The sequence below is a fragment of the Leguminivora glycinivorella genome, chromosome 16 (genome assembly GCF_023078275.1).
Source record: "Leguminivora glycinivorella isolate SPB_JAAS2020 chromosome 16, LegGlyc_1.1, whole genome shotgun sequence".
Lineage (NCBI taxonomy): Eukaryota > Metazoa > Arthropoda > Insecta > Lepidoptera > Tortricidae > Leguminivora > Leguminivora glycinivorella.
In genome coordinates this window covers 21678625-21750713 of record NC_062986.1, presented here as the reverse complement: position 1 = coordinate 21750713, position 72089 = coordinate 21678625, and the positions used below count along the sequence as shown (strand labels likewise).

General features: G+C 37.3%; 3 protein-coding genes across 3 annotated transcripts; all 3 read right to left on the bottom strand.

Moving 5' to 3' along the window:
• Positions 1–1676: 1676 nt before the first annotated feature.
• On the bottom strand, positions 1677–2717 carry LOC125234419 (3-hydroxyisobutyryl-CoA hydrolase, mitochondrial-like). Its single transcript, XM_048140650.1, has one exon. It carries the CDS (start codon positions 2715–2717, stop codon positions 1677–1679), a length of 1041 nt encoding a protein of 346 aa, XP_047996607.1.
• A 3223-nt stretch (positions 2718–5940) lies between these two features.
• LOC125234418 (3-hydroxyisobutyryl-CoA hydrolase, mitochondrial-like) lies at positions 5941–6654 on the bottom strand. The gene has a single exon (XM_048140649.1). The coding sequence runs from the start codon at positions 6652–6654 to the stop codon at positions 5941–5943; it is 714 nt and encodes a 237-aa protein (XP_047996606.1).
• Positions 6655–35396: 28742 nt separating this feature from the next.
• LOC125234836 (solute carrier family 22 member 1-like) lies at positions 35397–50075 on the bottom strand. Its single transcript, XM_048141250.1, has 7 exons — positions 49280–50075; positions 41342–41540; positions 39577–39677; positions 38513–38664; positions 36925–37542; positions 36403–36584; positions 35397–36070 (listed from the first exon to the last, which is right to left on the bottom strand). Exons 1-7 carry the CDS (start codon positions 49459–49461, stop codon positions 35876–35878), a joined length of 1629 nt encoding a protein of 542 aa, XP_047997207.1. The 5' UTR covers positions 49462–50075; the 3' UTR covers positions 35397–35875.
• Between the last annotated feature and the right edge of the window lie 22014 nt (positions 50076–72089).

Here is a 72089-nt window from a genome sequence, read left to right as displayed (position 1 = left end):
AGGTACAAAGACCCGGATATTATGTTCTTAAACTTCCTTAGTTAGCTAAAAATTTTTATACCGCATATTGGTTTGTCCGTCAGCCAGTCTGTCCGTCTACGATTTAGCTCAATCATCATTCGTACTAGAAAGCTAAAATTTACATGAGGACAATACATAATAGGATAGACATATATAAATATAAAATAGTACCTATGTAAACCGATTTCATCAAACATACACGTTAAACTTCCGTGAGACATATTCAAATACGCGAAATAAATTCTATACGCCTGAAGAGGGGCCTCCGAATTGGCCCGAAACATGTCGCAGCAATAGCGATATAATAACGTGAGTACAACCGTATTTCAATTAATTATTTCATCAAACATGGCTAAGAAGAACACTCTCGATTAATTCAGCTCTTTCAAACGAAAAAAACTAATCAAAATCGGTTCATCCATTCGAAAGCGATGCATTAGACAAACAGACAGTGAAACTTATAACACCCTGTCGTTATATCATATAATCGTTATACCGTAAAATATCATATTTCCCTTCCCATTCCAGCTCACCAAAATATTGCCAATTATAAAAAATACACTCTGAATAAGCATTTATCAAAACGATATGTGCATTATATATTTATGTAAACAATATTTTTAATTCGTTTCTTTACATTATGCTTCAACAAAGTGGACTTTAAAGATATCCCGTAATAATGTACAACGACTCCCGGAATTAAAGCCATACCAAAATTGTATCCTGGAATAATGGGCAAACTAAGGGTTTAGTAAAACAACGGTAATTTCTATAAATTAGAAGTTACGATGCAAAATAGTGTCTTAAATCAATCGTAGAAGACTTATCCTCAAAATAAAATAGTTAACACCACTAGAAACCTCGCATTTTTGTTTCAAACCTCACTTAAAGTAGGAAACGTCTTAAGTTCCCGTAATATGGTACAGTTACCTTAGTTCTCCTGCTAACTGTTTGGATCCAAGATTGAGAAATCATGCGTAATCCGTATTTTAAAATAACCATTATAATTTGGCAGTGAATAAAGTGATATAACTCATATATGTTATGTTTGTGCCCTATAAAGTCAATATTATTCAACAATTTAAAGGTATAAGGGCAGAGGTATAAGAAGAGAGGACGAAATCAAAATTACGTTTTACTCTTTATGGTCGTCAAAACACGCTGTCGCAAACTCTTTGCTCTTCTTCTTACTTTTTCATAGCCTGTGAGATTGTCATATTGTTTGCTTGATTATTGATTATCATTGGTGTAGTTTTCATATACGAGTAGTAGGTATATTGTAAATTAAATAATATTTGTGCAATAATATCTTATAATATAATATTTATTTATTCATGATACCTGTGACTATAGTTTCTGTCTTGTCTTCTTTAAACGTAGGTACCTACGTTTACAATATTTATTCAGTTCATTCATTCTTCATTAGGAAAAATACAACCACTGCTATTAGCACAGTATAATAAAATTAACAAAGAGTACTATCGGCTATAGCCATCTATCGTGCTTCCACCGGCCAAACCCATTTGTTACCTCCTATTAACAGTAAAATACGCTAGTAAGTAAATAATAACATTGTAGATACTAATTAACTGCTAATACATCATTCAGAAAGAGATAATTACCGCTTGGACCTCTGGGTGGCCTTAAATGTTATTTTAATCGTCATAAAGCCTAAGTTCTTCTCCTTCCGGCAGAGGTTCAAAATATTTGTCCACCATAACATCTGTCACTTCCTCCAGTCTTCTCGGCTGCCAGTTCGGATGGTCAGCTTCACCGGCCAGCAGTGCCCTCAGACCCTCTTGTGCGTTGTAGCTCCCTACACAGCGGGACAACACCCGGTATGTCATCCGCAGAGCATTCTTCAGATCGAGGGTCTTCCCGAGTCGCATCACCTTAAGGGTAACTTTAAGCATGGTCGGGCATAACGGGGCCATCATCTCTAAAACCTCTTTAGACCATTCGCAGTCCATCTTTGACAGTCTTTCGATGATTTCTTCAACAGTATCTGCAGAAAAGCAGTAGTCTATATCTTTTATATGAGGAGCTAGAGTAAATTCTCCTATCGGCTCACTGAATGAATTTAAACGAGTTTCTATATCCTCAACATTACAGCTAATGAGTTCAAGTTCGAGCTCTTGTAGGCGAGCACTGGGAACAAAGTGGGTCGCCATGCCAGCTAGCATTACGTCTTTACTTTTCAAGAGTTTACCAGTCATAGACATGAAGAATCCTAAATGATTGTCCAATTTCGGTAAAAAATGTGGGCCGCTTGATAACCAACCGAAGCGAGCTTCAGGCATGGCGACAACCGTCCGCTCCGTGACCACTCTGTACTTGGCGTGGGCGACTAACATTAGGGCGACACCTAGCACTGCACCGTCCATAAAAGCTACGTACGGAATCCTGTTCTGAGATATCCGATATTTGTTGTTGGATTCTGAACTCATATAAGCATACTTGGTTGGTTCTCGATCAGAAGATAGAAGCCATTTGAAATCCCCTCCAGCGCTGAAGTTCCCCCCGGCGCCCTTGAAGAGTACTCTCGAGCAGCTCCTCTCCCAGGAGGCGAGGGCGTGGTGCAGCTGCGCCGACACGCTGTAGTTCACAGGATTGAATTTCGGCCGATTGAATGTGACGACGCCGGCGGTGCCCAGTTTCTCGAATAGTATTTTTGGTGCTTGCACATTTGTTTTCATTCCTTTAGCGTGGTAACAAAATATTGTGATCGACGCATTTGTACATACACTGCCTATGCTCTTTGGAAAATATAAGTATAAGATAGTCATGATGAAATAACCCTCAAGTTTAATGTTTTATATGACTTCGAAGCAAACGTACTGATTAGGGTAATAGGGTATCACAGTAAACGGGATATAATTTTGTGTAATTTTACGCATTGACAAGCAAATAACTACTGACTAAACTGACTAAAGTACAAAACAATCGTTGCTCAGCGAAACATTTAGAACTCCATAATTAAAACACCATAAACCATGCTCACGGTTTCGTAATAAAATATTTTTATGAGATCTATTTTTACTGGCAGGTGAGGTGTTGGGCCAAGTATCAATGCTTGCAAAAGTTACGCTGACTACTTAAGTAATGTTCATCACAATCAATATTTTTATTATTTCTGCATCTAGATTTAAATATGTACTTATTATGTTGGCTTTGAAAATTTACGTGAAAACCTAAGGGAAACGAAATTGACATGAACTACTTTCTTCCAAATCATATCCTCTAATACATGTAAATAAGTGCCCGGTCCGGTAAGTTTTAGTTTCATGAGGCGTGATCAACAAAAACTAGAAGTTTCAGAAATCTGATCGATATTAGATATTACCAAATGTAAAATTGCAGTCCTAAAGCTAAAGTACTTCTTCAGCGTAATTTTGGTAGGATGGATGTAGCTAAACTCCGTGAAAGCGCATCGGCCATTGACTGGGGTGTTATTGCTAGAACTGTTTCTGTTGACGACCAAGTGTCACTTTTTAACTCTTTACTGACTCAACTCTATGATGAGCACGCCCCAGTACGCTCGATTAAGGTAAAGCATCTTCCTGCCCCTTGGCTAACTGAGGAAATCAAAACGCTATTGCTAAAAAAGAACTCTGCCAAATCCAAGTACAAATCCAAACCGTCGGATGCTAACAAGGCTCGCTACCACGCCCTGCGTAACCGCTGCAGCACCATCTGTCGTGACGCTCAGCGACGCCATATTCACCAGTCTGTTGAAAACGGTGACCCTGCGAAAGTATGGAAGTTTTTTAAGTCGCTAGGAGTTGGAAAGTCCCAAAAGAATATCCCTAAAGACGTTAACTTAAACCAACTTAACAAGCATTTTTCTACTTCTGCTGTATTTAGTGGCCCTGATAAAGTTAAGACTCTTGAATACCTCTCTACTCTTCCAACTCCTGACTCGTCTCTCTTCTCTCTTCTTCCTTTCGTTGACAGTGATATTAAGAAGAGCTTACTGTCCATAGCATCTAATGCCGTTGGGGTCGATTGTATTAGCCGTAATATGATCCTTCCTATCATTGACTTACTTATTCCTGTCATTTCCGTCATTCTTAATAACTCCATTTTTACCAGCTCCTTTCCTTCACTTTGGAAGGACGCCTGTATCGTTCCTATTCCCAAAAAGTCTAATCCTTCTTCTTTTGCAGATTATCGTCCCATCTCTATTCTCCCTTTCCTGTCTAAGGTTCTTGAGCGTCTTGTTCACCAGCGGCTTACTTCGTATCTTAATATAAATAATCTTTTGAATCCCTTCCAATCTGGTTTCCGTCCTGGTCATAGTACGGCTACTGCACTCGTGAAGATCACTGACGACATCCGGGCGGGGATGAATGATCAAAAACTGACGGTATTGACGCTGTTAGATTTTAGCAACGCGTTTAATGCCGTTGATTTTGATATTCTCCTCGGGACGCTGTGCTCTCTAAATATATCTCCTGCGGCAGTCGGTTGGTTCCGTAGCTACTTAACGGGTCGTCGACAGCGCATAAAGGTGGATGATTCCCTTTCCTCCTGGTGCAACACGTTGGCTGGCGTTCCGCAAGGCGGAGTATTGGCTCTTTTACTATTCTTCATATTTATTAATTCAATTACATGTAACCTTACATCACTTTATCAACTGTATGCCGATGATCTTCAGATCTATTCGCAGGGCGTTACTGGTGATCTCGCGTCTGTTATCTGTAAGATGAATAGCGATTTGGAGAAAATCTCGAGGTGGAGCCATAGTTTTGGCCTACAAGTTAATCCTTCTAAGACAAAATCTATTATAATAGGTAGCCCAAAACTTCTGCCAAGGCTAGACTTTAACCAACTCCCACCTATCTATTTTAATGGTGTTTTGATTCCTTACTCACAGCAGGTTAAAAACCTAGGCCTCATCATGGATAGTACCTTATCGTGGATACCTCAGGTGGGCGAGGTCAGCAGGAAGATGTTCGCGGCGGTTGGCTCGCTTAGAAGATTACGAAACTTTCTTCCCATTCCTACCAAAATTGCTCTAGCTCAAACTCTCCTCCTTCCCATTTTGGATTACGCGGACGTTGCATATCTCGATCTCACCGAGGAGCAGCTTAATAAGCTTGAGCGTATCCAAAATGTCTGTATACGGTTCATATATGGGTTACGCAAATATGACCATGACTCTCAATTTCGTTCGCAGCTCAAGTGGCTCTCTATTCGTTTTCGTCGTAATTCTCACGTGCTGTCCCTTTTATATTCCATTCTTTTTAACCCAACGACTCCCCGCTATCTTAAGAACCGTTTCAGCTATCTCCGTTCTGCTCGGTCCTCTCAGAATTTGCTTCTTTCCGTTCCGTCGTCCTCGTCTAAATTCTATAACAACTCCTTTACATTTCAAGCTGTGCGGCTTTGGAATTCCTTACCCCTAAATATTAGACGCGCTCAATCTCCTACTTCTTTTAAGATACTTCTCAAGCTTCACTTTTTATCTGATCATTGATCAATGATACCTTGATAGACTTATGTCCCCTATAGCTGGCATGTAATTTGTTATATATATGTATTTGTATGTTTATGTATTGTATTTTATTCTTATGCGTGTAGTATATTGTTTTGCGTAGTATAGTTTGTGCTAGATTTCCTCTAAGTCTACATTTAATACACCTACTTACAAGGTTAAATTTATTATTCTCCACTACCTAGTTTGTCTGGAAGAGATCGCTCTTTAGCGATAAGACCGCCTCTTGTTTTACCTCTTAAGTTGTTGTTTATACTTGCTATGTTGTTTCGTGGTGTTTGTGGTGTGCAATAAAGAGTATTTGTATTGTATTGTATTGTATTGTATTGTAAAATATTTTGGTAGGACAATACAATTAAATACTTTCTTTCCTAATGACTAATTGACTGTGTCCCTTTTTTATTCACCTAAAGAATCGTCTTTTAATCATCGTAAAACCTAAGTTCTTCTGTGTCCGGCAGAGGTTCAAAGTACCAGTCCACCATCGCATCTGTCACGTCAGCCAGCGTCCCCGGCTGCCAGCGCGGCCGGTCAGCGCCACTCGCCGAGATCGACTTCAACCCCTCCTGTGCGTTGTAGCTACCTATACTGCGGTACCAAATCCGGTACAACATCCGAAGACCCGACTTCAGGTCAAGAGACTTACCAATTTGTAGCGCCCGGAGGCTAACCTTAAGCATAGTCGGGCATAACGAAGCCATCATCTCCAAAGCCTCTTTGGACCATTCACTGTCGATTTTTTCAAGTTTTTCGATGATTTCCTCAACGGTATCAGCAGAAAAGCAGTAGTCTATATCTTTAATAAAAGGATACAATGAGAATTCTTCTAGCGGCTCACTGAATGCATTCAAACTAGTCTCTATATCGTCAGCTTTCCAGTGAATTAGCTCCAGTTCCAGCTCTTGCAAGCGAGCTCTTGGAACAAAGTGGGTGGCTACACCAGAAAATATTACGTCTTTACTCTTCAACTGTTTGCCGGTCAGCGCCATGTAGAAGCCTAAATGATTATTCAGTTTTGATAAGAAATGTGAAGCGCCTGCGCACCAGCCGATGCGAGCTTCCGGCATGGCGACCACGGTCCGCTCCGTGACGACGCGGAACCGCGCGTTGGCCGTCAGCATCAGAGCGACGCCCATCGCCGCGCCGTCCAACAACGCTATGTAAGGAATCCTGTTTTGAGACACACGCTATATGTTATTGAATTCCGTCGATGTCCAAGCGTATTTAGTCGGGTCGTGGTTAGGAGTTAGAAGCCACTTGAGATCCCCTCCGGCGCTGAAGTTTTCTCCGATACCTTTGAAGATGACTCTTGAGCAGTTCTTTTCCCAGGACTGAAGGATAGGATATAACTGCGCGGCTATGCTGTAGTTCATGAGGTTAAGTTGTGGTCGGTTGAAAGTGACAACGCCAGTGGTTTCCAGTTTCTCGAAAAGTATTTTGTCATTTGGTACTTGGACATTTGTTTTTATTCCTTTAGCCTGGTATACAATTGTGATCCACGGATTTTTGCATACACTGCCCATGCTCCTTGAATTGTATAAGATAGTCATGATGAACCAATTGTTTTACGGGGAGTTTACGGAGAAATAGATTACTCTTGTGTAATTTTAAGCAGAAGACAAAGATGACTACTTACAAAGATTCTCAACTTTTCAGCTTTTTCTATCCTGTGCCAGCTCTTTGTATCTTTGATACAACACGGCCTCTACTTCTTCTTTTACTTATTCCATGTAGCACCTGGGCTTTCCTTGACCTCTCTTGCGTCCTATCCGCCCGTTAGCGAAACATGAAGTCGATATTATGTGTTAGGCCTGATTTAGACGGCGTGCGAACTCGTATGCGATTTTAGTTACATTGCGGGCTGTTGAGGTTACACACAATTTTGCACAGCCATCAAATACCGCAATGTAATAAAACTCGTATGCGAGTTCTCGTACCATCTAACTGGGCCCTTAAGCGCTACTCACGTTTGCAGTTAAATAATCGTATTTTATGTGTTTGTTTTTCCCGATACTACAACACTTTAGGCGTTGGTCCAAGCACAAATACATGCAAAGGTTTATGAAAAAATATTCAGCACGTACGTAATGTTCTAATGTAACGGGTTCACGGAAGAGTGAGTAAAGTGTTCTATTGACGGCTCAACGTAGACTAATTTATTGTTATTGACTAATTGCTTAAGTATAATATGTAGTTGAATATTCCGTATTCTACGATATACGAAACGTTATCTTAATCCGGTCAGCGCGTGCGGTAATTTCATCAAATCTATCGACATGCGCTGATAAAATTTTATGGACCGCCACATGTGGTTACTTAATAGTTATCGGATATCCATGTTTTTTGTTTGAAATGATTTTATCATAATGCAGGTCTTACGGCAGGGGATCAAAGTAGCTGTCCACTATGGCATCCGTGACTTCAGCTAACGTGTCCGGTCGCCATGTTGCGTCGCCGGGCGATCCGTTGTTTGCATCAGTGTTGCGCTTAGTCCCTCCTGAGCACCATAATGTTTGGTATGACCTATTTCAAGTGGTAAATATTAGGAACTATCCGATAACGATTACGAATAGGTATAACATAATTTTTAAGAAAAAAAAACCGCCTTCCTTTGGGGTTCTGGTGATAAATACTTTCAAATGTTAAATTATGTTATCAATTCGTCTGTATATTTTTTAATGTTTGTTATTCGATATCTCCGTCATTTCTGAACCAATTTTGAAATTTGGATGATTCTGAAGTACTTACAGATGAGAATGATTATCAGAACGGAACTCTAACCAGGGGCGGCTCACTCTTCATCAGCAATTCCTCTGCACCAAATGTCACTGTTCTGGACGTAAGTGCATGCTGTTCTTATAAAAATACCAAAGTCACTATAAGTGTGCCGTTCAGATTTGAGGAGTTCCATTCTGACCATCATCAGGAGTTCCACTGCACCAAATGTACGTACCGTTCCGTACGTAAATGCATTCTGTTCCTTTAAAAACACAAAAATCACGTATATGTATGCCTTTCAGATTTGAGGCGTTCTCGATTTCTCCAGGATCCCACCACCAGAACTGGGTTCTGAGTAAAATGGGACCAATCTGTATGCATATACATTCAATCAAAAAAAAATTTTCAAAATCGGTCCAGTAACGACGGAGATATCGAGGAACAAACATTAGAAAAAAAAAACAGACAAATTGAGAACCCCTTCCCTTGAGATTTGGAAGGCGGTTAATCATCCTCCTTGCGTTATCCCGGCATTTGGTTAATAAATGTATATTATGTTTGATTTACTTTCTATGACATTGTTACAATATGTAGTAGGTATCTTTATGAAACAAACGTGGTGACGAAGTTAGTGTTCCTATTTTATTATTCATTACAAAATTATGCTACAGTCACGAATTCAGATTTTCAGCATTCGCCACTGCTACTTATTAGTAGATCACCTAGCAGAAGTGTGAAAATACAATAGATCTTTCTTTTCAGAGACTTTTCTTTAAATAAGCGTCCCGATTCGACTTTAAATAACAAATATTACCTACGATTTAAATTGGATTATGTCAGTGTAATTGGTTTGAAGCGCCATATCGTATCTGTATCTAATATTTGACGCATATTAAAGTTCGGATCGGGACGAATAGTCACGGAAGCGATGCATGGCAGCTGCAGTCGCGGCGTGCTTCGCTTATCGCTTAATTGAAATCGTGGTTGATGAGCGCTTGTAGCTCATTTAGCTGATCTGAAGCTGGGCCGATCAGGAAGGTGTTCATCACAGCGCCATCTATAATCCTTTATGGAGGTTATTTCTATCAAATAGATATTTCTATATCATGAGAAACCTTAGAGCATTCAGATAGGAGTTACGTTTAACGGATTACCTTTTAGCTTTACTTTTAATAGCGTTTCCAGGTATACATGTACAATTGTACATTATTAATTGATTAAAAAGTGATCAAAAATACCCAATCAGAGAAATTAATTTCATATGGGTTAGCACTGAATTCTATATAGGACCGTGACGTAACATTGCGAGTGTGTCCCGAAAACCCAAATGTCATCAAATTCCGTACAAGATAAGTAGTCCTAACTTTTATGCGCTGTTCTTGATGATGATTACAAACGATAAGTTAAAGTAAGTATACAATACAACTTCATACACAAAATAGGACTGAATAATTGTACTTACATATACAGGGCCTTAGACTCGTATCATCATTGTCACACCCCACCATTCATACGCTAAGTAAGCAAATGTCCTAAAACCATCAAAAGGTCATAAGTCCCCGTAATCTATACATGTTCCCCAACCTTTTGTAGTCGACGTCCGCCGAATTCGACAATAGGCAGTAATTTATGCGCAGGCGCAGGCCCCGCCCACCGCGCACGCTCCGCCCACAAATCTTGACCTCCAGTTTTTTTACCTTTTTTGTGAGTATTTGCGTATTCTTGTTGATTGTAACTTGACGCCATTATCATTCTTTACTTACTTCTATTTCTAACCATTGCTTCTAACCAAAGAGAATGATATACATATAGGATTTTTGACAGAGCGAAAATAGTCAAGTTACTACCATACTTTCTCTTTCTGACATAGAGTTAAAAAAATTTGAACCCCAATTTTGACAATTTGACGCATATACTTTACCTGTTTTTTTATACCACGTCGGACGATGACAAACAGGTATAGGGCCCGCCTGATGGAAAGCGGTCACCGTAACCTATGGACGCCTGCAACCTACCTGATTTGCGTTAAATTGTAAAATAATGATTAACATTAGCGCCATCTAACATCTAAGCGAGCATCAAAATCAATGAAGGTTGTGTCGCCTTCCAAAGGAGGATTTTTATTAGCGTTTAGCCAAATGGCTAAAACGGAATTGATTTATTTTGCCGCTGACCAAAGTCAAGGTGACGGCAGGTGTACGCTGATTCACCGCAGGAGGCCTACTCTAAAGACCCTGATCAATCTAAAACAAACCTCATCAGCAAGACATACGACTCAAATCTGTAATGATAGAAGGGTTATATCACTACGTGTGGGGTCAAAGCGCGCGGTCATGTGTTGCACGACATTTCACGCGCAAAGAAAGCGAATGGACCAAATCAAGGTTCAGATTTAGTATCTATGCAGGATAGATTAGATTGAATATCGATAAATTTGGTTTGTGTTAGATGTGATGCCTTTACGTTTGTAGTGGGTGTGGCTGTCTTAAAGTCATATTTGGTTCTAGGAAGGTTCAATGTGATATGTTTTTCCACTTCAACGCGTTTTATAGACAACACAGAAAATGTACGTAGAAGGTAAATAGCGAAATAAGTAAACTTGAATCAGAACTTATTTACTTTGTCCTTGACGTTTTCGCTATCGATTAAAATATTCTGAAGCCATGATAGATAGAGCCAAACTTGAAATTTCACCGTTGTGTCGAGGTATCGATGATGAAGAGAGTCTGGATCCTTTGCGCCGCTAAAATAAAATCTCCTTGATCTTGTTATGAAGGCGTGCACGCACTATAAATTACTGAATGCGTGGGCGCACAATTATAACGTAAGAAGCGGACGATCAGCATGTGGCTTGCCTGTTCATCGTGATAAGTTTGTATAAGTACACTAAAGCACTTATGCCGAGCCAGACTCACGGTATCTGTGCGCTATCCTTCTTTATCCATCGACAAAGACCCATTTTTTTAATATTACCCTTTTGGTGTTTCGGGTGTATATGGGCGGCAGTGATCGCTTACCATCAGGCGGCCTGTCTGCTCGTTTGCCTCCTATCTCCTTAAAAACTGTTAGCTTATATGTAAGAAATAAATAAAATGAAAATGAAAAAAAAAAACCGCTATGGTGGGAAACAAACATACGTCCTGAATGATGGTAAACACTAGCAGTATCCATAGTATTCGCCTCTAGGTGCTACATGCGGGTTGTCGACCCTGACACTACGCATACCTGTTGGACACTATGTATATTATTTAGTTAATTATTGATATGCACTTGTACAATGAACAATAACAGTTAAAGATGACTACCCAATTAACCTTAATTGACTCCGCAATAAAACCCAAACACTAGTTCCTCTAAACGTCACCTTCCACAGTAGAATCAAGTGGAGCGTTTAACATGATGATGACCGGAACTGTCCAAAAGTTTACGAGTCGGTAAATGACTGACGTGGGCCTGGGGTCGTAAAATCGTCTTCGGATTGCCTAAAGACCCGCTACCAACCGGGTTTATGACGACCACCCGCTCCTATAAAGATAATATAAGCTATTAATAGGCATAGCTGGGCATTAACTCGTTAATCCGTTAATCGTTAATTAACGAAGTTAACATTTCGATTAACGGATTAACTTTTAAGTTAACTTTAAAAAATGTTAACGGACTCGTTAACTTCCGTTAAATTTCATAGAGTCCGTTAATCGTTAATCCAGCACCCCAAGCGGCTCGCTGCGCCGCGAAAACCACGTTCTTACTGCTACTGTAAAAGCCCGTAGTACGGCAAAACCTAGGTTTTATCGGTAAAAGCAGATCCGTCGGTTATAAACAGTCTAAAGACCAATTGGCGACTTTGGATCACTAATTCGAGATCTTCTAAATCTTATTAGGCGTGCTAGATCGATCACTAACCTGGGAATAGAGTGCAATCATCAGGCATGACAGACATATCGCGCAACCGACGCATCGACGAGTTAGAGTCCGGCGCGGGCCTTAGATTACGCTACCAAGTTATCGTGGCCCACAGCATCGAGTTGTCATCTCAAATCTCAATCTGAAGAACCGACGCACCACGATCGCGACCGCATGAATGACCCAATAATTCCCAATCCGAAGTAAAACCTAGGATTTAGCCAACCAACGGCGGTACACGCCCGAAGAGACCGAAATTATTACATTTCGGTTTTTTACCGATTGGCGTCACAGGTTTTAATGGTTTTTGGTGGAGACTTAGTAAATAGAAATACATAATACCTACAGTGGAGTCCTATTTTTATGACGTGTTAACGGATTATCGATTAACTTTAACTTCCGTTAAATCTACCGAAATGTATCGCTTTAACGATTAACGAAGTTAACTTTTTAAGTAACGGATTAACGATTATCGAAGTTAACTATTTGATTAACGGTGCCCAGCTATGTTAATAGGTATTTCCACCGTTAGCAGTCTCTTATCTTCAACTGTATTAGGTACATTTTTCCAGAAACTTTAAGCTTCCCATAGTTCAGCTGATGAAAACTTTAAACTATCACGTGCGGTATTTCCGTGTACCTTCAAGTTTATAAAAAACGAATCGTCATCTACTTTAGGTCTACTCTGAGTTTACAATCAGCCTGCTCGTTTTCTCCTATATCGTAAAATGAATGTTATGCTTTTGTTATGAAACGTTCGTAAACACAATTTAAATTGGAAAAAAGTTGATTTTCTTTGGTAGTCATTTTTCCTTGTACATGTTTTGCTGTGCTGATAGATTTATCTTGGCTGATAATAGAGCTAAATACTAAATTAGTTCTTAAGACTGAAAATGCGGAGAATTATATCGGGAGCCAACTTATTGAATAACGTTTCTTTTCTGGGTCTTGGCGATGCATGTGTATAAAAATACAGAAAATAGAGATACAATGTAAAGGCTTGCGGTCGGTATAAACCCGACGGCGCCGACTGCACATCTTACAAGTTAGCGTCTATGAACACGCACCATTATTAATATTATCTATTACAGCTACCAGTATGAGGAATGGCTGCCGTCGGTAATAAAGGGTTGTTCGGCAAAGTATTGAAAATGTTTTCTACTATCGACTGTTAATGTAGCTTTTAGTAATCGCTTATCCAGTAAAAAAACATTGGAACTATTGGAAGCACGCTTTTCAATTTTAGGACCTATTTAGACGGTACGAGAACTCGCATACGAGTTTTATTACATTGCGGTGTTTGATGGCTGTACAAAATTGTATGTAACCTCAACAGCCCGCAATGTAACTAAAATCGCATGCGAGTTCGCACGCCGTGCCGTCTAAATCAGGCCTAAGGCAGTTACAAAGTTACTAAAGAGATTCCTCCTTTAATAAACCACACAAAAATATAAAAAATCTAAACAGAAAAATATCTTAAGAATAAAAAAGTATACCCACAAAGTCCTGGCAACCTGATCCGCCTTCATTCATCACCTGTGTTGGTTTTTTTCTGCGTAACTCAAGCGTGGCGTGCTGTGCGTCTGCGCACGATGGAATTACGATTGGAAAGAAGCGTAAATCATTCAAAAAATTTAAAGCTATTGTTTGGTAACATAATATCTCTTTTTTGTAAGATATAAGGCAAATAAGCAGATGGCTTGCTGAAATCACCGGAGCCCATGGCTCCCCGGAATATCAGAAGAGCTATGCGTTGGTTAGGTCGCGATGCGTTGTCACTGTTGTCAGCCTTCAGGTTATTTTGACTATGATTGTATTCTGTAAGGTGGAGCTACTGCCCTAGTTGGGCTGCTCCAGATTCAAACGTGATGAACTTAGGCTGTGTGACACTCCTCTTTTTAGACGTTATCTAAAGACCCGGGTCTATATTGATTTTGAGTAGGAAGTATTTTTCTCATCCAGGATCAGTCCTTCATTTGAATAACCCTGTGAACCTGTGATAGAGTTGCAGCGAGTTGGTTTTGCAACATTATCTTATTTTCTAACGACCGTACAATTAGAATAACAAAATACTAACAAACCATAAATGCATCCTCTAAAAAAAGGTAAAACGAGGTGATAGTTATAAGACGTTTCAGTCATAGAGCCATATGGTCCGGAGTCGGGTTACGTCCACGCCGTGTTCCGGAGGTCCGCGGCGGCGCCGGCGTCGGTTCCGAGTATAGAGGAGATCGGGTGACTTATTAATGGCTTTATTAGTCGAGTTGTGGTGAAAAATTGTCTTTATTACGATAATTTGTTAGAGTTTTATAAAGTGAGAATCGAACTCTTGTAGTTTTTTGTCTAAAAGTTGAGATATAGAATTACCAGATCTATTTGCCTCTCATTTCCTCTGTACGATCGATGTACGGACAAAGTTAGAAAAATTACAATTGAAATTCAATAAATAATCTAATAATAGATAAAAATCCCCAGATTGTAGGTGCTCGGTATAAGATGCCCAAAAAACCTAATACGTCGCTGATCCGCTCGGCGAAATATTACCAAGCAATTGTGGTCAACACAAAGAAGAATCAGATGCAAATAAGTAGGAATAGGGAGTTGTAAATTGAACGGAGAAATTATGAATTCATTGATCAACCATGCACTTTTGCAGGTCAAGGGACCTAATGATAGTGCTCCCTCACTGGGCTGTTATAAATGATATATAACATAGTGTGACAGCCAGCGGTGGGATGGCGAATCTGGGATCTTGACCGTGTATTTATCGTGTCGAACAATAATGTAAGTCGTACCTCCAACGATTTGAAGACAGCAATGTGGGATACGAGAAAGCCCTGTTTTTACAAAAACAATCCACATATATATATTGCTTTTTTACTATAATTTTCCCCCATTACCTACAAGTACGAATGAGAATTATCAATTAGCCACGGGCACATCGCTTCAGAAAGCGCTAAGTTGAGAAATGACATAATATCCATAGTTATCTCCGGTTCAGTTATTAATAACTGCAGTTATATCCATTATCCACGACAAGTAACACTTAGACTGCAGACTATGGTCATTACGCCAACTGCTCCTATTATAAACGGTATCGGTTAACTAGTTAGCGGTTAGAGTACTATGGGCTCCCTAGATCTAGGTTACGCTACTTGTGCTGAGTGTTTTCTAAATTGGTGCCCTCTTGGCGACGGTTAATCTGTGAGTCTGTTAGCGCTTTTTTAGCTGGATTTCCTTTAAATAAGGCAAATAAGCTACGTAATGGTAAGCAGGTACCATCACCCATGGGCAACCTAACCTTTGAAACAGTTGTATCAACAATAGCGGACACATCAACGTCACGCAGCGTCTGCTGCGCAGACGGTTATAGAAATCCCCATTCCAAATTCCAAAATTCCAAAAATTCAGCGAACACTAAATTCGGTGACAGATGGTTTGATGCAACCAACAGTTTAAAGATGAATGAATCTACGTTCCTTGTGTGATGTGGTGTTCGTAGCGATCCAGAAATATCGATATCGCAGGAGAATCTTTTCAACCTTTTTACTAGATGTGTTGATAGAAAATTGTTGGAGAAACGCACATTGAGTATTGCCGAGCCGATCTCTGAATACTGATCTCTGAAGGATGGAAATTATGTCTTCATTATTTTTATTTAACGTAGGATTCGAGGGGTACATCCGACAAAGAAACTCCCGTATTCTAACGTAAGCCTTAATTGATATTTTAAATTATATAAACCCGAAATGCTACCTGTAATCTCAATGGCATCTAATCTTGGCAGGTTGTCCATGATCCCCGATTGAAATGCGCGCCGCGTCGCATTCCATGGACGCATGGCAGACGAGCTTGCTCGTATGACATGTGTTTCGTATGTACAATGTATTATACACCTAGTACTGTTTCAATTAACATATTGAGTCTATAATACTCGTAGTTATGTCAGTAAGGTGAGCACTGTGGTAGTAGGGAGAGATTGATTATTTTTCAATGAGTATTGCCTGTCGCCTTTTGTCTAGATACAATTTTCTTTGCCGAAATGAGTAGTTTAATCATTATCATCAACAGCAGCAGCAGCCGACTCCAAGGAGGTAAGGTTTTTCAAAACGTCTGATCATACGCCAATCGTAAGCTATCCGCAGTAATCTGATAGCTAGTGGAAAAACTAGCAACTTTCAAACAGGGTGATTTTCTAATCTAATGTTGCCCGTGGAAAAAATATCTCACAAATATTTACGAGGAACAAACAAGCATTAATTTTTTATCAAGCATTGATTTGTTCTTGTGTACAAGGAATTTCTAAACGGGTAAAAACATGGACAGTTTCTGTAAACTAGTACTATTAGTCTATTACACGTGGCACAGTATGTTATCGATCTCGGATGTCCGTGTTTGGCAGTACAAGTCAATGTTCGACTTACACTTCTTAGAAGAAAAGCGTACACTAAGGCTCTGGCGGGAAGGAACTCGAAAAAATATTGCGGTCAAATTACAGATGGCGCAGACATCAGCCCTTGAGCTACAGCCGCCACTCGTCACATTTATGTTTATTTGTAAAAATAAATGAAATTCGAAGTCGAAGTTTCCGAAACTTAACTTTTCGACTAGGTAGCAGCAACGTCTGAAATTGATACCATAGGTCCAGTTATAAGTATTCTTTATGATTTATTGTATTGCAGTCATGTTCATAATACATTAGGTGTTACACATTAGAGAGGTAGGTACATGACACCCTGTAAGGGTATTCAATATTTTTTAGGTCTAGGTGCATGCATTTTTTACATAATAACTATAGCTAATTATAGCAATAAGTATATAAAATTAATTAGAAACATTAGAACAATTTTGAATAAATATTATGGTTATGTCAAGGTTAATTCCAAGGTCAGATATTTTAGGAAGAGTTTTGTTCTGAAACTTTTTATTATTTCTTAGTTCACAACAAATACAGCAGCAGTTAATGAGAGGAGGTACAAACCTACTCCCAGTAACTGCTGTATTTGTTTGTAAAAGCTGTGTAACACACAATAAAGTGATTAAATATAATACAATGGCACATTAACTAACCTGTAGAGAAGCGCTCGCTATAGTAACAGCTAGGAGTAAGTAATATGTAGGTACTTTTCTAGTCAAGTTTTTTGCCACCAATAGATATATAAGTATCGACGCTCATGCTTGTGACCGGTCTGAACCGGCAGTAAGTACGTAAACGGAACCAATTTTCCATGATTAAAATAAATGAATGAATCTAATTACCTATTTAAATGCACTTAAAATACCAACATGGTGAAATATACCATAAACAACTAACTATTACCTCACATTACATTTCTTAAAACTGTTCAAAGTCATCTTATTTACTATGAAATAAAGTCCACAATTAAAGTACACAATAGGTATTTTACGTAAGCTCTTTTAGAATTGGATAAAAAACTGCGCGGGCGCAATCAGAGTGCTCGTAATTAGCTTGTATGAGCAAAAACCTTATCAAAATCAGTTTAGTAGAGTTGAGGGCTTCCGCGGGCGTATCAAAAGGGAGCCATTAGAGACAGATGTTTATAGAAAAACCTACGTGTTTTGCGATGATGGATAGAGTTTCATTAAGATTTATAGTACCCAAACAAAACGGTTAAGATTTATGTGTATTTAAGGACTATGTGATTTCTAGTAATGTCTTGGATAACTCCGGAAATTAGGTATGTAGGTAATAAGATATCACAAATTACTATTTAAGTATAATTATTTTTTCCCCGCACTAGCTCGGAAACACGTGTTTTGTCCTTTAATACCAGCGGGTAAAAACGCATTTTATCCACTAGTGGGTAAAGTAATTTGACCTTGAATAAAGTCAAATTAAATGCTTTAAAATTGATAAAAGTAGGTGAATCTAGTAATAAAGATGATTTACCACCTGTGGAACTACTGGAAGCAGTGGTATACGCATTTTTTGCGTCGTAGTTTCCTCGCTATAGTGAGGGGAAAAGTTTTGTGTTACACTCGGGTGCAAATGTATTTTAAATGTATTTTAAATGTATTTTAAATGTATTTTTCGGGTGTAAATACAACTTTGCCCCCTTGTATAACAAATAACTATTCTTACTCATCAACGCAATCACAAGTGTCTTTGTAAGAATTGTGAGCGTAGCTTATTAAAAAAAATCAAATCATAAGTATTTTTCCAGAAATTTAGTAATGTGACAGATAGACAGACAGATGGACCGAGTCGCACCATAAGGGTTCTTTTTGTACCTTTTCGGTATGGAACCCTAAAAATCGTGTAGGTACTTTTAGAACAAGCTCAAACGCACTTACCTACGCAATGCAGTTACTTTCAATGCAACTTAAACGCACTTACTTTCATTGTATTGTAATATTTGTACTTAATTCTAAAAGCTTTCTTTCTTTCAGGCAGGAAATAAAGGGAGCGAGTTGCAAACCACAGCGTATGCGCATGCCGCCATACTACCCTTGTAAGCTAAACGATTTCGAACGTTATCATAAGTAAATAAGGATCATTGGTCAGTTAAAACTTCTTTGAATACTAACTTTAATATAGCTGACTGAATTTAAGTCTTATTACAATCTTATAAAGTTTACCAATGCCCAGTAATGAGTACCTTTAGTACCACCGTCGACAAATATGGCCAATCGACTTTGAACCTTATTACGAAGTAATAAGGTTTACTGTTGAGCGAGTGAGCTTGGTACACCCGCAGCGGGTGCCGATGCCGGCGCTACTACACTTTCTTATCAGACTGCTGATTCTGGCGAAGTGGTTCAGCAATCGCAAATCTATAAGCTACTTTACTTTTACTTTACTTTACTAATTATAGCAAAAACTGAGTTGTACCTATTGTATTTATCTAAGTTTCAAGATAAGTGATTCTTATATTCGGTAATGGAGTTAAAATACTCGTTTCTATTAAGTTATGGTGGTCGTAGCGAAATAAAAATATTCTACACGGATTGAAAAAAAAAGGCTACATTCTACGTACATCATTTCTGGGATCCAAAAAAAACTTACTGGTCCTGGCTCGTTGTTTGTAGTATGTCATTGTAAAATGTTATTCCATTTTACAAACATTTATTAAAATGCATGCATATCTAATGCGTCTATCTGTGCTTTGTTGCGACCAGTGGCCTATTTCATAATAGTAGTGACAACTGTCACCCGACACTCCCCACAGTGACACTTCGCCGTCAATTGCCTGTTCAACAAGGAAATACTTATTGACGTTGAGTCCCAGAAATAGGCACAGAATTGTCAGTGTCAATGTCACCGTGATGAAATAGCCCACAGAACGAGTTAGGTACACACGTCATCCGAAATAGTATCATACATATGCTAATCCATCAAAATCTCAAATGAACCGCCAATCAGAATTTCAGAATAGGTCCGCAAGCTCGCCGTAAAAAAGCCCAGAGCAGGTTGAACCAGAGCTTTGGAGGGGGCTTTAGTATGCGCGCGCGCACCGCAAGCGACCGACGCGCGGCCTTGGTCCTTCGTGCCGGATGGAACGCAGTGAGTGAGAGCAGTGACCGCTGTGTGTGCTAATCTGTGCGCTTCTGGAGCTAGTGAGGGTAGTTAAACTGTGTGGAATTGTGGATAGTGAACATTGTGTTTGATGCTATTGGAAGTTCTTGGAACCTTTAGGTAAGTCGATTTGGTTTTTAAGATAGGTAGGTAGGTACCTGTTGATTTAATTGTTATGGGGGTTTTAATACACCGATACATCATGTCTATTAAAAAAAAAAACTTTTAGAATATTTATACTTTTAGTACCTAATTAAGTGTTTTTAAGTCCAAAATGCATCTTACATGCAAAATTTATCTTATACAGCATAATGTTTTAAATCTGTCTTTTGAGTATTCAAAGTATTGACAAAGCAGGCGCGTACGCATTTTCGGAAAGATAACCTCTAAACTTCTTCGTGAAAGATCAAGTGCCTATGATAGTCAAAGTACTAGTTGACATGTACATTTCACACAGTAAAACATATATGTAGACTAGGAATAAAATTCAGCAAGAAAAAGAGAACATTTCAATTAAAACCATCGTCATTTTAATAATAAAAAGCTGTTCATTTACTTCACTATATGTACATATGTAAAAACTTGTATACCAATAATGTATAATTTACGGGAAACTTCAAATTTATGTAAAATTGAGCAATAGATATAAAGTAACAGTAAGAAATGCTATAATTATAACAAAGAGTCCAGTAACTTAGTTCAACCACCGCGAAAACTATAGGAACGCAGGTGGCAGCACTTGTCACCGCACTACCACCTCCATTCCCATCAAATACAGTAGGTTTTCATTTAAAAGAACCATTCCCTTTAACAGATAATATGTGCCGATATAGGCTTGAAAGTTTTCTGGAACTGTTTTTGCTCCCTACCTTATACCTTGCCCTTAAACTGAGCTATACGTCTACAATGAAAACTTTATAGTTGTGGGACTTCCACAAATCAATTATAGTGGTGTGGTGTCAATTATAGCCCGCCTTTTATGTATTTATAATACAAAAAATGTGGGATGAAGATATAGCTTTTCAGTTCTTATAAATTAAGATGAAGATGTAACTCTTCAATAGTTTTTATAGTTTCATGGTGACACTTGTATGTACTTTGAAAAGCTTATTCTTAGAATACTTTACATCCTGTTTTTTTTTCTCTCAAACCATCATAATTATAATAAAAATTATATGAATGGTAAAATGGCACAGCTGTACGGACTTTTAAAGTAAATTAAATTGTAAGTAACCGAAAAAGATGAACGAGTCACTATTTCGACCCATTTTAAGATGGTTCATTTTATTACCACTTCATTGATTTTATTATTTTTTATAGCGAGTTTGTGAGTGACCCGATTGAAATGTTTTCAATACGTTCTACAAGAAATTTGTATAATGTGAAAAAATTACACGAGCTAACTTCCTAGGTACGTGTTGAACTAAGAGTATTTTTTTATACTAAAGATGACAAGACATGTAATGTAGTTTAATAGAATACACACAAATTTTCTAATATCTAAAATTAAAAACAATATTAAGTGTAGTTTTCATAAAACGTGAAACTAGGTAATATTTTTAATGAAGGTATACTTTGTAAAGTAATACGTTTTTCGTTCAGGCCGCGCCAATTTCGGACCCTAAACCGATTTCGTAACCTGACCCCACGTTATTAAGCCCAGACAAATACTATATTTATGATTTCAGAGTAAATCACGAACACATAATGGAGAACTACATAATACTTCGCGAAATTATGATGGGGCAGTGTGGGCCTGTGGGGCATGGTTGTAGATAAATTTTTATTGGATTCTAAGTGGGATTTTCGTGAAAAATCTTAATTAAAATGATATCGTAGTTATCCGTCTCTTTCTTATCTGACGTTTATGAAGAGAATGTCACACTTTTGAATGACACGCTAACTGTCGATATTGAACTAATACAAAAGAGCGATGGAGATACTCTGGAGCTTCAACGATTCTCTTCATTGAAATCAGGACCGACAACAAGGAAATAGTTCCACCGACAAGAATATCACTGGTAAATTATATGATGATGGAGTATCTGGTGGTGTCCCAGGAACCTCCTGTATCTTTCCATACTGGATTAGTTTGTAACGAATGTAATGGCTAATTTAAACGTCGGATACATTCCGAGTTGACGCGTTAAGCTCATATTACGCACTAATGGACTCGGTTAGTCCTTTTTATATAATCATATAAATCTAGCGTCTAATACCCTTTTTCAAACACTAGATGTCGTTATGATTTATTGCATTAGAAATTGCCAGATAAAACAGTGTAATTTGTTCTTGTTAAACATATATGTATGTAAAACCCGGCGGTCACGCACGCATAAAATGGTCGAATATGGCTAGACATAGTTGGCTTCGTAACGAGGAGTATTCTCAATTTATACGTGAGGTTTTTTATGTTTAATATGTCAGTGTGTCATGATAATTTTGTTATTAGGTATATATTTTTAATATATCTCTTACCTTCCATATCTGGTACTATTTCCACAACCCACTTCAAGCAAATGCCTTACAATAAAGTAAATCATGTACTTTCACTCGCACTTTAAACAATTACTGTTATTTTACCACTCAAGGCTCTGCTGTAAATGGATTTAGTTCACCAAACTATACTTACTGTAAAGTACCTCTTTACTCCCGATATGAATCAACATCGCCATCGGCGTTGGAGAGTTTTCACATTATCCGATCCGATATCGGATGTAGGAAGGACGTCAGAGCAAAAATCAAAGATGACGCCTTTATTGTATAGGATATCGGTCCTACATCCGACATCGGATCGGATAAGTTGTTTGTCAAAGCGGACCCTACGCTCTCATGAGCCGCGGCGAATGCCGGGATAGCGCAAGGAGGAGGATGATGATGATTGATGTGCGTCTACGAACGAGACTCACTTGTCTGTCAGTCAGTCAATATTCGAGTCACTCACGAACTAGATTTGTTGAAATATGGGTCACTCACGAAATTTAAGTCAAATTCTATTTCGATCTTAGCGTGAGTGACTCTTCTGTTTTAGGGAATGTAATTTATGTGTTGTGTATCATGCGATTTTATAAAATTCCACCTCATTCATCTACCTACATGTGTCTATTGCAAGAAATACGATGTTTTACAGTTTGGCAATTTGTAACATTTTGGATTAAGGTAACTGTACCATATTACGGGAACTTAAGACGTTTCCTACTTTAAGTGAGGATTGAAACAAAAATGCGAAGTTTCTAGTCGTGTTAACTATTTCATTTTGAGGATAAGTCTTCTACGATCGATTTAAGACACTATTTTGCATCGTAACTTCTAATTTTGTAGAAATTACCGTTGTTTTACTAAACCCTTAGTTTGCCCATTATTCCGGGATACAATTTTGGTATGGCTTTAATTCCGGGAGTCGCTGTACATTATTACGGGATATCTTTAAAGTCCACTTTGTTGAAGCATAATGTAAAGAAACGAATTAAAAATATTGTTTACATAAATATATAATGCACATATCGTTTTGTTAAATGCTTATATAGAGTGTATTTTTTATAATTGGCAATATTTTGGTGGGCTGGAATGGGAAGGGAAATATGATATTTTACGGTATAACGATTATATGATATAACGACAGGGTGTTATAAGTTTCACTGTCTGTCTGTGTAAGGCATCGCTTTCGAATGGATGAACCGATTTAGAATAGTTTTTTTCGTTTGAAAGAGTTGAAATAATCGAGTGTTCTTTTTTTTTTAATACTACGTCGGTGGCAAACAAGCACACGGTCCGCCTGATGGAAAGCGGTCACCGTAACCTATGGACGCCTGCAACTCAAAAAAAAGTGTCACATGCGCGTTGCCACCCTATTAGAAACTTGTACACTCCCTTTTGCTGTGTTAGATAAGTATGTTAGTATTATCTTCTTAGCCATGTTTGATGAAATCGGTGTAAATAGGTACTATTTTATATTTATATATGTCTATCCTATTATGTATTGTCCTCATGTAAATTTTAGCTTTCTAGTACTAATGATGATTGAGCTAAATCGTAGGCGGACAGACTGACTGACGGACAAACCGATATGCGGTATAAAGATTTTTAGCTAACTAAGGAAGTTTAAAAACATAATATCCGGGTTCCGGGTCTCTGTACCTTATTTTATGAATTTATATATTTTAATATACTTTATATAAGTATACCGGAATAAGATACACTCATATAAAGTCGTGTACTTAATTACGGCAGTCAAAAAAAGGCTATATTAAAAGATAAACAAGATTTTTTTTCTTAGTATATTGGAAGATTATATAACAATTATACTCAAAACATTGAAATAAATAAACTTTGTGCTTTAATTTTATGAAATAAAACAAATTTAATGTTGATGCCACAGTCCAATATTTCGCACGTATTACTCAATGAGTATACATTTCGTATTCAATTATCAGATTAAAATCTAAAAAATATATGTACCGTAATTATGTCACTATAATCTGTAATCTTTACTTAATGTATTTTTACATTAAATATATAAATATACTTAACCGCAAATAGTAATAGGACACAAAAACATTACGGACTGTGTTTCCGTTATTCCGTGATACTCCCGCAATTATGTACACCTCGTCAAAATGGTGTACATTATTCCGGGAGCGGGTATTTTAATATAATTATGTTTTAAATTAACTTGAAAAGATGATATAAATGTATTTTAATAACTATAAGATAATTATGATACAAATTTAATATCAATAAACTTACCATCATCACAGCAAACCCTTACGAAGTTCCGCTGCCGCGTTAAGCTCACCGTCAAACACGCCCATAGAAACCACTGCGTGGTTGCGACTGACGCGTTTGGAGGTACCTCACGGCTTCAAAAGATAATATAAATATCCGGAAATCGACTTTTTCGGTTCTATTTGATCTATAGTTAATTAAATACTGCATTAACTTAAGATTTTACTGATAGTTTCCTTATTTTGCGACAAAAACCAAAGTATCCCGGAATAATGTACCACATTTTACTATCCCGGAATAGTGTACAGATACCTTATATCAGAAAATTGCTAGGTACCAATTTAATAATTTACTGAATTCATCATCCACAAACACCCGAATGCCTACACAAATCAAGACGAGATCTTAAAAGATTGAGTGCAGCTCATGACCAAATATAGTGCAAGTCCAAATTATACGTCCAACGCTCAGCATTATTTAGGTCTTCCGCGTTGATCGGTGCGAAAACAACGGGGTTCCGTTTCGATTTTCAATCGACACCCAGCCTTATTACACTGCGTGAAAATTTAGATTAAGGTACGATACGATGGATGAGATCAGTGTCAAAAGTGACGTTTCTTAAGTAAACTTAAGCACTTAGAACAAACGGACCAAGTTTTATTAAAAAAAAATTAATAATAATATAAAATACTTATTGGGTATAATCTTTTGTTCATTCTTATACAGTTAGACGCAGGAGTTCTTGCATGTCACTGCCTACAAAGTTAGGGTGTCTAGTGTTTGAATTCTGATACCATATTTATTTTATTTCAAGCCTATATTGTGTCCCACTGCTGGGCAAAGGCCTCCCCCTTTGATTTCCACTGATACCATAAGAGTATTTTTACTCGTATGTAGGTAGACATCTTTAAAATTATAGTGCAGCAACACAACTTGGGTTTAAGGTAGGTTTTGGTTATGTTCTTAGAAGCGACTTCTTTAACTTATTTATGTGAGTTATATGTGAGATATTATGTTAGATACTATTAAAAACACTTTGAATATCAAAACTATCTTATGTGTAACGGAACCCGTACACCCGTGGTCTACTCACATTCACGATTCAAATTATACAGCAGATACGTCTGTAATCTCAAATCCATCTCAACGAGGAAGGTCTAATAGGCCCTATTACGACACCTACCTATATGGAGCCATATTCCTGGCTTGAGAACGGTTTGATCTCATAACGATCTTGAGTCATTGATGTTTTCTGTGTATTTAAGTATTTACACATACTTACTTATATTAAATATCGTCTGAGAAGAGAACGCACCGGAGAGAACTCACCGTAGATCTCAGTCTACGAAGCGCTGGTGACCTAGCGGTAAGAGCGTGCGACTTTCGATCCGGATGTCGCGGGTTCGAACCCCGGCTCGTACCAATGAGTTTTTTGGAACTTATGTGCGAAATGTCATTTGATATTTGCCAGTCGCTTTTTGGTGAAGGAAAACATCGTGAGGAAACCGAACTAATACCAACAAGGCCTAGTTACCCTTCGGGTTGGAAGGTCAGATGACAGTCGCTTTCGTAAAACTAGTGCCTACGCCAAATCTTGGGATTAGTTGTCAAAGCGGACCCTAAACTCCCATGAGCCGTGGCAAAAGCCGGGATAACGCAAGAAGGATGATGATGACTTGATGGCCGTAGATCTCAGTCGCACAAAAAGAAGGCTGCATAAATATGTGACACACTCTTATGGCTCTAGAAATAAGATCCGGAATTTTTGCGGCCTCCTTTTTGAGTGATGTTATTGCCGGTGACTGTACAAGCCGTGTACCTTGCAAATATGGCAGAGGGCTTTCTATCTTTTGTGACTTTACGAATTAGAGAGATTTTATGGCAAACAGCAATAGGTTACGATGTACTAAGAGCTGTATTGACTGACCTTTCGGGAGACCTTATGTGGGTTCGAATAACAGTTACTTATCAATTTGATGGAACGTGGAATACCATGAAGAGCAGTTTTGATTTGATGCTTTTCAATAAACCTGCCATAAATGTATGAGAACAATGCCTCTGCACAAACAATACTTATAAACGGTGTAAATGAGGAAAAAAGATTTTCACCACGTTGTTCTGAGGCCATTAGAAGGAAATATCGTTGTTTAAGTTTATCAAAGTTTCTGACCCTCATGCGTCACTTTCGCACATAATTATTATATAGGTACTTGTTAGAACGCAAGAAGCTTGGTGATAAGACTGATAAGTAATAAAAATGCTCATTGATGAATAGTACTACGTAAAAAGTATATGAAAAATATCCTAATAGGTACTTCAATTTGCAACAAAATATATCTCTTCCAATTGTCTATTCCCACTATAAAATATCCATTAACATTCCAATACCGTATTTAAATGGTTTCGTATTGTTCTCACTACTTGTACCATGCACACTCGCGCCCAATTCGACCGTTGCGAATCGTTCTATGGGGCAACAGATCCCACGAAACTTGAATAACCGATCAAGTTATAATGGGAGCGATTACTTCTGAATGCGTGAACTTGTTGGAAATTAATAGTAGTCTAGCTTTATTACTTAGCATCGTAACCAGACAACTCGTTCTGTTCTAAAATGTGTTACATTTATTTACTGTGACTTATTATTTATAAATTGTGTTTTTCGATGAAAACTATACGACTCGTCTCGATTTTTGACTTCCTTTCTAATGCTAAAAACGAAAAAGCGATTTTTTACTAACGTAATTGGGTTAATAATCCTTACATATGAAAACTCATAAGTTCATTTTATTTTATTTTTGGTGGAAAATGTATATGGTTCCATGTCAAATAGGCAAAACGCGCATTACACATAGGTATTTTTTTTACACACTTTTTAGAGTCACGTCTCTCATACAAGTTTCATTGAAATTCCACGTACAATTGTAGTCATGTCAAGCACAATACAATAAGCAATATAATACAATCAAGCGTGTGTTGCCCAACAACCTGTTGATCGCGCATGCGCCGCGCCGTGACGAATGCTAACGTTCCCAAATTGTCTGCTAACACCTTTCTACAGTAAGGACTTAACCGCCGTAGTGTCTATGATGTTATAATTATCTTTTAAAAATCAAATACTACTCGTACCTAAATATTCGGGAATATTAGTACCCGCGGGTCACTCACGTGTTAATTAATTAATGCATCTAAAAAGTGAGCACCCGATAAAAATATGGTGGTGGTGTTAGGCTGTTACGTCATACGTAGTTACAAAATAAAATCATGACTTGTGTGCATGTCTAATAGACAGCCAATAGTAGGTACCTAATAAGAAATATTATTTCATTAGAATTTTTCACCAACATCGTTAAAGTATCTCATTTATTTTTAAAAATCTGTTTAGCTTTATAGCATGATCAAATTGATTTATATATCGAATGTATAATCGTACGGTTACATGTCAAATTATCTTTTAAAATATAATTATAATGAATGTGAGTAGTAGATATGAAGGTTTTTTCTTGTCTAGGAAACGCTGATAATTTCAATCAAAAAAATAAATGTCAAGCACACAGCAACGACAAACAAATCACCTTTAGACAGTTCAAGCTGTAATTATCTGACTCGTTCCGCTTCGGACATACATATAATATAACTGTAGCTACAACATGTACAAACAGTACAATAAAGCACCAATCATGTGCAAAAAACCGAACACCATCCATTTGAATAATTGCACAGTTGGAGCGAGCACAGTCACGATCGACACTTGTACAACTCTTCTACAAATTGATGAGACTAAGTTAATAATTGGTGTACTTAGGAATTCGGAATATCGTATGACATAAAACTGTGCCATTTTAGTACCTACAAGAGGGTCAATATTATACCCCATGACCCTGGGCATCGAATCAACCACAAATATTCCCACAAACGCTAGATTCTCTTTTGAGGGAGAGGGGGGAGACACTCTTTTGAGGGTCAGCGTCTAACCAGAGTTAGTAGAAAATGATGTGGATTGTGTTGACTAGATACCGGCTCTTGGGAGGCTGTAGTGTGAGCTGTGAGATGGTCCTGATTGCTTTCCATCAGATATATTTATACACGGTGTAACATGAGGAATCCGAAAGATTTTAAGTACGCATATCAAAGGGCAAAATAAAGATAAAATGTTATATGACGTCAAGTAAATTTTGCCAAAAAAATTATTTCTGTAATTTTTTTTAGTTTTTTTGAATGTATTTTCACATAAAAAGTAAATGTTATTCGTAAAACTGGCTCTTAAAATAAAAATGTAGGTACAACTTTTTTCAAAAAAAAAATATTTTTTGTAACGAGTCACTAGTTAGTTTTCGATATATTCTATCAACGAGGATAGTTAGATTATGTCCGATAACGGCATCATCACCATCAAAACAGGGCTTTGTTCTGAGAAATAACAAGTAATTTTCTTTTTCTACTCCCGTGTTGTTATTCGTCATTTACAGTGTCGTTCGTAGATCGTTAAAACCCTACATAAAAGATGCCCGCCCCCGCCCGGCGCCCCGCGCACCCACGCATACGATATAGCTCTTAAAGCATTGCGAGGATGCTTTTAAGGGATATAGCGGGGGCGCGGGGCGCCGGGGGCTGGCGGCGGCGGCGCGGGGGAGTGCGAGCGACAGGGGGAGTGCAGGAACAGAGGGGAGGCCGACAAGTCAAAATACAGGAAATAGTGCGAATTTCACGAAAGTTATTCTAGAAAACTATTAAAAAGTAAGTGCATGGTCGTAGAAAAAATATTGTATGCAAAAATACTATTAAAGGCTTATACATAACTCTGAAAGTAGGTGAAATCCAGAAACGTTTATACGACATTTTATTCTTCTAATGTGTTTAATATCCACCAATAATTAGAGTTGAACCCGCTCTCGTTTTTGCTATGCTACTTGTATGTGGACCAGAGAACGAGATTTAACCCATAACGACGCACCGAGTTAGGCAAATACTTTATGCTTCATTTCGCACGTACTAAGTATCTCACCAAATATAGAATTTTCCTCTACTATCGAATGTTCGCGACAGTACAAGGATACAGTTGTTAAGTTGATGTTTAGACAGTGATGTCATGGCTTCATTAAACACATTAGAACGGTTATCTCGAGTTATCTCTCCAGCGAGAGGGCAGTTGGACAATGAATGTATTCTCTTTGACAAAAGCTGAAGCATGAATAGGCTTTTGTATGTTGTAGTCGGAATTATAATGCAACTGTTGATAGTGTTGATCATTGGTGAGGTACCTACCTACCTACCAATTTATTTGTTATAAAATAATTAAACACGTTGTCCTTGAAATATTTTTTTAACCCTTTTTAATTCTACAAGTTTTTTGTAGGTACTGGAAAACCTACGTTATATTTTGGAAATTAGATTAGATATCATATACCTAAACCTCTGCAGGTATTAAAGAATAACTGACAATAACGAGGGTAAGATTCGAACCGACATTTTTAGCTATAGCTGCTAACGCCATGAAATTAATAACTAAACTAAAATCCATAATCCTACGGACCAAATTGACAAGTAAGTGTGAACGAATGTTGCCACAATTTGGCCAGTGTCGTTCTTATCGATATTAAAATTATTATTATATCGTAGATTTAAGGTGCACCCAGACGGTACAATGAAATTGGCAATTTGATCGGCTAATCAATATACCAACTTTTTCTGTGATTTCGACAGATCAAAAGGTCTGTAGACCGCTAATTAGAGACATTTTTTTTTATTTCGAAGCAGCAATAATATTATTCGAAAATTATATAGATATCTATGATATACTTGCCATAGCGTGACAGATAATTTATTATCGTCGGACATGGTATTTTATTTTTTACCTACAGGCTCGGAAACCTTTTTATGTTTTAAAACTAGTGGGTAAAAATGCATGGTATCCATCCACTACCTCGAAGATACATAGAACAAACCAAAATGTGTACCTCTTATTTTAAACTCATATACAATACTAATTATTCTTGATTTTACTGACAGTAGTCTGCTACAAGACTAAAGGTCTATTCTTTCATTTAAACACTTTATTCTTTATTTAAACTTGTCTGTTGTATGTACTTTACAACTGGTCGATATATTGTTATCGACATATACCCTTCCCTATTTTAATTTTGCTGTTCCTGGTATCATTTTACCTGTCAGTCATTTGTCAATTTAGTCCGTAGGATTATGAATTTTACTTTATCTTCCCTTTAAGCTACTTAGTCCATTGGAAGAGCGGTTTAACGTACAATGTCAAACAACGAAATAATAAATTGAACAAGCAACAATCGCCAGGAAAATGAATACATTCTTCAGTGTCCACAATGTTCCGCTTCATTTATTCCTGACACTCAATAATAAAGTTTCATCTCTCACATTCCATTGCAATTTCCGCCATACCCTGTGTCGCATACAGATGAAAATAAAACAAGGCGTGTTAGAGAAAAGATCGTTATAATATTAATTGTGCAGCGTCCAAGACTAGCCGAAGTGACAATCTGTAGCGAATGAAACGCAAACGGCTCTGTCATATAGAATAGCGATAAAGGCTACGCGATACGCTATACGGATTGTCAACGGATGTACTCTTGGCTAGAAGCTCTTAGTGTCGAGTGGTGTCGAGTATTTATCGCTAGCGCGGTCAAGCGTGCCCTAGGTCTCATATTTCTACACTTCAGACTTAATTCAATGTCCTATGGCTATGGTACTTATTTATGGAAACTGAGATAAGTTTTAGATAATATATTTACAACAGGTTGGAATCCAATTGAAATAATACAAAATACTGTTTGTATCATAAAATGGTCGGTAAATAATTATTGTAATCGCATAATTTACTTTAACAATAGCAATTTCTTAAGAAATTTTATATCGTTGTCAATTCTGGAATGCAAGTGGAAAACATTTTGTTTCATTCTGTATAATATAATTGCAATAGTTGCCTAGGGAATGCAAATATGTTACATACTGACTTGAAAGAGAAGTCGTATATGCAATATATGTAGGTACGTATGGTTAAATTAGTGGAACATACAATACAAATATCTACATTTCGGTTTGTAAATTAAAAAAATCTTAGATTGTTGGTTCGCCCTAGGTAATATACCTACTTAAAAACTGTACCCATAAGATATAAGTTTTGAGCAGCTCAGTTTAACAAATGGTATTGTATTTATTATCCATAAGTATAATTATAAATTATAACCTTTTTCAGCCGGGTTGCTTGTAGTACCCGTTTTTCCAATGCTTGGCACAGTAACCTACTATTTGAATCAATGAGACGTAGACACATCAACACATCACAACTGTTGAATAAAACACAACTAGTCGCGTGGACGTCTAGTCTAAGGTAGGGGTTGTCAAGTATGGTGACCTGCGCACACGGAAAGGTGCAAGTCGCACGTGGCAGGTGCCCTCGCGCAGGGCTGCCTATGGAAATGGTTTTAAAGATGTCATGACTCCGCGTGATACAGTTTGACGACTGGTCTGGCCTCTGGTAGTGACTCACCTGCTAAGTCGACAGTCCTGGGTTCGAATTCTGGGTAGGGCTAATTCATATGTGTGATGAGTTCAATTTGTTCCTCTTGAATAATATTAAATTAAATGTATTTAAGTATTTTTATATTATATTTATTGTTGTCTGAGTAATACCCACGACACATACAAGTCTTCTTGAGCTATTTCTTATTTCGCTCTTGAACTTTTGCAAACTAAAAGAAAATAACTAATGGTGGAGAACTAAAAGAAAAGAACTAATCCCTTAATCCATTTTTTACCAGTCAATGTCAATCGTTTGTTAGTTTTCTGCAGGGCTTGGGACCGGTTTTTTCCAAAAACCCTGAAGAAGCCTAACATTTTTAATTAAGTATGATATGCTCATTATATGGGACTAACTTCTGTATATATTTAGATAAAAAACGTCGTTTTATTAGATTGTACCATTAAAAATAAAATAATAAACCAAAGAACGGCAACGAACGAAATAAAACCGATATTTTTCTTTGAAAAAAAAAAAAAACAGCTTGGCTTTCTGATCGTTGCGAAGCAAAAGAAATAAGGATAAAGTAAGATGCTTGTATAGTTACAAGCATGTGGCAACCCTGTCTCTTGCGCTCGCGCACACGACATGTCCGCTAATGCCCGGACATGTCCGGTGGGTAAATTGCCGGTAATCGGCGGGTCAACAAGCGGACAAACGGACAAATACAAACACTGTCACCCTACTCATAATGTTCACGCTATTCTACACTTTACGTGTACATGGAGTTAGGTTGGTAATTGTGTGAAAGTTGGAGATGAGATGAAACTTAGCTTGTTTGTTTTAAGGTCAGTTTAATTTGAAAAGGAAATGCCAATAGGCGATTGATGTGAATGGGTTTGTTTATTGGAGATAAATTGAGCTTTTAATAAGAATTTCACTTGACTGTCTCTGTTTAAGATAATTTTAAGATACGTCAGACGTTTCCACGTATAGTTTCTTCTAACAAAATGGTCACTTTGACACTGAAATATCCGATCAATATCGTATCTACTCGTAAACTTGTAAGAGTTCTTATTTTGTCATAATTTTAAAGTTCTAAATATGTCGAGGAGAGTTAAGGGTAATTTGATCAAGTAAACAATATAAATAAACATAATTTTATTTAGCATAAACTGATAATATGTCTATGTGTGTTGTGTGCGCTTGTCACCGCTACATAAGCTTTATCGATCAGCGTTTCTCAAAAAACGGGCAAAACATAATTTCGTGCCCAGTGTGTGTGTAGCCGAAACGCTCACGATAATACATCTTTCGTAGCTATCTATCTCTATCGCTCTTGCGAATTGGCGCGACAGAGCCAGACTACATTTCTGCGGCGTCAGCTCAGCCCATAAAAATATTCAACGTTAATGAAATGAAACAACGGTTTTTTAAACCGTAGGAGAAAGACGAGGAAACCACTAGTCCGTCGAAGGAGATCGTTTACAGCGTTCACACGTTATAGCTTCTCGGAATAACGGGCGCGAGACGCGAGTACGCGACGCGTACGCAACACAACCTGCGCAACACCTTATACGTACGTGAATGTAGGCCCCGAATCTTTGACGACTACCTCGTAAACCTGCACAGGTTCATGGTTCAACTTTCCTGGTGTTTTCCGATGATTCTAATTTCTATTATTAGTTTGGAGATTTCAATGATTTATAAAAAAATATGACTGCGACGATTATAAGTGTGACCAAATATTTTTAACATCTGCAAGGAATCGACATGGTGCAGGATATCAAATACTAAGAGACAATACTTAATAGTCGTAAAATAAATTACAAATACGAGTAATCCTCCATAAAACACGTATTTTTTTAATTAAAAAAATTTATTCAGAAATCTATTGTCAAAATTTCGTTTCTTTCCTTGACTCAATGCGCCACTTCGATTATCAACTGCTTTACTAATAAAATTATTTGAAAATAAGCGTTGCCATCTTCTAAGTCAACTGGGATTGTTGTGACATGTCAACTGACTGGTGAGGCCACTATGTTTTGCCTTCAGTTCCATTTTATTTTATTTACTCAATCTTACCCAAGATGGTAAATTTACCTAATTATTCCATTTTTCCCGCGCTGCCCTTTCTCGGCGCGTGCCTTCCTCGAAAGGCAAATGGCTAAACGGAACTCGTCGCACCTGGGCACCTAGCCAACGTCACAATTTCTTACGCTGCGCAAGCGCACAGCTGGGCCATTTTTTTTAAAGTTTGTCCTCTTTGTCCCTTTTCTTTTTTTTTGGATTTTGAAAATTTTGTGTGGTTTCTACTCAGAATCGCAAGCTCTTTTAATCCTAATAGGAGAAAAAAGTGTCGCAAGGTTTTTTCCCATTCCGTTACCATTTTTTCATACATTTTGTATGGCGGTAACGGAATGGAAGGTTTGAATAATGTATGGAAATCTGTGGACATTTTTTCTCCTATCAAGATCGAAAGACCTCGCGATTCTGAGTATGAAAAAAATACCCATGTTACAAAAAAAGTGGGATGGACAGCAAAAATTGCCCAGCTAGCTATATCGCTCTTCTAGTGACGCGACAGAGGTAGGCTGCGTTTCCAGCGCCACGTAGCGTCAGCGATTGTCGCTTCGGTTAGGCCGGGCCGGCTGGGCAGTGCATGCTGCACTAATGACGTTGCATCATCTCATACGGGGAAGTCATGTAAGACCGCGGCCACCGTGGGACGATAGGGGTTAGAAATATGTTTACTCTAGTCCTTGGCAAGATAACGTCCTATGTCCTATATATCGATAGCACTTTGCTTTACATGGACACAATATTCATTACGGTACGGGAAGTAAAGAGTATTTTAAATTTACATACCCAGACCATTGAAAAAGACGTAGACGCTCACTGAAAAAATCTTCTGAGAGCCCTATTCCTTTGTGTCCCTATGTGTTTAGTAATAGTTCCTACATGAAGGTAATAAAAGACTCTCAGCGATGATAAAACGAGTTCACTGATACTAAACTTGAGGTCGATAGGACCTCTAAAATATGATTAAATGTGACGTTAGTTGCTGCAGAAAAGGTGATAACGATACAAAAGTTGTTATAGTTAAAATATTTAAAAAAAAGTAGGTAGTTTTTACTGGCCTCAAAATGATTTAAGGGACTATTTACTAGTTTTGACACCCGTAAATATGTCATGTAAAACACTCTATGATAGTAAACGCAACGGTAAAGTCATAAAAATCAAAATACTTACTCGACAAAATGTAGGTACTTCACTTCAACTCTAAAATGTCAGGATTCTGGATCCTAAACTATAGAATTTAGCAAACATTCCGTAGCGTCGTAGTAAACAATTAAATAATATATTATCTAGAAACAATATGTCGTTTGTCTCGGCTATTCACGTCGGCTGTAACTAATTCTGGCGAAGCAGTAAAATGATAAATTATGTAGAAAAGCTTCCAAACGAAAGAGAAAGTTGTAATGAGCCGACGTCGATTTTTATTATTTTATTTTTGAATTGCAAATATAAACTTTACTTTTTTACGTTGGTAAGGAATAGTTTTTGTTTATCTAATTTTGTTAACTATGAGGTAGTTATGCAAGTGATTCATAACTTAAAAAAGAGCTATTTGTATATTTACTTTTTCGATCACATCGCAATCCTAAAAACTATTTCAACAATAACAACAAATACTATCTTAACATAACAAATATACAAAATCATACCATTATCTGAACTGAAATATGTCTCCATATCTCACTTCTCATCAAACTTTATATTCTCTTATACAACATGATACACAAATAGCTTTCAAACATATCGTTCATCTACATTTATATTTTGAGACTTTCCTGCAATGACAATTCGCTATGTTAAACGTTGATGGTTCTGCAAACAAACGTGTCTTTAGCGACTTTAGTACCTACAGACTTGTTTCTTCTAAATCTGTTTTTACTTTCTTCTTTTTTATCACGTCCTCAGTTTACGTGACCGGCGTGCCTTTCAGCGTGACCATTTCTGCTTGTATCTCCGTCTTCTTTTTGCCGATCTGCTCGGCTTCTTTCACAGTGTCGGGTAACTCACAGCCCGCCGTCTCGGGCATTGAAAGGGTTAACACACCGCAGAGAAGAGACAGGGAACCAAAGACCAGAGGGGGGAAGCCGATCCAGTATGTCATCTAGAAGAGATTGTTAAGTTTATACGTATTACAGTGTAGTTATGTGTAGAATGATTGACCATATATGGAGAAGTTAAACGATGGCAATTTTGGTTCTTACCAATAATAAAAGTGCTTGAGAGGCAAGCAAAACTCCCACTAAAGAACAGACAGTAACCAAAGAGTTCCAATATGTCTTTCTTACCTATAAAAGCGCATACGGAACAAGCAAAGCTTCTACTCTTCCAACCGAAGAACATACGGCAACCAGGAGCTCCTGATGTAGGTAGGAAAGATTGAGGTGCATCTACATTTGTAATAGTAAGTAGTAGATAAACCTTCTTTATCCTTACCAGTAAAGGAGCCTGCGGGGCAAGCAAAGCTCCTACCCTGCCTACTGAGGAACAGACGGCAACCAGAGAGTTCCGGGTGTAGGTAGGGAAGAGCTCAGAAGTGTACATGTACACGATGTTGTAGGAGAAGGTGGCCAGCATCTCGAAGGCCATCAGCAGCGTCAGACCCGCCCATGCGTATTCTGAGGAAAATAGTTGTAACATTTACATTTTTGGACAGAATGTGAAAATGACCAATGCTGGAAAACGGATTGTAGAAAATAGTCTTCTGTTAAATGTTATCTGTTTATATTTTAGTAAAAGTAACGCTAAAATGCGTTAAGCTCTGTAATCTGGCCCATTACTGATTTTAACTTTATGGTTCACAATTTAGATTTTGTTTTGATGATGATATTTATGTGATTAAAGTTTTCACGTAGGTATTGTCATTACTGTCATTGTGTGTTCGAAACAAAAACAAATTTGTTTTTTTTTTCATCTGAGAAATTCTATAGTCATCTTTATGATAAGTATTACGTTTACCTGATGGTACAAAAGGCTGTGCCACACAAAACACGCCTCCAACCAGGAAGGACAGCAGCAGCGGCAGCTTCCTCCGGTACTTGGCCAGTGCCACCCAGTACAGCACGTTCGCCGGGACGTCCATCACCATCAGCAGCGAGAAGTTCACGAACTTGTTCCCGCCGAACGACACCGAGCTGATCATCATCCCGTAGTTTATCAGCGTTATCGTGAACCACCACACCATGCACACTAAGAATCTCTGCATCATTATCCTGGACTTAAACGTCTTCAGCAGCAACTTCCAATCACTAAAATCCGTTGATTCTTCCTCTTCTTTATAGTCTAGCTTATTAAGTATCTGTTTATCTACAGTAACATTGTTCCTTTTAGAAATCTTTTCAATGATTTTAATAGCACGTTCCTTTTTTCCTTTGCTGAAGAGCCATCGGATGCTCTCGTCAAGGAAGAAGGTGTAGGTGAGAAGGATGAGTGCGGGGGCGTAGATGACGCGGAGGAAGTATCTCCAGTAGGGGATGGCCCAGGCAATGAAGGGAAGAATGATGAGACCGCAAGTCGCCACGTTGAGGAGAATCATTTGGTAGAGAACTGCTTTTTCTTTCGCTACGAACTCGATACCTGTAAATTGAATGCTATTATAAGAATGATATTGCTTGTTAAGGAAACACATACATATATGACACCTGATGGACAAAAGCGTCTTTAAAAAACAGAGACATAAGATTGCATGTATTATGAATGCTAACAAACACTTAAAGCTTGAGTGTTGAGTTTTTAATAGTATAATTATCATCTAATAACAATAACAGTAAATTCCATAAGTAGCCGAGTAAATGATAAAAGTTATCATAATTATGGTTCCTAATCTAGCTATCCAGTTTCATAAACAGGTCTCACATACGATTAAGTATATGCGAGAGACATTCAATGACTGATAATAATAACAGAGAACTAGTTGATAATAGGCCAGCTATTAGGCAGTGGACCCACTAGGTACAATGCAGCTTTTAAAACTGTCGCAGGATTTTTATTTCATACTTATTTAAAAGTAAGTTTACCTGTGTGGTGACGAGTTAAGAATTTCACCACCCCTTTCTTCCCGTGGGTGTCGTAGAAGGCGACTATGGGATATGGGTTAAATTGTGGCGTAGGCGAGAGGCTGGCAACCTGTCACTGCAATGTCACAATTTCGTTTTCTTTCAACCCCTTATTTGCCAAGAGTGGCACTGAAGCTTTAGTAGTTTCATGTGTTCTGCCTACCCCTTTATGGGATACAGGCGTGATTGTATGTATTGTATGTACAATATGTTATTTAAATGTGTAGAGGGAGCTCATTATTAAACGTCATATTTTTTATAGAAAATGACTCGTAATAAATACGCATGTGCACACATGTTTAGAGTTGTTGACTATATTTTGATCTGTATGATAACTTCTTATTTTACAATTGTTTGTAAAATTTTTGTGACATTACAGTGAGACGTTGCAGTCAACTTCTACAACACACACGGGAAGAAAGGGGGTGGTGTGAAATTCTGAACCACACGAGCATATTTTCTATGTAGGCATGAACTAGAAAGTAACTTACTAAGCATAAATATGGGGCTAAGCGCGTCTCCGATGGCCGCCTCGAGCGCCTCCAAGACCACGTAAGGCCAGTAGGAGGTAGCGAAGCTCTTGGCCAGGCCCAGCACGCCGCCCATAGTGCCGGAGAACACCGCCGCTGTCTTTCTTCCAAACCTGTACAAGATAAAAAGATAAAGATAAAAGACATTTATTCATGATGATCACATAACATGTACGGACATGTATAGACATCAAACATAAAATGGCAAAAAACAAAATGACATAAAAGTGTTCATCACGAAATGGACCCAACTCAGCATGATGCTAGTCATGTAGAGAACGCTGATCTTCCGTAGGGCCCATACATACATACATATAATCACGCCTGTATCCCATAAAGGGGTAGACAGAGTACATGAACTACTAAGCTCCAGTGCCACTCTTGGCAAAAAGGGGTTGAAAGAAATCCAAATTGTGACAATTGCAGTGACAGGTTGCCAGCCTCTCGCTTACGCCACAATTTAACCCATATCCCACAGTCGACTTCTATGACACCCACGGGAAGAAAGGGGGTGGTGAAATGGCGGTGAAAACGGTGCAAGAATGAACGATCAAGCCCACTGGTGGCGAAGCCGGGAATCGAACCCGGGTCTCCAGCTTAGCGGCTGAGCTGACGTATTTGACCGCTTCACCACCCAGAAATTTGTTTTCATTTATTCGGGATCAATATAGGTAAACAGAAATAAGTGTAAAATTAAAATTCCTGGCTTATGTAGAAAATAATAATGTACTTATAAAACTACAGGAAACCAGGTCTTCTTATAATATTCAGCTATGCACTATTAGTATACCTATATCAGACTTAATAAGATTATTGAAAATGGATAAGCTGACTTAGGGCATCATTTAAGGCCCAGGAATATGGACTTTAACTACATGCTGTCACCAAAGGTTTTTGCAGCAGATTGTATGAAATTTTATTCAAATAGAATAATCTTAATGTAAGTATCGAAAATGTAATAAGCTAAACCGAATAAACAGCTTTTGATATTACCAGAGCTCCGTTTAATGTTCAGCAAGTTTTACCTGTCAGAGATTTGTCCTTGCACGAGTAGCCCTAGCATGTTCCCGAAGATATGCGCCGTGCCCACCAACGCCCGCTTCCATTCTTCGCATGCTAGGCCGAACTGGAATTTAATTAAATAAGATGAGTTATAGGTAATCTTTCTAACTGATCAGCTCGTTAAAACTTTTTTTTTTCAAATAGAAAAATAGAATTGTATCCCCAATAGTGACAAACTAAGTTAATGCAATATTTGATGAAATTTCATAACGAATTGGATGGATGATGATGATGTTTTTGCGATGTTTTTGTGGTTCATTTATGAAATACTTTATTTTTGCTGAATATCAAATAAATACAACTTTGGTACCCATGTTGTTTTAGAGATTAACACCGTCCGATCCAATATCGGTATCAGGGTACAGAGCTGAATGGCACCTACGGTCACGAAACGCTCACAAAACGAAACGCTCACCAAACGAAACGCTCGTAGATATCGATCTCTATCGCTCGTACGTATTGGCGTGACAGAGCCAGACTACCTTTCGCGGCGTTTCGTTTTCGTTTCACGTCGCAGAAATGCCATTCGGATACGGCACCTGATAGTACCTACATAGTTTTTTTTAAATTATAAATGGGCTTACTCTTGGCCACAGACTAGCCAAAGGCAAAGACGTGGCCTACGATGGAGTTAGCTCGCCCAGAAGATGCCTGTTCACTCTTGATTTGAAGGTTAAGAAGTTAGTATATTAGGTACCTATTTAATAATTTATATCAAAGGGCAAACGCTTATTTGCAAATCGTCCCACACACCCAAGACAGCATGCAAACACTTCAAGCAGCTTTAGTAACCGCGGCAAATACTCAGCTAGTCTAAATATTTGCAAAAAACTCGATACCGCCACCAAACCCGTTCCTACGCTAAGAATACTACTACTCATAAACCAAGCAACATTATACCCTGTTACTGTAGATCAGGGTTTATTAGATGCTGTTTAGTATACATGCGGGTCTTCAGTAGTTTTCTTGTTGTCGTTTGATTGCTAGCTTGATTGTCTGGGTTCTCAAGAATTGTCTAGTCATGATCAGGGGCTTGTTTAGTATCATTTCTTTACTTATTGGCGTCTAGTTGCCTGTCTACAATTTGAACGTGCAAGAACGATATGAGAGGCAGGTAAATAAACTTCGATTTTGAAGTCCTTTGTTCAACGCTTATCGTTATAATCATTCAAATGATCTAGTATTTTTATCATTCATTCATGAAATCGGACAAGTCACGTCTGTTGGTAGCATAGCGATTCGGATTAGGCTCAGTCAGATGACTCATATAATTTGTAATGTTGATCAAAATTCAGATAGCGTCTTTATATAATGATATCATGATCTTACTTTGTGTGACTGATCAAGTTCAGTGGTTTTATTACTAATCCCGCGTCCGGTAGTAAAATTTGATTTTTATAATATGTAATTACTATGTTACGCGCAGCCTGACTGAAGCTTTTCCATTAAAGCAGGTTGTTATGAGTTATGAAGTTATAAGTGAATTTTACAGTTCAAGTGGCAAAATATGAGCTTTAAAATGCAATTAAAGAGACAGTTTTAGTTCCTAGGAAGATTATCAACCAGATTTCGAATTTAAATTAGAATAATAACAAAATTCATGACAGGTAGACAGCTGTCACCAAGGAGCTGGTATCTTGAGCATTGCTTGATGCCTTCTCCTATGGAGTCTTTTGAGGACATGTGGAGCCAGAATGACTGAGAAACGAGAAACTGCGTGTTACGTACCTCAGCCACAAAGCTGTGAGGGTCTTCATATACCCACTCCCGGCACACCTCACTGCTGTTCCCAAATACCGGTGAACAGCTGTCTTCAAGGAGCTGGTATCTTGAGCACTGCTTGATGCCTTCTTTAGTTGAATCTGGTGAGGAGATGTTGAGCCAGGGAACTGGGAAACTGCTGTTGTCGCAATTTGGCAGTTTGCACCTGGAAGTTTTTGTAAAAAAAAAAGTTAAATATGAGCTTTTAGAATTGATTGTGAATAGTCTTCTTTAAGTCGTTACATCTACTTCAAATTATACCTCTATATACTCTGTAACTATAAAAAAAGTGGTACTTAGATAAAAATAGCAACTGTAAAAGTTATTAGCTTTGAACGAGTTTTAAGGTGAGTATGACTTTTATACGCTACGCCGCCGCGGTCCTGGGTTCGAATCCCGGTAAGGGCATTTATTTGTGTGATGAGCACAGATATTTGTTCCTGAGACATGGATGTTTTCTATGTATATATCAAGGACCATTTAATACTAGACTGATATAGCCCATACAAAAAAGCGTACCCCTGAAAAAAGCTTAGTTTTTGCTTTAAAACTAGATGGCGTTGTTTCGTAACCCGGGAGTGGAAAAAACATATTTTCACACATATTTTTACTTGTTTTTCTATTATACTATGAATAACTATCAAAAAACTTTATTTTAATATCAAAATATTGGCTCAAAACACAATTTTTACAAATTATATTTTTTGGTTGGCCTCGACGTAGTTGTGATCGCTTCGCTGGCTAAGTTTGTTCGCATGTTGTCTAATTATTGCCAAATAAAATGACTAGATGACGTTCAGAAATCAGGAATCAGAAATCAGAAATATTTATTGTTTAAACTGTGTAGGTACAGGAAGTAACACAAGGTACATTTTTCAGTGAGAGTATCAACAGTTTTACCCTTTTCGGGCATACAATGTATTTGACTTAAACTAAATTTTTAACTTATATCCTATACTAAATTTTAATTTAGGTTTACATAATTATAAAATTCTTTTAAATTATAGAAAACTTTCTCTAATAAAAAGTTTTTTAAAGATCTTTTAAAAATATTTCCTTCGAGACTTTTTATATCATTAGGCAAATGATTAAATACATTTATGGCAGATATGAGAGTACTTTTTCTATAAATGGAGGTGCTGGCTCTCGGAAGTACCATATTGTATTTATATTGTGATCTAACATTTTCTTTGCATGAACACTTTGTGAAATATTCCGGATGATTCTTTACAAATAGGCACAATTCTAATATATAAATTCCGGTAAGTGTCAGAAAGCGCTTTTCCTTAAACACATCACGGAGCGAATCATCTATGTACATTCTAAACATAGTTTTTAAACATCTTTTCTGCAGTATAAATGTTTTATCAACATCAACAGAACTGCCCCAAAAAATTACTCCATACGTTAATAGTGGGTACACTGTTCCATAATATGCACTGATAACTATGTTTTCGGAACAGGTTTCTGATAATATTGATAAAGCATAACATCTGCTAGAAATCTTTTTGTTGATCTCATTTATATGCGCCTTCCAGTTCAAATGCGTATCTATTTCAACACCGAGAAAACGAACATGGCTTACGTCATCTATTGTTACATTTGAATTTGACACTATAACAGATTCTGGCGCAGCTTTATAATTTCTAAATTGTATAAGCTTAGTCTTTTCTAGGTTAACATGAAGGTTGAGGCTATTTAGCCAATTTAATATAGTCTTTAACACCCTACTTATATGTTCTTGCATGCTTTCAGAAGTATTTTCATTTGTGAACAATAAAGTAACATCATCTGCATATAGGGTACATGGTACGTCAACTATGTTTGGAAGTTCATTGAGGTAGATTAAAAACAGGAGTGGTCCGAGGATACTACCTTGGGGAACTCCAAAATGAACTTTTTCAAAAGATGACTGTACCTGTACAACAGCTTTTGTGTCAGAATTAAAAGTCACAATTTCTACAGCTTGCTCTCTGTCGGACAGATAAGTATTAAATAGTTGAAGAGCAATCCCTCTTATTCCAATATGTTCTAACTGTTTTAGAATGATGTCAAAGCTTACACAGTCAAAAGCTTTTGACATGTCGATCAAAAGAGAAGCACAAATGTTTTTCCTATTTACACTCTCCCAGACCAGCTTTAACGTTTCGAAAATAGCTGTCGTGGTAGATTTTCCCCTTTGAAAACCAAATTGGCACGAGTTCAGTATTTTATTTTGATTCAAAAATTTAGATAATCTAATGTGTATCACCTTTTCAAAAATCTTGGAAAAACTAGGTAATAAAGCTATTGGTCTATAGTTGCTCATATTGGTTTTGTCTCCTTTTTTAAAAAGTGGTCTTATTATCGCTTTCTTAAGGTCATCGGGGAATATCCCAGTTTCAAGCATTAGATTTACAATGTGCGTAAGGGGGTCTGAAATATAATCTATACATGACTTAATTACTTGAGTTGGTAAATGATCATAACCCGAGGACTTTTTATTTTTTAAAGAGGTTACAATGTTTTTAATTTCGTTACGATCAGCCGGAGCTAAAAAAATACTATGTGGGATACAGTTCGATTTATATTTATATTCTTTGGGGTCAAATGTATTTAATATATTTTGTGTTGTATAATGTTTATTAAAAGCTTGCGCTATGTCCTGGGGGTTTTTTACTATTTTCCCGTCTTTTTCTATTTCCGTTAACGTATTCGGTATAGAATTCGTGGAACATGTATTTAATTTTATTAAGCCCCATGTAGCTTTCTGCTTATTTGTGCTATTCGAAATGTATCTATCGTTTGATATAATTTTAGATTTTCTAATAGCATTCCTTAATATCTTAGAGTATTTTTTGTACTTTAACAGAGTGAGTCTATTATTCTTTGTTTTTTGATTGGTGACGTGTAACTTTCTTTTGGTTTTGCTGGATTTTAATATACCTTTCGATTTCCAGTTAGGCTTTTTCACATACGTTACTTTAGTTATTTCTAGTGGGATACAGAGATTAAAAACCAGCGAAAACACTTCAGCAAAAAGTCTGTAGGCTGCGTTTGGATCTGATTCTTTATAAATTTCCTCGAAGTTAATTTGAGCAATATATTTCTTAAATATGTCAAGGTGATAGTCAATTCTTCGTCTTTCAACAAACCAGTACTTTTGGTTATAACTATAATTTGTTGGTAATTCAATGAGTTGACCTGTGTGATCTGAAATTCCTAAATTCATTACTCTAGATGTATATTTGTGGGAGTTTGTCAGCAGATTATCAATGCATGTTTCTGAAGTAGGAGTTATTCTTGTAGGCTCATTTATTGTATGTTTAAGGTTGAATTTAGCTAATGTCGATATAAATGTACTAGTGGCTTTATCTGCATTTAAAATATTTACATTAAAATCACCAGCCACAATGATTTTTCGATTTAAATATCGCGATCTAAATGCTAGTTTACTTGCAAGAGTTTCTAACTGAGTAATAAATAAGTCAAAATCGCCATCGGGTGATCTATATACACATACTACTATGTGGTTTATTTCAGGGATACTAATTCCACAAGCCTCAAAGTGTAGTTCGATTGACATTTCTGAAATCCAGTCTAAGCTTTGACAAGTTAACGATTTTTTTGTATAAATACAAACACCGCCACGAGTTTTATGTGACCGACAGAAATAAGTGACCAATTTATAGTTATCAATTTGTAAAATTAAAGTCTCATTCTTTTTTAAAAACGTTTCAGAAAAGCATAGTATATCTATGTTTGAGGTTGATGTTAATATTTCTATTTGATTCAACTTAGATTTCAGGCTTTGGACATTCTGATGAAAGACTTTAAGGCAATTTTTCTCGCTTATAGCTGGAAAAACTTTGCTATTTTGGGGTGCTTCCGTGGTTTCGAAAAAAGTAATACGGAATTGTTCCTTTTTTCGGTGATTGTTTTTGTGAAGTAGATGGTGGGTACATATTTACAGAAATTTGCACATTTGATCCAGTTTCCTCAAGAGACGCGGGACAATTTAGATCTGCAGCATGATCATGTGCAGAGATATGCACATTTGATTCCGCTATCTCGGGATGTATGTAGCGTTTGACGTCTTGAGCATCATATACAAAATTATAATATGCTTCCTTGTAATCTATTTGATCAAGTATTGCATTAATTTTTTTGCAAAGTTCTTTCATGTACATATATTTATTTTTTAGTTTATTCAATTTTCTACCTAATATTTCAATAAATCTAACATTTTCAATTTCTACGCAGCTTTGGCAGAGTAGATAATTTAAGACATTTACATTCATGTTCTCATTATTTTTTATACATAAAATGAAAACGGTACAGTTTTCTAAAGATTTTAAAACACTATTTAAGGCAGTAACAATCTTCATGGGATTTGTGTCGTGTTCTCCAAGCGATAAAACGACTTTATCGCCCTTAACAAAGGTATATTGTTTAATAGAGTCTATAATTTTGTCTGATTTGGCACCTGGCATAATGAACGATTTCACGTTGTATTTAGTAGAGTCGTTGTTATACCGCATTCTAAGGAGCATGGAAGAAAATCCAGCACATTGTTCTCCACCAAACACATAAATGTTTTTGTTTTTTCCTTCATTAGTGTCTTGTGAGAGTTCCTGTATTGGGAGACTAGGGGGAGATATCTGAGTATGGATATCCAATATATGCTGGTCACTTTCTGAACAGGGAATTTTGTAAGTAGTTAAGTGAGAGCTATCGGTTTCAGAATTTCCTTTAAATGTGCAGCGAGGCTGTTTACTTTTCCCAGATTTTGGTGTTGACTTGATTGGGGTACCAGTAGACCCACTACTTTCAAGAAGTTTTTTTAAGATCGCAATTTGACGTTCAAGATCTGCGTGGCCTTTCGTTAATCTCCTTACTTCTGAATTAAGGACTTCAATTTCCTCATGTGCGCTATTTAGTTGAGTGTTCAGAACTGTGATCTCATCCTTCAGTTCAATAATGTGTGTGCTCTCAGTTAGATTGGGTAGGCTTTTTACGCTGATATTCTCATCCTTGTCTGGTGTCGATTCGATTGAACTACAAAAAGGAGGGTCTTTCAATGTGCTGTTTACCGTCTTTACAGGTGATAGGCTGATACTTTTTTTTCTGGGTCTCCTTCTTGATGTTACATTATTTATTTCCGTATTTTTCTCAACATCTATATTTTTTACCTGCTTAGACGTCGATTTATTTTCAGGTTCGATCGTTGGAGAGAGAACAACACATTTATCGCAATTCCAATTTTCCTTGTTTTTTTTCGTCATAAGCATAAACCTTTTTCTTGTCACATTTGTCGTACATTTAATGTGAAGAATTTTTTTGCATGTGCAACAAATCAAATATTCTTTCGAACTTATGTCAGCTTTACATGACGAGCATTTGGTTTTCTGACCATCTACACGGAAAGACATATTTGTGAAGTATTTTCTATTTTAATCTGTAGTCGATTTTCCGTATTCGATATAAGCAATCGATTCCAATTACTTAATATGATGCAGTTTCTAAACGCAACTTTTTAATACTGGCAACACTATTGACATTTAATTTACGTTTGTTCAGTTGGTATTATCACTCATATGTCAATGTCATTTCACTATTGACAGAATATTAGTTGAACGAACACCCTCAATTTTTTCACAAATTTAGTAAACAGAGTGATAATAAAAATGAATCGGTCAAAAATACGTATCCTGTAAATGTGATATTCCTTTCCTGGGACACAGTTCCACGTAACGTTTTATCTTGCGAAACGTACGTTCGTTTGTTATAACTTTCTGTACACTTAATACTAAAATTTACTTAGATTTCACTATTTTAAATAATTTAATTTCGAAGAGCGCTCCCGTAAACATGTTAGCATGGCCAGGGTTGCCAGCATATACTGATACCCCATACATTACAGGCGCTATCTTGGATTTTTTCCATTTAAATCCTTCCGACATCCGCTGCTTGTTTATCTCTAAAAAGTAATGAAATTTATATAAAGTTCCTTACTGCGATTTCTTTATTATTATAGTTAACTAGCCTTTGCGCCGACTTTAAAGCCGCCGGGCTTCGCTCGCGTTAAATTCGAAAATCTCTCCACAAACTTCCATCCTCCATTCTAAGGAAGTGGGGGGATATAAAAAGAGACAAAAAGTAGCCTGTGTCACTTTCCATCCCTTCAACTATCTCCCCTTAAAAAATCACGTCAATACGTCGCTCCGTTTTGCCGTGAAAGATGGACAAACAAACAGACACACACACTTTCCCATTTATAATATTAGTATGGATGTTGTGTGACTTGGCCGTTGAAGTGTAGCGGTGCTGGCGACAGATTGGTGCAATGGTGTCATGGAGCACCTGGTTATAAACTTCTTTATACCCTTGTGTGTATTCGATGGTCCGAGCTAAGGTTCGTAAAGCCATGAAGCCGAGCTGATAATCATTGACGCTAAACGCCGATCGAAACGCAGTCTGAAGTGGGCGATAGACGTACGATACGAGCAAGTATGCGTACTTATGGCTCGACGACTTTTTTCGATTGTGTGTCACCGTAAGTACGCGTACTTACTTTAAAACCGCCGCGCATAGTATAGTCGACCATCCAACGCGTACTTGCTCGTACGCCTATCACCCACTTGACGTCGCGCCAACACTTTATGGAAAAAGCGGGATTTCGACAACTACCAATAAGATTTTAGATATTCAAAAATCTTCAATAATACTCAACTGTTTCGGTCACACTCATTCAGATATAGGATAGGATTGGTGTGAGCGAGACGGTCAGGAGATTGATTGTCAACATGATATCTATCATAAACACCGTTCGAAATGGCCTCATTAAAATCGAAATTTTAAATATATTGAAAGCAATATTACTAATCATTGACGTCACGCTCAAAATGAAAGAGATAGAAAATTTGACAGTATGGTACTCTTTTGCATGACTGTCATAATTCAAAATAAGAACGATGGCTTGCGTTGTAAACAGGGACTGAAACATGACACGGGCCCCTAGCGTCATCTATATACTTTTCACTGTATCACTTGTAATGCCGTTGAAGTACCGCGTGCGTATTTTAAAAAAAAAACAACATTTTTATTCAAATGACACTCTTAGTGACATCTAGCGACATAGATTTACGGCTGCCAACGGGGTACGGTATTTAGTATGGACTCTGCTGGTCCTTTATAATCGTCCTTGGTATATATGTATTATATATATCGTTGTCTGAGTACCCACAACATAAGCCTTCTTGAGCTTACCGTGGGGCTCAGTCAATCTGTGTAAGAATGTCCTATAATATTTATTTATTATTATTTATTTATTTATTTATGACTTTTATTGTGTCTAGCGCATTATATAATGGTTTTCCATGCACGTACAGGTGTTTTCCTGTTATATTCTCAATATGAAATGACTTCATAATAAATGTTCCTGCTGTTTAAACAAGACGTCATTGAACTCCATTCGTGTACTTAAATTTAAATAATTTTGGTTTTGTATGTGATTTAAGTAGTTACTTTAATTTTATCCCTATTATTATAACCTCACGTACGCTGAATAATGAAAAGGAAAGTAGGTAAATAATAACTACAATATTTTTGTCTCATTAGGTTACCTACTCGAAAATGTCATGAAAAAAAAAGCGATATTTATAAAAAATTTGTTACACTAGTACTGATAGTAACAAATCACTTCTAGGTACTTGAGTCATGATAAACTGCGACCACACTAACTTTGCATATATTTATCCGTCAAGAATGAGACGACACATACTTGTTACACTTGACACAAAATTTCGTGGACTTACACCAAAACACCACATAGAAATCGACAGTCATAAGCTCAATTTAATTTTTAAGAAGCAGAAACGTCTGCTAACCTTCCTTTAATATAAAAATGTTTAGTCATAAGCTCACCTGTAATGCACCTCTTCCACAGCAAAGACATAGTTCACATTGTACATAGTCCCCGTGGCGTACACTAGGGCTAGCATGAACAGTGTCGCCACCTGGTGTCGCCCGAACGTACCCAGCTTCCTCAACACTGAGTCCAGGTGGACCTCCTCTTTATCTTCTGCTATGGAGGTTAGGCCTGTCATACTGTTTTTGTTTTCTATCTAACTATTATCTCATCTCCGTATGTAAGGTTTGCATTAAGTACAAAGTTAGTAACTTATTATTAATCTGTGGTACAACACTTATATTAAACACTTTCATTGAGGAAAAGTCCTTATGTTCACGAAAGTTTCTGGTATTTGATTTTTAAAACAATTCATCTACCGCCAAAGTCTTTGAAAATTGTAAATTACATTTTTAAAAAACACATTTCTAGACACAGAAGTTTTTCACATAAAAAAAACATGCTAGTGATGGCATAAAAACTTTTGCTAAAAATGATACACACAATTTTTTTTACAAAATCCTAATGCCCCTTTTTATCTTCGTTGGTAAATAACATATTTTTTTACATCTAAAGTTTTTTTTACGAGGCGAAATGTTTGATTTTATTTTTTATATTTTATTGGAAGCTATAGCCGTCTTCACGTTCATAAAAAAATCTAACACTGATTTTTAGTCGCTATGTTCACTGCTTTCACATACATAAGTCACGACTTCTGTTATTTTTAATTACCACTTAAATCTCCACAAAATAATGTAGTCGTGAGCAAATACTTTGAAGAATTAGTTACAACTGCGAGTGACGGACTGTTGTTGGTTTAGGCGCGATGAAATTTGAGACAGAGGTGAACTTAAAGCATTTTCCTGATAGTTATCTTTGTATCAATATTTATCCTTTTTGTTGAATGTTATTCGTGATAATGTGAGGTCGATTCTTTAAATAAACATGCCATATTTATTCTTAGTTCACGTGATGAGACTTCTAACAGATACTATACAAGGCGTATATTTAGACAACAAATGCTCAATTGCACAGAAAACAATACAAGGAATACTAACAGAAAATAAATTTATAACTCTAATTAGAAAAAAAATATTTATGTCTAAAATTGTGGCTTTCTTTTTTTGTTATTTATTTAGGTATGTAATTACAAAGAACAATCTTAAACTAATTACAACAGTATCGTTAAACCAATATGGTTTGTCTCGATACCTAAACTAGCTTCTTCTAGCTAGCTTCATTGGGTACTGAGGAACTCTCATGATAAGTAATAAAATATGAAATTTTGATAGGTCAGGTCTTGATAAGTACTTAAAACGGACTCTAGGTCTGTATGAATAATTTGAGTTATCGTTTGGTCTAAAAACTGAACCTAATCTTTAACGGTTTTTTTTGTTGGGTGTTAAAGATGACTGCCGGCTTTTACAGTGCCAGGTGCTTTTGGCACTTCATTTACTATGGAACGTATCACGTGATCAGACTGATCACCGTCACCTGCCATGAAAAGTAAACACCAAGAACTATCGTCATCCTCATCATCCGTTCATCCTTTCGGCTCAGCCATAAAAAAATGTAAATTTGAAGCAATTTGTACGCCTCTTTGGAGTTAAAGAGAGGAATATCTTCTGCTCCGCCTGATCTATGTTTGCTAATCGTCTTAACAAAGCCAATCTCCCTTTCCTGTTTACAGCTAATTCAGGGACTACTTCAGACGTTTGTTTTTCTGGTAGACCCTCTGTGATCCACTTACGCTTTGTTTGCTAATCGTTCTAACGTAGCCAAGCTCCTTTTCCTGCATACTGCTAATCCAGGATCTAGTCCAGACGTTCTGGAATTCTGTATTCGCGCTAATCCCTCTCCGCCTTGCCTGATCTATGTTTGCTAATCGTCCTGCCGTGGCCGGTCTCGTAGGAAGTCCAATCTCCTTTTCCTGCTTGCGGCTAATCAGGGGCTATTTCGGACGACAGAGATTGGACGTGGGCGTCTTCTGTTCCTCTGCATCTTGGTGACTTGACGTGTCAAGTCTCCGGCAAGCTCGGACTTTCGTCTTGTATGATTGTAATGTAATTTAAACTTTGCACGTACAATGACATGAGGAATTTTCCTAAATAATTTTGTTATATAATTTAGGGTATTTAGAATTTAAGTTACGGAGTATAAAATTGTAAAAAAATATATAAGAAAAGAAAAGAAGAAGTGAAGCGCTTCACGAAATGGTGCAATTATTTAATACTCACATTATTTTTTTTTACTTATACATATTAGATGTAAAAATTCTTCACTTGATAAAATTACGTTTAAACCAAATGTCACCTTCAGTTGCTTTTAGTAGGTTAATATCTTTATCAGGCGCAAGAGATTTTTGTATATGTATTAGGTTTTATCATTGAGTATGTACATGTATGTTTAAAGGTTTCCTACTGTTATTTTATCAGTTTTACTTTATTTGATGTTAGCTCAGTGTGCGTAAATATTGATAAGGAGGGATATTCATTCTCTTAAGGGTGCTTTCAAGAAAAACGTCAAAATAATGTAAAATTCATAGTTTTAGTCGGTGAAATACTACACTTTCCGTTATCTAATAGATATATTTAATTCAAGTTTCAATAAGAGCATCTTATCATCTTGAATCTTATCAGACTATACATTACGAGCCGTCACAATTATTACCACTTCTGGACATTTTCTCATTTTTTGTTAGACCAAGTAGAAAAGGTCCTAAAAAATGTTATATATTTATAAACTACTCGCAAAGCCCTTTAATTTGATACCACACACGGTATGATTAAGCGCTCGGTTGCGATTTCACTATTTTTCACATGAAAGCCCTCTTAATAATACTATTCATACATAAATTTTTCATCTGCTCTTAAACTGTTCTAGAATAGAGAAGCTCATTTCTTTTTTTACGTTTTTTCCGTCACCGAAAAGCGTTTGGCAAATATGAAATGACATTTCGTGCATAAGTTCCGAAAATTCATTGGTACGAGCTGGGGTTTGCCAGTCGCATATTCATACCGCTAAATAGGCCACCAACGCGTTTTTGGACCTTTTGTATCCATTTATAATAGGAAACTCATTTCAGACTATGTGTTGAGTTAAAAATCGAGGAGCATACCTTTAACTTAATAGCGCACTTTAATTATTACCCTGTTATTACTTAGGTACTAATTTACAGTAAAATTTCAAGCACGCAATTTATGAGGACTAGAAAAGTAACTTCTCTATGGGAGGCCACAGATTATTAGTTCGTGACCATACCACACGGTATGCTACGATAGTACTCTTCATTATACTGTGCTGCCGGTATGTATAATTTCTACATTGATTGAATTCTGCTAGCTTGACAACGGTGCACCCAGAAAAATAAGACCTTGGTTTCTTTAAAGCAAGAGTGAATAGGCTACTACTGAATCAGTGAGTCCATCTTAGACTCTGTCTTCACTTTCCACCAGGCGCCCGTTTCTCGAAAGGTACAAGCCTTGTATTACAAGTGCGCGAACTGTCAAATCGTACGGGTTGTCATGGAAACACACTTGTAATACAAGGCTTGTACCTTTCGAGAAACGGGCCCCAGGTTAATCACCGATTAGACCACAATAAAAAAACAACATTTTAAGTGGCGTTCACTACGAGTATGTTGAGGATCTTCGGTGGTAAGTCGGCTATTCTAAAACGCATACCTCATTATTTTAGAAAACTTGGATTTCCTTCCATTTTCTGGTGGAGAAAGCAGATAAGTTAAAGTGGTATCAATTAAAAACCGGCCAAGTGCGAGTTGGACTCGCCCACCGAGGGTTCCGTACAAACTTTCAATGGTTAAAATAATCATACTACTTATACTCATATTCATTTATTCATATTTGTAACGCCATTTTACACGTCAAGATTTGATTTAAAAAAATAATATTTATACAGCAATAATACTTAGAGAATAAATAGACAGAAGATTGAAATTACAAAAAGTTAGGCAATATTCACATAAAAAATGCACAAAAATATTTTTCTAATTAGGTAATAAAAAAATTATCATTAGTGTAGAACGGGTGCTCGACCAGCCAATTTTTTAAGCGATAGGTACTTAAAGTTCGACACACTAGGCGCTTTAACCACATATTGTGGCAATTTATTATAGACGGCAGGGTCCATCACATGTGTTAATTTGACCGTAAATTGGATTTCGCCAATTTACGGTCGATACCTACTAACTTTCCGGCATTTCGAATGTAGTACTTGGAACACATGTTATTAGTTTTGTCACAGAATATATTATAATAGTACAAGTACGGAAGGCTCCTTTGATGTTCACAAAATGACGCCATTCTAAATTCTTACCTACATTAACAAACGGACCGCACGCGAGCAGCCAACATTGAATTTTTCCCCTCACTAGCTCGGAAACACGTGTTTTGTCCTTCAATACCAGCGGGTAAAAACGCATTTTACCCACTAGTGAGTGGGTAAAGTAATTTGACCTTGAATAAATTCAAATGAACTGCTTTAAAATTGATAAAAGTAGGTGAATCTAGTAATAAAGATCATTTATCACCTGTGGAACTACTGGAAGCAGTGATAAACGCATTTCTTGCGTTGTAGTTTCCTCGCTACAGTAAGGGGAAAAGTTTTGTGTTACACTCGGGTGCAAATGTATTTTACTTCTCGTGTGTTAAAAAACTCGCAAGTTCAGGATTCTATAAATAACTCGCAAGTTCATGATTCTTCAAATAACTATTATACAAATAACTATTATTGCGCCGCGCGAAGGTCGTCGCCAATGAATGGGCCGCGAACTCGCGGCCGCTGACATGTAATCGCGGAGTGAGCCGCCTCTGGTTTTGTATGCTGCCAAGTTCTCTCTTACATAAATGGCTACCTGCATGATAACTATTGCAGGCAGTGTAATGAGTGTAAAGCTAGGAACATACTACGCGGACGTCCGTCGTAAATCGACCGCGACCGCGACCGAACAGTGTGCACGGAACAAAACATCCAGCGAGCCAGATTTCGAACGGACGTCCATGCGCTCAAGGCCACGTCCACGTCCGTCGACCGATAGTTTGCACGGTTAAGTGTATATTCATTGTCCAGATCCCCGTCCGTGGTCGATTTACGACGGACGTCCGCGTAGTGTGTTCCTATTCCTAGCTTAAGGATTCTTATTTTTTAAAGAGTTCTTTGGCCGGAGTGTCTACTGTCTACAGGTACCTGAGTAACGATCCTGACAGCTCGTTTCTGAAAGCGAAAGACCCTCTCCCATTCAGGACAATATCCCCAGACCAGACCTCCGCAACGTACTGTATTAATGAATGGACAGTGGCGAAATAGCATGTCCGGGCTACTTCTGGAGCCACAGACTTTGCAACTCGACCTAAGGCAAAGCACGCACTGCCCCGACTACCACACGGTTTATCTACTTGCTGGTCCCAGTTTCAGCCCTGATCAATCTTTAAACCTAGGAAAGTAGTCGTTGATGCCTGTTCAAGTATTTTCCCATTAATTATGAACTATCAACGGCGTGGTCATGCGACCCGAAAGATTAAAATGCACAAAGTGTAATTAAAATGTTGGCAGCCTGTATCGCAACTGGAGGACCTACGGAAGTAATTAGGACAATAGATCCTTCCTCCTTCCTTCCTCCTCCTTCCTTCGGTCCTTTGAGTCGTCGGCACCCAGGCCCCTTCTAAGTACAGGTTTGTACAAGTTTCTAATGAGTCGACTCGGCAACGCACATGTGCCACTCCTTGAGTGGCAGGCGTCCATATGTAACAGTGACCGCTTTCCATCAGGCGGACCGTATGCATGTTTGCCACCTACGTGGTACAAAAAAAAATCTCGACGAATTCACCTTAAACATTAAAAACTAAATCAAAATCGATTGATTCGTTCGGGAGCTATGATGCCAGACATGTCAAGCGTCAAACTTATTATTATTATAACACTCCGTCGTTTTTGCGTTGGTGGTTAATAGTATTTTATGCAACTGGTGGTTAAAAGAGGTCAAAAAAGGTGAGTGGCGTGGGTAACAATTTGAGGCGAAGCCGAAAATTGTTAATAAAGACGCCACGAGCATTTTTTGACTCAGTTAAACACCGTTGCATACAATACTTTTTCTACGACCAAGCACTTATTTTGAAAGAAAATTATAAATTCAACAAATACCTACTTTCAGTCATCTTAGTTATCTAGGTGGACCGTCTACCATTTTGAATATGCAGTTTGAGTGCAAACATGAAAATAAAACTGTCTATGGTATGGTTCTTTGAAGCCTGGCCACTAAGACGAATCGAGCCGAGTTGAATCGAGTTCTATACATTTGAATGCGATTCGACGCGTCGCCAATGAACGCAGCAGAAAACGAAGGAGTCTCGACTCTGCGAATTGGTTTGTTAAGTTGGTAGCAATGTATTTACTAAACTGTAAAACAGCTATATCGTGCGACTGCTACTAAATGTTTTCAGGGTATAGACTAGATAGACTTGTCCTGACATCTTTTATGTAGGGTTTTAAAGTTCTATGCACGACCTTGTAACTCACGAATAACAGTACGGGAGTAGAAAAAAACAAGAAACCTCCTTCAAAACTATAATAAAACACAACTTTCTATGAAAATCGGTAAAGTGCGAGTCGGATTTCGACATTTCCATACAAAAAGGTCATGAGCGCCTGACGACATGTGATAGCAACGTACACTAGATTTGTATTGTACTTTAAAGATTTTGCGTATATTTTGGAAACTATAAGAAATAGAGCAAATAGACTTCAGATTTTGGTTGTCGGTGGCACAATTTTTTTGTTTTCGTATATATACACCATTTTTTGGACCTATTAGGGCAATATTATGGTCAGTGCAGTTCTAAACAGTCTTAAGCGCCTCTTTTTTAGTAGGAACTTAAGTCATTTTGGCAAATGATTAAAATTTTTAACAATTTCTAAACAGAAATGAATTTCTTTCTACCTGTCCATGGCGCTCACAAAATTTCAAAACATTTAGTAAGTACTTGCAGCGGCAGTGAGTGAAAATCTCAATTTGAGTTTTTTCTCTTAAGTCCGACTTACGCTTGACTGTAGATTTCTAATAGGTTTTCCTGTAATCTACAGGTAGAGGGCTATCTCGTGTATTTTTTTGAAAATTTTACGCTAAGTAGTTTCGGAGATAAGGGGGGGGGAATGGTAATTTTTCTTAAATAACTTCTAAATTACCAAAATAAAAACTATAAAAAATATATATTTGAAATGCTTATAAAATGCTCTTTCATTTGATATGTATCACAATATAGTTCAAATAACTTTGATTTTTAATTTTCAATTTTACCCCCCAAAAGTGCCCCTTATGATTAAATTTCGTTTAATTTCATTTGATTATATTGCATGTCCGTCTTTGGGCCACAGGTTTACATACGTGTGCCAAATTTCAAGTAAATCGGTCCAGTAGTTTCGGAGAAATCGGCTGTGACAGAGGGACAGACAGACACGCGAGTGATCCTATAAGGGTTCCGTTTTTCCTCTTTGAGGTACGGAACCCTAATAAGGGTTCCGTTTTTCCTCTTTGAGGTACGGAACCCTAAAAAGTAACTTGGTTCGGTAATATCCTGGTATTTGGTTATCTTCCGATTTCTATGAATGAACTGCATGTTCATGCACAATCGCGTTACCACCTCACTCTAGATCAGTGGTTCCCAAAGTGGTCCATACCGCCCCCCAGTGGGCGCTGAGGAGTTCCAGGGGGGCGGTAGAGGGCTCGAAAGCAATTGGGGGGCGTTCGTCCCTCACAGGGGGGCGGTCCCATATGTGAGGAAAAAAAACTTAAAATAGTAACTGTAAAGCCTATTGTTAAACACCATCTGGTAGTTTGTCTCGGCGCATTTGTATTATTATGCAATAAGCCGCGCCCGCCGTTAGCAAACATTACTACCTTAGGTTTGTTTTTGTTTTGTCTAATATCTTTTGTCGGGTCCTTATTCTCCTTATCGGCGCGAGAACTCGAAGCCATCTGGGTGACCGTTACACATGGACCGCGTAGTGCACAGCTTTATTTGCAATCAGTACCTAAATCCACGTCTTTCTAGTTGAGCTCATCGTTGGGGATCCTAGATTAATTTTACTGCGCATAAAGTTATTTATCGGGAGTGTTAATGGTGGTTATAGTAATAAGTTTAACTGTCCAGTTTTGCCACAAAGCGACTGAACATTTTGAATAATGTTTTTGTGATTACAAGTGAACTCGAATAACGACTTTTGTTGGTGTTAAATGTGAATACATAATTATATTGTTGGACTTGATTTGCTGCGACAATGTCGGAGGCTAAGAAAAAATGTCGCCAGTATAGTGTTGAATACCTATTTGAAATATGGCTTTATTTCATCTCCCACCAACCAAACTTTACCCATGTGCGTGATCTGCCAGAAAGTATTCTCAAATGAGGCAATGAAGCCCTCTCGGTTACAAGAGCATTTGACTAAAATGCATGCTGACAAAAAAGACAAAGATTTGTCGTATTTTCAAGGGCTAGAAAAAAAAATTCATACGCGGCCTACCATTTCGAACCTCTTCGCGTCGTCTTTAAAACAAGATGATGACGGACTGAGAGCTTCTTACAATATTTCGCTGTTAATTGCAAAAACAGGTAAACCACATACAATTGGCGAAGAATTGATTTTACCGGCAGTCAAAGAAGTTATAAATACTGTGATGCATAAACCAGGTGCAGATATTGGTGCCTACCTGCATCGCCTCTATCGGATGTTAATCTTCAATTACAGGGTGATCACTTGAATTTAATTAAAACCAAAAGTGTTATTGCTGCTTTTATGGGAAAAATCCTTCTGTTCAAGCGTAATTTAGGTAGAGGCGAATATATTGTCAGCATTTACAAATTCTTCATGCTGACTTCAATGAGCGGTTCTAAGATATTCTTGAAATGAACATACCGGATTGGCTTTTAAATCCATTCTCGCAGTTGAATACAGCAGAGTCACCTAACTTAGAAGAAGAACTAATTGAACTGACAACAAATGAAGAACTTAAAGTGAAATTTAAAATGGGATACCAGGAGTTCTGGCTCCAAAAATCAATACCTCAACTGTACCCTGGATTATGGGAAATAGCACAGAAGTTTCTTTCTAATCGCGTTTCCATCTTCGTATTTAGCTGAGCGAGGTTTTAGTGCCGTTCTCACATTGCTTACAAAAAAAAAGAAGCAAACTGCAAATTACTGAACGTGGTGACCTTCGGCTATTTTTAACGAAAATTCAACCAGATATAAATAAATTAACAAAATCGCATTCTTCACATTGAAATCTTGATTGTTCAATAAACTCAGTAGATAACTTCATATTTTCAATAAAGACAATAGTGCAAGAAATAAATAAATAGTTTTTAATCATGTATACTTGTTTTATTTTTAAGCGAAAATAAAAGCATCCTCAAAAAGTTGAATATAACTATGTATTTCGTTCTGCTTTAGTTTTGGGTTGTGTGTTGTTGTTGGGTGAGATTAATGTATGATTTTTGAAAGTAATGACTAAATACATCGTTTATTTCAGCTATTTTATGATAGGGGGGCGCTGAAATTTTGTTTAGATACCCAAGTGGGCGGTGGCCCAAAAAAGTTTGGGAACCTATGCTCTAGATCGTCGATATACATGATTTTGTTTTGATTTTGATAAATAATTCCTTTTCTTTCGGTCCATGTATAATTCTAATGATTTAGAAATACGTATCTTAAATTATCAGGAATTTAATATCAACCTTAGTTATTTATTTTTTGGCAACAGATGATCCTGAAAAAGTAAAATAAAATATGATATTTTATATTTGCAAGTCATAAGATAATGATTATGGTGTAGGTAATTGAGGTACCAATTGACTTAATTTATGACGCTATGCTCATTACTCCTGGTCAACGTAAATCAAATATCATCAATCTACTCGCAAGAAAGTCGCATTTCTCATGAACAAGTCATGTCATGCCATCTATGAGACTAAAGAAGAGTTGGTCCTTCGAATCGGATGATCAATCATAGCCTCATCAGAGCATCATTAGTTTTATCGACCTCACAGTGAAATTATCAGGCATGTATTATAATGTATAGTCCTTATTACCTATTACATACTAAGTCTAACTCTACCTCACTAAGAGGTTCATAGTTGTTACGTTTATTTATGTCATTTCGTATCTATGCCAAGTATAGTAACACCAACGCTCAACAACTTAAATTAGATTATAAAGTTGTGATTTTGATTTTAAATTGTAATAAATTACAGCCTTGATGATCGCGCGATGATTGGAAATTGAAGTGAAGATGTCGTCTTTTTTGAAGAACTCCATACTGTTGACTAACGGGAAATCCTCTACACCTCATTCCACAGCCGGAGGGAGCGTTTGCAGGAGGAAATATTTATTGAAAATCCAAATCAATACTTTAGACCCTGCCTCTGCTGTCAGTTCATTACTTACCCTGACGTCTTCATCAGTCAGTCTGATGAAAGTCGGGCTATTCTGGTTCGGTTAATGTAGTCAACTACTCAAGATACAGGGATAATTGCGCTGATTGGCCCAAGATTTATGACGCTTTATTAACTAGTTTCTAGGTACGTCATTATAATGCTATAAATAAAATACTGCTAGATGCATTACCGAAGTAATTACATTTATGAGTGATAACTTACTTAAATTATGAAATAATTGTTTTTCAGTACAGATGGTGTTTTTTTTATGCACTAGTGCGAGAAGTGGTTCATTATATGCCAGGTCGAAACTTCAGAGGGCCATCTGTACTGAAAAACGTCGTACGATACACGTGCGAAAAGGAAATTCGTAACTCGTGTAATATATAATATTGTCTTCGGTTACCGCGATAGTTACTCATGAAATAAAACTATGGAAACGGATTAAATCGCGTATAATGAATTTAAAATACATCCCGACGTTTCGAACTCTTTACAGCGTTCGTGGTCAACGGGTGACTGAGGAAAAATTAAAATGTGCAAAAGCTACCCACTTACAAGAAATATTAACGAACCATGACCACAAATAATATAGATTTCTAAGGCAGGTTCACACACTATTAATAAAGCTAGTTATACAATATTAAAAAAAAATGAAATGTCAAACTCCTCTACAAAGCGCGGGAGTGTACAGGCTAGACTGTGAGTGCGGCCTGTCATATGTGGGACAGACGAAGTCAATCATGCTATAAAGTTTGACAAGCCTCTGGTTCTCGCTAAGGAGAAGCGATATATACCCAGAATGTTGCGAGAGGCCATTGAGATCAAGAAATATCCAAACTTTAATAGAGAGGATGGCTTTACCACCGGCTTGGGATCCAGTAGTACATCTGATAATGGAACAAGCACGACGAAGGCTGTGAGGCATTTGTGTTGTATGGTGTTGGACATTTGCAGTTTGTTTCTTTGTCAATTTTGTGTAGATTAATTGGTTAATTATTTTTTAACAGAGTAATGGTAAATTTTTTTGAATATTGTATAACTAGCTTTATTAATAGTGTGTGAACCTGCCTTAGAAATCTATATTATTTGTGGTCATGGTTCGTTAATATTTCTTGTAAGTGGGTAGCTTTTGCACATTTTAATTTTTCCTCAGTCACCCGTTGACCACGAACGCTGTAAAGAGTTCGAAACGTCGGGATGTATTTTAAATTCATTATACGCGATTTAATCCGTTTCCATAGTTTTATTTCGTGTAATATATTTAAAAAACTCCCTTCGATCGTGTTTTAATTTATCGTCATTCGTTTTGAACTTCCTCGTTTTCGCATTTGTATCGTAATGTACTATTTCAGTACACAGTGTTACTTTATCGCACTAGTGCGAGAAGTGTTACTTTATGTGCCTGTCGAAACTTCAAAGAGACATGTGTACTGAGAAACGTCGTATATTTAATACACGTGCGATGAGGAAGTAAGTACCTACATAGAATCAGTTATCATATTTTATACCATAATTTAGGTACTACAAGCTAATGGGCTACTTAAAAAGCCGGAAAAGCCTGAATTGACTCCTAAACACTAAACACTATATATATCCTACGATAAAACCTAGCAGTAGTTTGCAGTGACTTACAGCAAAGAGGATCGAGTATTGTAGAGAGTTACTGTCAAAGTAAAATGTGTAATCACAGTGCATAGACTGCTATCTCTCGACACAGGCTTAAAACTTTTGAACCTCAGTTTTGACAATTTGGCCCATATTGTTAGCTTGATATTGTGTTAAAATGTCAAATATTAATATTAGAACCATCTAGCCGAGCGTTCCCCAAAGGTGTAACGGCATCTTGGCTACCGTACCTTTTTCTCTAGGGCTTTAAGGTACGTTTTTTTCTTAGACTTTATCCGTCTATACGGAGTTATTTGTTGTTGTAACCGGTTAAGAGTTAATGGCTTCTGTGCTTCTGGGAGTTAAAAAAGGTTTAGAAATAGGTAATAAAAAGCACTAAGTAAGTATAATTGTCTGTCTATTTAAACTTGTTTTAGAGAAGGCATACTAGTTTTTACTTTACAAATGACTGTCGAACAACATACTCATGATTTTGTAGGTTATATACTTTATAGATGTTTGTTTGATGGCTCAAATAATAAAATCTAGATACATGTTGTATTAATAATATAGTTTTTCAAGTCATGCGGCACAATATATTATTTAACGGTATGCTCTAATCAAACAATTTTTGTTAGATTTGACAGCGATACGACACTGATCTATCGTTCTTTTCTTTAAGTCTTATGACACTGATAGTTGGATTGGAGGTTAATTTTGCGTAATACAATTTTAAAAGCCGTAAGTACAGTCAACAAAACAGTTGACAATATAGACAAAGTTTTTTTTTAATACTACGTCGGTGGCAAACAAGCATACGGCCCGCCTGATTTAAAGCGGTCACCGTAACCTATGGACGCCTGCAACTCAAACAGTGTCACATGCGCGTTGCCATCCCATTAGAAACTTGTACATTCCCTTTTGCTGCGTTAAGTACACAAAGAACCAAACAAATAATAAGAAGAATAGACAAAGTGCCTAAATTTTTCTACAAAACTATATCGCCTGTACATTAAGGTGTGCATACATACTTTTGGCACTTGTTCTGTATTCACAGCTGTGTTGTTCACTGTACCTTCTGTCCTTATGGAAAATAGCAACTGCTCACATTGCTCGCATTTCATTACGGCGATCGTGGGTAATCATTACATAGTTGCTAATTACTGTCTGGACTTATTTAGGAATTCGCCGCTTGCCTCTTTAGAGGAAAATGGACTCATAAAATCCGCTAATGCTCAGTAGTCTCACTACCGGATGGCGCAAATTCTTGAATATCTACAATGTCATCATCCTCTAGCCCTTATCCCAGTCACTTGGGGTCGGCGCAACGTTTCTTCCTCTTCCATACATCCGCATCACCCGTCATCTCATCATTAACTTGCTTTCGTTTCATATCTCACACAGTCCATACACCTCTTCCTTGGTTTTCCTCTTACTGCCTTCCACATTCTTTTTACACTTTTACCCCTTCGCATTACATGTCCATACCATGCTAGTCGACTCGCTCTTATTTTTTTCTATCAGGTGCGACTTTCTGTCTTCTTTTGATATAATTATTATTTATCTTATCTATTCTTGTCACGCCACACATCCATATTAACATCCTCTTCTCCGCTACATGCAATCTCTTTTCATCACCTTCAAGGTGCCTTTCTACCAGAGATGCACTACGTGCATGTGTTTGATATCCATCAATCAGCTTAGTCGAACCCGTTCCCACCAGCGCTTTGCTTTGTAGAACAATGAACATGATTGGTGGATATATATCAAACACATCCACGTACTTAGCGCATCTCTGGTGGAAAGGCACCCTTCGGACCCAACATTCTGATCCATACAATGTCTCACCTAGTTAATATTAACTCTTTATGGCACGTTGGCAATGATGACTGTTTTTATAGCATAGATCATAGACATCTCATTTCCATTTCGCATATAAAATTCATGGAAGTATTTTGATAGTTAATAACTTCATTTAACGATTTTGTACACGTTTATTACATTACTCGATTTTACAGGCTTGTAATTAGCAACAAAGTGGGCACATGCAGTAAATATACAATTATAGTAAACTGAGAGGAAAAGTCATTTGAATCATAAAAATCTAACTGTAGCTAACGGCCAAGCTACAGTCTTTGGCCCATTGGCGGAAAGTCGGCAGTCTGTCGGTGTTTTACAGGTTGCACTTCGGGGAGTGTGCTCAAGAGCTACACGGGCTTATTCCACCGTCCCCATTCTACCATCGGACTCTGAGACGCACGGCCGGTCTCCATCCTTACTTGGTAGATATTCCGCAAATTCGCACGAAGCGCTTTGCTTCATCTTTTCTTGTGCGCACTGCCAAGCAGTGGAATTCCTTGCCGGCGGCTGTACTTCCGAGCTCATATAACCCGGCAACCTTCAAATCAAGGGTGAACAGGCATCTTCTGGGCGAGCTCACTCCATCGTAGGCCACATCTGTGCCTTTGGCTAGTCTCTGGCCAAGAATAAACCTATTTATAATAATGAAAAAAATTATCTATTGGGTTACATATTTAGAGTCTAGAATCTCTCTACTTCTAGTTTAAATTAGGAATTTGGTGATATCGCCTACAGCATCTGCGCAGAGGCACATTGTTGGTACAGGCGAGTCGCAGCCACTTGTTAGGTTTCACACTTGACCGTTACTCGGCTTATGGGTACTTGTGTCTGGCTCAAGAAAATTTAGGTTAAGTGCGCCCGAAAAACTAAGTCAACTACAAATGAAATAAAAGTCACAGCTTCAATTACCACTTTTTCTTCCCATTTCTCAAACATCACTTTTAATTTAAAAAACCGGCCAAGAGCGTGTCGGGCCACGCTCAGTGTAGGGTATCCGTAGTTTTCCGTATTTTTCTCAAAAACTACTAAACCTATCAAGTTCAAAACATTTTTCCTAGAAAGTCTTTATAAAGTTCTACTTTTGTGATTTTTTTCATATGTTTTAAACATATGGTTCAAAAGTTAGAGGGGGGGGACGCACTTTTTTTTCCTTTAGGAGCGATTATTTCCGAAAATATTAATATTATCAAAAAACAATCTTAGTAAACCCTTATTCATTTTTAAATACCTATCCAACAATGTATCACACGTTGGGGTTGGAATGAAAAAAAAAATCAGCCCCCACTTTACATGTAGGGGGGGTACCCTAATAAAACATTTTTTTCCATTTTTTATTTTTGCACTTTGTTGTCGTGATTGATATACATATTGGTACCAAATTTCAGCTTTCTAGTGCTAACGGTTACTGAGATTATCCGCGGACGGACGGACGGACGGACGGACGGACGGACGGACGGACGGACGGACGGACGGACAGACAGACATGGCGAAACTATAAGGGTTCCTAGTTGACTACGGAACCCTAAAAAATGGTGTTGATCATGTTGGCTAAATACTTTTAACGTTTCATAAAATTAATTATACGTTCAATGAGAAACTTAACTGAACTGCTTACCCCATAATATTAACCGTGTAAAAAGCATGCAGTGGTTCGGGATCGAATACAACCTTCATGTTAAACTTTCAAGAAAAGGGTGTATTCCCATCTTAAAGTTCATGGTAACGTACAACCTACAACTTGCAACTCCTCTTACCATCAGACAATCTGTTTTTTTGTTGGCCATTCTTCACCATAAAAAAAATCCTGCTATATGAAACAGCATCTAGCATCCACCAATTACTGAGCCTTTACGGGTCAAAAGAAACCACTATAATTGTGTTCACTAACCTTTAACTTAAAGCCCGTCTCTCACTTTCCTCCAAGATTAAAACGGCATCAATTATATGGTTTTCGAAAGCCATTCGACACAGGCGATACATCACGGCGTGGCGGCGGAGAGATCACATCATCGTCTACTGAAACTGCTTACATTCACGAACGTTTTCCTCTCACCTATTTCCCGTATCTTACTTTCTTAACCCTAAACTGATGGATCAACTTACTACTATGTCGAAGGCAAATAAGCAAAGTGGAACTTTGAGCACTGCAAGGGTTCAAAACAGCAGGGTTAAAAAGTTCAGTATTAAGTATCTTTGCACCAACCACTTAACTCAGGGTTAGTGGGCTGTCATCTATCAAATTCCATACAAAATAGTGGGTTAACCCGAGGGTTAACCCTCCATTTTCGTTGGTGCAAGTGGCCCTAAAAGGTTTACATTGTAAATAAAGATGTTGTTCACTAAACAAAAAAATCACACAAAGTTCACCACGCCAACACGAGAAAATAATTAGGGAATCATAAAACATTAGGTATAGGTAAGTACTACTTATGTAGGTCCCTATTAAAATTCGGAAAAAAATAATCCAATTATTACCTACCATAATTTCACTCGAAGTCACTTTCAACAGGAAAGGTCAAAATTTGCTACTTATGGATTAAATACAATTTTAATGAAAAAAAGAATATTTGAAATCTTGAAGATGAATAAAGACATATATGAAAATTAAAAGCTAGGCGGTGTTGGGGAAAAAACAGATTTTTATCCTAAAGATACTCGACTACAAGATCAGATCTGACTGGTCAGACCGATAAAGCGAGTAAGTTGTGAATTGCCGGCCGGGCCGCCAAGTGATCATTACCCAATTTAGACGTCAGTGCTGATTATAGGCGCGCTTGGAAAAAAAGGGCTTTATGAGAGAATGAATAGTAAGGTACTGTTATAATAATTATTAAAGTATCTGTGCCAATGCCAATGTAAATCCGGTTTTTAGGTTTGCCTGATAATATAGGCGTGAAATCGGTGAAATTTTGCGTCTTAAATAGGTATACTGGCAGGCAGGTGGTCACCCTCGGACAAAAGAAGCGCCTGGCGTCCATGGGATTGTTGAGTGAATTAATTACATCAGAAAAATCGTTGTCGAAAGGCGTGCCTGAATGAAAAATATGGAAAAGCGATAGTGATGGTGATAGCTAGCTACGATAACTCGATATTATCGTAAGCGTTTGTGCATTTGACTACGTACTCTAATGGTGCTAGCCCAGAACCAGTGGATGTGGCGCTTGAAGGCGCTTGGCGACGAGCGGCCTATGCTCAGATTCTTCAACGGTGGTAAACTGAAGGCTAAAATTATGATGATAATAAAGGTGTCATGTAGTCTTTTTGTATTATAAGGTACATAAAAAGGGACCCATAGAGAAGTAGGTAGGCTGTTTCTTAAGATTGTTCACAAAATTAAAGATTTAATTATTTATCTCTAGGAAGGACTCACGGCGGCTATTAACTGTGAGGCGTAAGACCATAAATAAATCAGTGCGACGTCGCACGTGAGAACCGACGCCCGCGCAAAAACCTGCCACACGCCACTGGACTAGGCGACATAGGCTCTTAAGCAGAGACTTGACTGGGAGGTTAGGAACACAACTCAAATATTAAAAGATACATGAATCCCAATGTAACAGTGATCTTTCAGGCGCAATAATTTGCCACACGCCACTACTAACATAGAGTCTGAAGCAGAGCCTTGACTGTTAAGCTATGAGCCCAATTCGAATATTATAAGATAACAGAATATGTACCCATATAACACCGATCTGTCAGGCGCAAAAACTAGCCACACGCATCATAGGGTCTGAACTCCGAAGCAGGACATTGATAATTTTTTGTCCTTCAAGAAAATCGAGTCGATGAGTACCTGCAACACAAGCCTTCTTGAGCATACCGTGGGACTCCATCAATATGTGTCAAGAATGTCTTATAATATTTATTTTATGTTTCTATTCAGTGTTTCTCTTAGCAATGAGTTGAAAATTCGTCTGCACCACTTGGCTACACCGTTGTATCTGTGAGTGTTAGGGCCGTCTGAGCATCTTGCTTCCTGTCAAGGTATCCCAAATGTACAGCCATTGGAACCCTAAGGCCACTGTAGAACTATGTCATAGTGACGTTATAAATAGGATGGTAAGAAATCTTTTACTGCTTGTCATTTTGACATGGTTGTAGAGTGGCCTAGGGTTTCAATTGGTTGACTGTACATACGTGGCCAATTTCGCCGTCTACATACTACCTATTTGAACCTGATTTTCTGAAGTCTAGTTACTGTGGTTCAGTGTATCTGCGACCGACCGCTGCGCTATGACTGGTATCCACTGAACACGCCGCCTTGCTCACCAGGCATACCACACCTCCAGCGATAATTGTCAAATCCAATTACTTATATACCAGCATATTTTGAGGTTCTGTGGATAGCATTCTCCCAGTTTGTGTGGAGATCCTGACGGTCGCATATGCATAGTATAGGGTGTAGACACCGTTCTATTTCACCGCAAATTGGTACGGATTTTAAAAATAAATTCAAATTATAAGATTGAATACCTATTTTTTTAGCCTTAATGTATTGCGTACAGGATCATTCGTTTTTTGAGTCTTGTCTCCACAAACCAAAGGTTGTCTGGAAGAGATCGCGCTTAAGCGATAAGACCGCTTGTTGTCTACCATAGGTGGTTAAACTTTTGTTCTTTTTTATTTCATCTTGTTATATTGGTGAGCAATAAAGAATATTTGTATTGTATTGTATTGTATGAGCAAACCAGTAATACATTGTCTAAAAACGATAGTAAAGCCGATTACAAAAATACCTATAGAATTTATCTCCTCTCCGTTCCTCTTGACTGTAAAAATATCATAGCAGCAAGAAGCTTTTTCACTCCGATCCGATATCGGATGTAGGACTGATATCCTATATATTTTAGCCGCCAACTTTGATTTTTGTCTTTGAAATGCTTCCTACATCCGATATCGGATTGGATAATGTTAAAACGCACTTATGCTGCCTAATGAAATAAAAGTACTTACCTCATATTATATAATCTGATCTAGTATTGACTTTAACAATACTCGCTGCTCTACTAGTTGGCAGTGCGCAGGTGTGTGCGCAGTCAACGCTCGATGTTTGCGCTCGCGCATCACTAGCATGTTATTGGATATATATTAATTTGCGTTTGGAAATATACCTTTTTCACCACACCAACTGGTAAATGCTCTCTCGATTCTTCAAAAACCAATGATATAGATTTGATTTCGATTGATATTTTACAATTAATATTATCTTCGTCTTGGTTTGGTGAAAAATGTCCTCCACTCGGTGGCAAATCGACTTTTCGAATCACTCGCTACGCTCGCGGTTCAATCAAACAACTTATCATATGGGTCAATACCGATCTTAAAAAAAAAAAACTTGTGTCATAGAAAATATTATAATAATATGTGACAATTGTGTCATATGAGTTTTTCGGAAATATTGGGATTGGCTCCGAGCAAAAGTTGTTCAGCATGACGATACATACCAATTAGAGAAAAGTTAAACATGAAAACAAGCCTCTGTACTGTATTAACATTTTCTTTTTTCACTTATTGTTTTTGTAGCATGCTAGTAAGCCTGTGGCCCAACACTTGAGCCGCCTGATCTGCGGACACCCGGTGTTTACTTAGAAACCACAATCTCGACGCGGAATGAGTTTGTTTTTATAAATAATGCCGCAATAACCTTGTCATTATTTAATCAGTACTAGTTCTAGTTGGATGGTTTAAGTTCTTAGATATATTGATAAGGTTTTTAGGCATTTACTTACATAAACGACTATACCTCTACTTACTCCTGGTAAATCAAGTATTTTTTCATATTCATACTTTTAAGATCGTACTCCCAACTTAAATGCCAACAACGCACCTCCTTACGATAGAGGATTCCAACACCTCTGGTGTTTCGGGTGTCTATGGTCGATGCCATTGCTCATTTGCCTATGCCAGAAAACAAAAATTTGATGCTATTTAAAAATATCTATTAATTAATATCATATCTAATAAGTAAGCTAAATGCAACTCATGCTACTTATATGCATAATAATGTTAAGAAACTAGTTACCTACAGATAAATTGATCATAACGGCGTATGCTATAGCATCTCATATAAAATTAAAACTTAATTAACTTCATATTATTTTAACTTTAATCTCATTAAATAAAACTATGGAAACGGATTAAATCGCGTATAATGAATTCGCTAAGGAGAAGCGATATATACCCAGAATGTTGCGAGAGGCCATTGAGATCAAGAAATATCCAAACTTTAATAGAGAGGATGGCTTTACTTTACCACCGGCTTGGGATCCAGTAGTACATCTGATAATGGAACAAGCACGACGAAGGCTGTGAGGCATTTGTGTTGTATGGTGTTGGACATTTGCAGTTTGTTTCTTTGTCAATTTTGTGTAGATTAATTGGTTAATTATTTTTTAACAGAGTAATGGTAAAATTTTTTGAATATTGTATAACTAGCTTTATTAATAGTGTGTGAACCTGCCTTAGAAATCTATATTATTTGTGGTCATGGTTCGTTAATATTTCTTGTAAGTGGGTAGCTTTTGCACATTTTAATTTTTCCTCAGTCACCCGTTGACCACGAACGCTGTAAAGAGTTCGAAACGTCGGGATGTATTTTAAATTCATTATACGCGATTTAATCCGTTTCCATAGTTTTATTTCATGAGTAACTATCGCGGTAACCGAAGACAATTTTAATCTCATTACAAATTTTTACATATTTTTTTATCTTCCTCCTCTCAAAACGTTTCCTTTCACGTAAATCAGTAACGACTACGTTTAACGTGAGCCTACGGCTTCTCACGGTAATTTAACGCTGTTTGTCACAGTATGTCACGTTTAATTAACATCCGGTGACTACCTTCTATTTAGGAAGTCGTCTAATTTTTCTTGTTCTGATGATATTCTGTTTTAATGATTCGACTATAAGGTTGTGGACACAACTTTTTTAATCCTAACTTCTGTACCTGGATAGAATCTAAAGCATTTTTTCCAGTTGTAATTTTATTTTATTTTAAGTATTCAAATTACTTAATTTTACTAAATTGCTTCTCATGAGATTTAAACATATTTTTTTCCAATAACTCTAATAGTCAGGGACCAAACGACCTCTTTTACAAAAAGTCGTCGACATCTCCTCTAAATACCTAAAACAGGTATGGATGTGTTCCTCGTTATCTCCAGATTACGAATTGACCTGTTTTAGTTTAAGGAGGGGGGACGGGTTGAGAAAAAGGGGGGAGAAAGATGGCGGCCGACCATCATAGATATTTATTCACATCTCGAGTCCTATGGCACCAATCTGTTCGTGCAAGGTGTCGTTTGAAAGCTTATTAAACCTACTTTAATTGTTTATAAATAACTATACTCATAAAAGTAACCGTTTACGAAATATTTGAAAATATGTGTTTTTTTATCGCGCATGAATTGCACAAGTACTAGAAAAAATGCGTCTAAATCAATAAACAATAACTTTACCGCAATTGATGTTATTATAAAATTTTCGCGTCTATTCATGCTCTTTCTAAAAATATAAGTTTCATTGGTATATGATAATATATAACCATGTTATTACAAATTTGGTTTAGCAGAAGTCACTCTGCCCGGTCGCAGAAATGGGCGCTGACCGTAGTAAAGTATTCGATATTTTTGAGGTCCTATTTTACGGATCCATATGCGAGAGGTATCGTTTCAAAGCTAATTAAACCTACTATATTTTTTTATAAATAACTATAATCATAAAGGTAGCTGTTTAGAAAATATTTGAAAATATGTGTTTTATAGACCATGAGTCGCACAAGTACCTACTGGTAAAAAATGCTTCTTAATCAATAAACAACAACTTTTCCGGAATTGATGTTAGTATAAGATTTACGCGGAATTTCGTGCGCTTTCTAATAACATAAGTTTTATTGGTGTATAATATTATATAACCAAGTAATTACAAATATGGTTAAGTAGGGGCCACAGCGCCCGGCCACGTATGGATGCTGACCGTCGCCAAATTTTCTATATTTTTCGGATCCTATTTCATTTTACAGGAATTTTTTGAAAGCATATTATGCGTACTATCATTAGTTCTCAATAATTTTATTTGTAACTGTAGTGCTAACAAAATATTTGAAAATATGCATTGGAACCGATGTGAGTAAAACATGCCTCTAGCTCAATGAATTATATTTTTTCCGCAATTGATATAATAACAAAATAAACGGCGAAATGTATGACCTTTTCAAATAATAAGTTTTGTCAGTATTGCATAAAGAATTAATGTTAATTTATCCATCATACTCACTGCGCACCGTCATATACATGGATGACCATTTTCGTTGCCGTTTTCATAATTTTTAAGATTGTATCTTGGTGCATGACCAATAAACAATAACTTTACCGCAAATAATGTTATGATAAGATTTACAGGACATTTCATATGCTTTCTAAAAATATAAGTTTTATTGATGTATGATATTATACAACCAAGTAATTACGAATTTGGTTTAGCAGGTGTCACTGCACCCCCGTGACGTAAATAGGTGCTAACCGTCGCCTAATTTTATGTATTTCTCAGATCCTATTTTAGCGATCAATTTGTGAGAGGTATCATTTGAAAGCATATTATGCGTACTATCGTTACTTTTTAATAATTTTAGTCGTAATTGTAGAAGTTTACAAAATATTTGACAATATGTGTATTTTTACTGTATATGAATAGCATTCGCACTGATACGAGTGAAACATGCTTCTATCTCAATAAATTATATTTTTCCGCAATTGATATAATAACGAAATGAACCGCAAAATGTATGGCCTTTACAAAAAATGAGTTTTGTTAGTTTTGCTTAAACAATTAATGTTAATTTGTCCACCATACCCACTGCGCACGGTCAATCGTCATATAAACGGATGTCCACCGCCGTTGCCTTAATTTTTTC

What these genes read in the sequence shown, in the direction of transcription:
- LOC125234836 (XM_048141250.1), bottom strand. Translation starts at nt 49,461, where the DNA reads ATGACAGGCCTAACCTCCATAGCAGAAGATAAAGAGGAGGTCCACCTG. An exon ending in CAAGGACAAATCTCTGACAG is followed by an intron (nt 38,665 to 39,576) that starts GTAAAACTTGCT and finishes TATCTTGTACAG; the next exon opens with GTTTGGAAGAAAGACAGCGG. An exon ending in TAGCCCCATATTTATGCTTA is followed by an intron (nt 37,543 to 38,512) that starts GTAAGTTACTTT and finishes TTCAATTTACAG; the next exon opens with GTATCGAGTTCGTAGCGAAA.
- LOC125234419 (XM_048140650.1), bottom strand. Translation starts at nt 2,717, where the DNA reads ATGAAAACAAATGTGCAAGCACCAAAAATACTATTCGAGAAACTGGGC.
- LOC125234418 (XM_048140649.1), bottom strand. Translation starts at nt 6,654, where the DNA reads ATGGGCGTCGCTCTGATGCTGACGGCCAACGCGCGGTTCCGCGTCGTC.